The sequence below is a fragment of the Tenebrio molitor genome, chromosome 9 (assembly GCF_963966145.1).
Source record: "Tenebrio molitor chromosome 9, icTenMoli1.1, whole genome shotgun sequence".
In the NCBI taxonomy this organism is placed as follows: domain Eukaryota; kingdom Metazoa; phylum Arthropoda; class Insecta; order Coleoptera; family Tenebrionidae; genus Tenebrio; species Tenebrio molitor.
In genome coordinates this window covers 17,556,622-17,628,710 of record NC_091054.1, presented here as the reverse complement: position 1 = coordinate 17,628,710, position 72,089 = coordinate 17,556,622, and the positions used below count along the sequence as shown (strand labels likewise).

At 38.7% G+C, this 72,089-nt stretch overlaps 2 protein-coding genes and 1 long non-coding RNA gene across 3 annotated transcripts; all 3 read left to right on the top strand.

Annotated features, from left to right (window-relative positions):
• Positions 1 to 36,403: 36,403 nt before the first annotated feature.
• Positions 36,404 to 43,245, top strand: LOC138138993 (uncharacterized). The gene is made up of 2 exons (XR_011162178.1): positions 36,404 to 36,785; positions 42,219 to 43,245. It is a non-coding gene; the product is annotated as an uncharacterized lncRNA (long non-coding RNA).
• An 18,607-nt stretch (positions 43,246 to 61,852) lies between these two features.
• On the top strand, positions 61,853 to 64,662 carry LOC138138629 (golgin subfamily A member 6-like protein 25). Its single transcript, XM_069058617.1, has 4 exons — positions 61,853 to 62,464; positions 62,698 to 63,114; positions 63,266 to 64,590; positions 64,656 to 64,662. The coding sequence occupies exons 1-4, from the start codon at positions 61,853 to 61,855 to the stop codon at positions 64,660 to 64,662; spliced, it is 2,361 nt and encodes a 786-aa protein (XP_068914718.1).
• On the top strand, positions 64,651 to 65,815 carry LOC138138733 (golgin subfamily A member 6-like protein 7). Its single transcript, XM_069058736.1, has 2 exons — positions 64,651 to 65,511; positions 65,557 to 65,815. The coding sequence occupies exons 1-2, from the start codon at positions 64,697 to 64,699 to the stop codon at positions 65,798 to 65,800; spliced, it is 1,059 nt and encodes a 352-aa protein (XP_068914837.1). The 5' UTR covers positions 64,651 to 64,696; the 3' UTR covers positions 65,801 to 65,815.
• Positions 65,816 to 72,089: the final 6,274 nt, after the last annotated feature.

Sequence of the window (72,089 nt, the reverse complement as noted above, 5' to 3'; positions counted from 1 at the left end):
TACCGCCTTTACGGTCCCGTCCCGGGGGCTGTATCAATTCCGAGTCATGCCGTTCGGATTACATTCGGCGCCAGCCACCTTCCAGCGCCTAATGGACCGGGTCATCGGGCCAGAGTTGGACCCGTACTGCTTCGCCTATCTGGATGACATCGTCGTACTCGGTGAGACCTTCGAGCAGCACCTGCAGGTACTCCAAGAAGTGTTTCGTCGCCTACGAGCCGCCAACCTTCGGTTGAATCCCGACAAGTGCCAATTTGGACGTCGCAGCCTGACCTACCTGGGCCACGTCGTCACGGCAGCCGGCATCCGGACCGATCCAGATAAGGTAGCCGCCATCCGGCAGTTGGCCACCCCCAAGACGCTTCGTCAGCTGAGGCGCTTCCTGGGCATGGCCTCGTGGTACCGTCGCTTCATTCCTGACTTCTCCCGGATCGCCGCCCCGCTGAACCGACTCCTGAAGAAAGGTGGCCGATGGGACTGGACCCCGGAACAGGACGCTGCCTTCAACACCCTTAAGGATAGCCTCTCTGCCGCTCCGGTCCTCGCCTGTCCGGACTTCGGTAAGCCCTTTGTCTTACAGACCGACGCAGCCGACACAGGGCTGGGAGTAGCGCTGACTCAGTACGTGGATGGAGGCGACCATGTGATCGCTTACGCCAGCCGAAGCCTGACCAAACCCGAACAGGCCTACTCCACAACCGAAAAGGAATGTCTGGCCGTGGTATGGGGCATCGAGAAGATGAGGCCGTACCTGGAAGGCTACCGCTTCACCGTACTCACCGACCACCAGTCCCTCAAGTGGCTCCGGGCCATCAAGGATCCGACAGGAAGACTCGCCCGGTGGGCCATCTTCCTACAACAGCACGATTTCGACATCCGGTACCGAAAGGGAGTCCTGAACCGGGTGGCTGACACTCTCTCCCGACAGCCCGCCGCAACCGAGGATGAAACCACCCCCGAAGACCTGTTTGCACTGGAAGACGCCCCCGGATGCAACTGGTACAACAGGATGCGACAGGAGGTGGAAAAGGACCCGAATGCTCACCCGGACTACTGTATCCGGAATGAGCGACTCCACCGTCACTTCTGGGACATGTCCGATTCCACCGAGCCCGAGCTAAGCGACCCATGGAAGCTGTGTGTCCCTAAGCCGGTTCGAGCCGCCGTCCTGAGGGAATGTCACGACAACCCCACCGCTGGACATCTGGGAATCGCAAAGACCACCGCCCGTCTGGCGCTCCGGTACTATTGGCCCGGCATGTTTCGAGAGGCCGCCCAGTACGTCCGGAACTGCCCATCCTGCCAACGGTACAAGACGCCGCAGCAGCAACCGCCGGGGAAAATGTACCCGACACCGAACCGGCAGCCATGGGAGACCGTCAGCACCGACCTGGTGGGCCCTCTTCCCCGCTCCAGCCGAGGCAACTGCTACGTCGTCGTCATGCAGGACCGGTTCACCAAGTGGGTACAATGCCGAGCCGTCCGAAAAGCTACCGCCCGTGCGGTCACTCAAGCGCTCTACGAGGACGTCATCACCCGATTCGGATGCCCAGTGACGGTGATCTCGGACAATGGGACCCAATACACAGGCGGAACATTTCGCACTCTCCTCCGGGAACTTGGGATCGTACATCGGCTGACACCGCCATACACGCCCCAGGCGAACCCCGTGGAAAGGACGAACAAAACCCTGAAGACCATGGTGGCCCAGTTCTGCGAGGCCGACCAGAAGAAGTGGGACGCCCATCTTCCGGAGCTGATGTTCGCCCTCAACACCTCACGCCACGAGTCGACAAAGTACACGCCAGCACTGCTGAACTTTGGCCGCGAACTCGTGGTACCCAATGCAGTCCACCGTCCGACACCCGGAAATGCCGCCGCCGATCCGCCCGCCGACACCGCCGCCGATCCGCCCGCCGACACCGCCGGCGACCCACCCGCCGATCCGTCCGCCGACACCGCCGCCGATCCGCCCGCCGACACCGCCGCCGATGAGGTCAACGAAGCTGCCGACGCCGTTCACCACTCCGAGAGGCTTCGCTTGTTGAAGGACACCTTCGAACTCGTCCGGGTGAACTTAGCACGCGCATTTGCGAAACAAAGCAAGCATTATAACCTTCGTCACCGAGAATGGCGATGTCACCTAGGAGACCGCGTTCTCAAACGGGACCACCCGCTGTCATCCGGTGCCAAAGGTTTCGCGGCGAAGCTAGCTCCCAAATACTCCGGCCCGTACACCGTCACGAAAGTCCTCTCTCCAGTGGTGTACAACCTCCGATCCCCTTCCGGACAGAAGATCCTCAGAGTTCACATCAAAGACCTGAAACCCTACCGAACGACCGAACCCCCGACTGACTGTCTCACCATTTACAGGATGCCGAACCCACGAGCCCCGCCGGCGCCAGCGGACTTGCCCAGCGCCAAGCAGCAGCGGCGTCGCCGACAGGCCGGCCAGGCTGAACTGGCCCAAGCCGCCCGACGGGCCGCCCACCAGCTGCAGCAACGGCTCAGGAGGACGCCGCGGACCCTCCAAGACGGGAAGAGCAGGGCACGGAACCCCCCACAGACAGGCCCGACTGCCAGCGGGGAACACCTCCTGCTCCCGCAGGCCCGACCAGCCGCCTCCGTCTGCTGGATCGACGGAGTGGACAGGCGGGCCCTCCCTCGGCGGACAAGGGAAACATCGGGGCCCGGAATCCCAATGGACCTGACCGTCCGCCGCCGACAACCGGACCCTACGCTGCCGCTGCCGTCGCGACCGCTGCCCCGTGTTTCCGACAGGACTCCGCCGACTTCGACACCAACCGGCCCGCCGAAAGCACCGCCTACGGGCATCCCGCCCGGACAGGCCTTGCAGCCGGCGGACCACCCCCCGAAAGCGACCATCGCCCCGACGGCAACAACGGTAGAGGGCATCACGGCTCTACCGCACCAGGCGTGTTTCCCGCCCGCACCGGCCGCCGGTCCACAGGGAGACTGGTCGTGTCCAGGAGGAACGCGTCCCCGACGGCCCCGACACCGGAAGGTCAAGCGGACCCGCACCGGGAAACGCGTTCGTCAGTATGTCCGGTCCGAGGGGACACCTCAGGCCTGGGACCCGTAACCGGCCCCCGAACCCCCCCCGGACTGTACCAGGTTTGTCCGACCGTCAACCGACCGCCGAGCCGAGCCCCGCTCTGGTACGCCGTGACCGCCCCCCCAGACCCCCCGGACCTCACCAGGTGTGCGCCACCCAACCCCGGGAACACATCCGCCGGACCGCCACCCTCTCCCACAGCACCGACAGCACAACTAACGACGACACCCGTCTGCCCACAGGTACCTCCGCCGTCCAGCTCAGCCCACACCATGGACCATCCGCTGGACTTGGAGTGGACGGTGGTAGACGACGTGGACGTCGCCCTCGCCGGAATGGACAGTCCGGACCCCAGCCCGGCAGCCCAGCCGTCCGCCCCCCGACCAGCCCCGCCAACCGGAAGCTCCAACGAGGAGCCCCAGGAAACCACGACCAACAGCCACACCACAGTCGAGGACACCGCTCCAACCCGAACTCCAGCACCGGACATGCCCGAAGACGTTTGTGACGGGGTGGACTACGAGGAGTGGGGAGAAGACAACCCGTATGGACGCGGCCCCCAGGCAACACGACTTCCCCGGCCCGAGTCCTTGTGTTGGAGGTGCGGCGTCCCCGGCCACTCCCGTGGCGACTGCCGGGCCCCTGTGGTGCTCTTTTGCTCGCGATGTGGAACAATGGGGCTGATGTCCCGAGACTGCCCTTGCCCGAAACCCCCGGCCGCCCCCCTCCCGCGAGCCGCCGGCCCCCCATGCCGGGACACCCCGAACCCTCCGGAACGTTCAACGATCCCGGAGCGAGCACCGTGCCCGCTGTGCGGCCACCGCCGGCGACAACGCCGCCGTCACCGTCGTTAGCGCCGGCCAGTTGGCGACCCCAGACTTTCCGCCACCCGCGGCACATTGAGCGAAAAACAGTTTCAGTTCGAACAGCATTTGTGTTCCCCGTTGTTTAAGTTTCCGTTTTCTTACAGCATTTGTGTTCCCCGTTAAGTTTCCGTTTTTTTTTCTCATTTGAATATATATATTTAGTTTTCATCAAGGACCCGCCGTTTTTATGACCTTCCCCCCCCCAGGAGCCGAGGGTGGACCCGAGGAAGATGGAAGAAGTTTTAAGTTACAAAATTTGGTCCCTAACACCCCGTTCAAATCGTTGTTGGGAAGAGAAGTTTCAGTTTCGAGAGTTCCGTTTGGGACATCGGAGATTTTCAGTCCCACCGCCCCGGAAGAATCCAATTTTATGTTTCCAAAGAAGAAATCAATATTGAGTTCACCGTTTCCGACCGTACCGCCGCCGCCAGGAACCCGCCAGGTGAAAGCCCGCCGGAGAAGGAAGCCCGCCGTCCGACCCCGCCCCACCGGGAGGAAGAACCCTTAGAAGGAGCGACGCTGCGCGACCCTCCTTTTCCGAAGAAGGAGGGGTGTGTAACGAAGTTACTTAGAAACGCTCCCGGTGGCGGAAAAATTCCGCTCTTTCGCCGAGCCGGTGCAGAAAATTAGCGCGGAACCAACTGCATGAGCCGCGTCGACCGAATCCGCTCCGGAACCCGTGTTTCTTCCGGCCGACAGCACCCGGACTCCGCGCTGAGCCGAGCTCCCCCACCGCCCCAGCCGCGAGTCGCGGGCCGCGCGCAGTCCCACCGTGGCAATAAAAGGACCGCGCCGAGCCTGCAGAGCTCGATTCCGATCCCGGTCCTCTTCTAGCTCCAGCACCGACTCCGACTCCGCTTCCGACCCAACCAACAACCCGCTTTCTCCGCTTTCCCTGGCCCGTTCCCTCCCATTGCGAGGGAACCCCGGCTTTCCCGCTTTCTCCGCTTTCCTGGCCCGTTCCCTCCCATCGCGAGGGAACCCCGGCCTTCCCGCTTTCTCCTGGCCCGTTCCCTCCCATTGCGAGGGAACCCCGGCTTTCCCGCTTTCTCCGCTTTCCTGGCCCGTTCCCTCCCATTGCGAGGGAACCCCGGCTTTCCCGCTTTCTCCTGGCCCGTTCCCTCCCATTGCGAGGGAACCCCGGCTTTCCCGCTTTCTCCGCTTTCCTGGCCCGTTCCCTCCCATTGCGAGGGAACCCCGGCTTTCCCGCTTTCCCCGTCTTCCTGGCCCGTTCCCTCCCATTGTGAGGGAACCCCGGCCATCGCGTCCCCTTTCACCCTCCTTTCCCTCCGACCGGAGCAGGAAGAGCCCGCAGCGTCCAGGTCCGACCGGAAAGATAGAAGAGCCAGCAGAGTCCAGGTCCGACCGGAACAACAGTAAGTACGAGCCACGCTCTCCTCCGACACCCGCCCGGAGCACTCCTCCAGGTCACGGACACCGCCTCCGAAAGGTTCCGGCGCCACCAGGTACCTACGCCCCTTTTTTGTACATAGTCTGAATAAAGGCCCCTCTTGTTGCGACACCTGTTTGTTTTGATACCCCTTTTCCGCGCCCTGACAGCCGACCCCCGGACACCGTACGCTCCGCAAAAGCTACCCCGGCCGTGTGGCGTCCCACCACAGCCGCAAAAAGGGACTGGCGCTCGAGGCATACCGCGACCGACCCGAACGGCGTCAAATCCCGTGACGTCACTGCCGCCAGTGAACGTCACAATGTAAATAGTGGGGAGTTAATAAAAAGACAGTAATGACTGGGCACTGGTAGCGAGTGATTGCTCACGCTCCCGATTCCTGACCCGATCCCAAGACATACAAGAAGTACAAATATCATCCCTACAAGACACAGTGTCATCAACAGATTTTTGCTGTTGATGAAGAAAGTAAGAGTGAAACCTGTTATGAAATACAGGAGCTTGCTAATGATGGTCGCTTTCTGTCGAAAATTTGCTTCACAGACGAATCTACTTTTACGCTAAATAACTAACCAAATGTTCAAAACACGCGATATTCGGCTCAAGAAAATCTTCGAGTAAACATTCCTACTAGAACTCAGTATCCTCAAAAAATTCATATTCTGGGCTGGGATTTTTAATAACATTTGAAATAAAGGGAAATTTAAATTCAGGAAATTATCTAGATTTATTATTAACTAAATAGGAACTGCATTGTCATTTTTTCAAAGAAATAAAAACTGCTTAAACTGTTCATTACTTTAATATTATAATTTAATTCTTTATCGAAATAATGGCATAATATCTATAAACTGAATGCACAGTGTTAATTGCCTATGTTTGACTTTGAGAGTGGACACCTGGTATACACGGTCTATCAGAACTGGAGGACCAAAATAATACGGTGAAATCATCATCTTCTGGGAATAATAGGAAAAATATTTTAAAAAATTGATCCTCATTGGATTTTAAAATAAGAACGTTGTTAATTGACCAATTGCGTGTAGATATAAAATTACCTTAAAAGTTATATTAGTAACTATGGAAACAAATTTGATTGTTGCAATGACATAATAATTGAATATTATATCATAATAAATTATTTTTGACAATTACAAAAGTCATTAAAAACGCTTAATGTTAACTTCTTCAGAATATTTTGATATGCTTGTCTTATATGGACAGTGTGATGAGAGTGCCACAGTTGCTGCTCAGGAGTACGCAGTTCGTTTTCCCAATAGGGAACATCCTAGCAGAAACACTATAACCTGAAAAATACTATAACCTAAAAACGTCCGTCATAGAACAAACAATGCGGATACCCAACAATGCATATGCATCATTTGAAATGCATCCATAGTTACAAATAAAGCATGAAAACTAATTTATCGGTAACTTAACATCAACAACAGGATTGGTCAGTTTAAATTGCTTCTTTCCTAATCACTATTTAAGATAGATCTATCCCACCTCCACCCGGCGGCACGGCAATTTTGCCGGAGTACATACACTATTACGGATATTACTATCAAGTAATAGTGCAGTGCTTATCAACATAATTACCGGCGTCTTGCCTCCGCATTTTGACTTTGTTGTGTATTATGTTCTGTGTCAATGTTAAGGAACTTCCTCAATAGTTATTAGTTTATTATTGTCCGAAAACACTTTCTCTACCAGTACAAAATAATCCTCCTTGGGAGGCAAAGGGACAGATCAGATAGGAGATACAAATCAAGCTTACAATTGTGTTTAAGCTTAGATAACAATTATTTTATTTCATTTTATTGTTGACAATAAAAAACTTAATGTCCGGGACATCCTGTTGAGCCAATACATGTTGTAGCTTTGTAACAGTCGGTTGAGCCAATACACGTCGTTGCTCTATTACAGTTTCTAGACCCAGTACAAGTTAATGCGTTGATACAATTTCTAGAACCGACACACGTTCTTGCATTTGGACAGTTTGCACAACCAGTGCATGCTCCTGTACAACTAGTACAATCAGCACCCCCAGTGCAATGGCAATTATACTCGGTACACAAACACATAACTATAACTGCTATTACCAACCAGTTTTTTGTAAAAGCACACGTTTTGAAAGCCATAGTTTTTTGTATTATTGTTGTTTATCTCGCTGTTTACTTCGGTCGACTGCTGAATTCTGCTCTACGCTCTATTATATAACTTATTTCATTATCTTGTTTACACAATAATGAGTAATGACAATAACATGTTGTTGTATTAGAATAAAAATATTCCGATTTTACATTGTGAAATAACAAACTCCCTGCGTCATGTGAATAAAACTATGACTTATTTAATATGGATTTTATTCAAGGTCAAATGATTGTCAACGTTATTTGTTCAAATGGCTAGCTATTTTTTTTTCTGAATCCGACAATTAGGTACTGCGATTCTGTTTTAAAATTTAGCAATATTGTTATTGAACAATATTGATTTTGCTTAGATCCAACCAATCAACAGCTTCATATCATAGCAACTACAACCTTGTTATATATCAAAATTGGTAAATTTTAAAACAGAATCGCACCAATTGTGTCATATCATAAGGTGACATTTGTGTAGTGATCAACTGATCACCTATGAGAAAAAAGATAAAATATTCTCTTTATGGTATTGATTGCTGCAAATTTGACATGGAAAACAACCAAAATGTTAAAATTATTTTAATGTTAAAGTGAAAAATTACACAATGATAAAGGAAAAAACTATCTACAATTACCTATTGTTCTAATAATATTTAAAAAGAATAAAAGAAAACAAGAGTGCCCTGACAACTGTCTAAATGTCAATAAATTCGCTCTGTAATAAAAACGCGCCAAATGTTGTTGCAAGTGCTTCACTGCAATCCAATGATGCTAGAGAAGTTAGAAAGCGCAAAAGGTGGACGATGGAGTAGAGGATGTTGTGAGTACTTACAGGCTTGATTTATTTAAAGCGTTCCAAAGTAAGTACCCCTAGTTTCCTGTTACTATTCAAAATGTAGCTGACCAAAGAAGAGCCATTATGAAGAAAAAATATACCCCTTCGGCAATTTTATAAAAGATCAAAAATGATGTTAAGTCAGAATTGTTAATTAATTTTTGTAATATCTAGTTGTTAAAGGTGGCTTTCCGGACTGTTTGTCACCATGTAAACAACCTCATAACGGCCGGAGTCCGTTATAGGTGTCCGTTATGAGCGGGAGCGGCCGTTATAAATGACTAAATAACTATAGCAACGTAGATCTAAATTTTATTTTTCAACTTTTTTTTACAATTGGTACAATAATTAATGTTTAATGTTATGGGACACACCTTGAATTAATCGAAATCCGTATGCCACTAGCAGATGTAGACGAGATCGAAGATGATGCTTCAGAATTTAACACCAACACAAGCGCGATTTTGCGGGGAATAACGATGACTTCACTTGCTCTGCGGCCATCCGGACATCGGGAATATCTTGATCGCGATTTTTTATTCATTTCAGTCGTTTATTTTCAACGGAAAGTTAAGTGTTGAACAAATCTGACAAACAGCAGCAAATGGAGACAAGATTGAAGATGATGCTTCACTAACACAAGCGCGATTTTGCAGGCAATAACGATAACCTCACTTCCGGACATCGGGAATAACTTGATTGCGATTTTTTTATTGATTTCATTCACTTATTTTCAACGGAAAGTTAAGCGTTGAACAAATCTGACAAACAACATTGAAACAATTTTTTTTCACAAACACCGGTTGACATGACGACGTCCTCCGCACACTTATTAATCATTCGATTTTTTCGATGGCGTTGAAAAAAATGTGTTTCAAAAAGATAATTTTGAACGAATCGTAGAGATATTACAAAAAATATTGTACAATACACGTCCGTTAGGGCCTTTACAGCCTCGCCAGTATTATTCGACTCGCTCTGCGAGCTCGTCTCACAAAATCTCTGGCTCGGCAGTAAAGGCTATCCTAACGGACTTCTACTGTAAAATACTATAAAAAACTATGTGATATTGAAGTATGCGATAGTATAAATAATAGAAAATATAAAAACGATAATCAGCGAGATGAATTTTGTGGTAAAGATGGTCAGTTGAGTCATAAATAATATCGTACGCCGCGCTGGCGCCGCTTGAATATTTGAGCGCAGTAGTCCCTTTATCGTGGTGACTGACGGTCTTACCACCCTCATACTTACAGCTGACCATTATTCTCGTACTTATATTCATAGTTGTAATCATGTAAAAAAATTTCATGCGGTATAAAATAATTTAAAAAATCGCTTTTTTTGATAGGTTTGGCACTGTCCCTCCGCCTCCCCTCCGCTACTGGAGCAGCTGACGCTACGTCCAGCCCTGCATTATACCGGGACATTTTTTTAACTCTGAACATAGCCCATACTTATTCCCTATGTTCAGTTTTAAAAAACACAGGTCAATGCATGTATGTAATCACGTAACCAAGGAAACGAAAATAAGTACTTGACAGTTTAAAAAAATGGTCAAGTTGTTTGAAGAAGAAATACACATAATGCAGTTATTCTATGCCAATCAGAGCATTAGAAATGTGCGTGACATTTCCAGTGCAACACATGATAGACCAATTCCATCTATCGGAACAATTTTTAACATTATTTCAAAATCTCTGGTGTTCGGTAGAGTTGGTTGCATAGCAACTCACAATGCATTGATCTGTGTTTTTTAAAACTGAACATAGGGAATAAGTATGGACTATGTTCAGAGTTAAAAAAATGTCCCGGTATGAGTTCTGTTATGAACATAAAAATCAGCCGGTATTACATCATTAGTTGAAATACACCCCTGGCTCTCGGACTATAAACATTACCTACCGTAGTTACAATTATTAGACAAATTGTTCAAAATGTCGGCAGTGATTTCTAATACACGTCTGTGCCCTTGGATGTAGACTGTCCCGAACCCTTGCAAAATTTGCTGCATCGTCCTGGATTTGTGCTGCTGAATATGGGTGTTAAAAACTCGGTTAACAAAAGTATCTGTAAAAAACCAGGTTGATCGACGATCGACGCACTTTTGAATCATCCACTTACAAAACTTTTGCCGGGAAATGAAATCGTTTGGTTGCGATGCTTGCACCACTGAATAACACTTGCTTCACGAACTAACTGCGGGGTACTTGTTGACGGGTTTTCTTCCAGTCTCTACAATTTGGTGCTCGAGGTCTAACACCCGTGTCATACGCTTTTAGTCCCTCCCTGTCCACACTTCTCGGTCGAAAAGTGCCATTTTCCCGTAGACAACAACCAGAAATGTTTGCGGATGCAGAGCACGAATCGCCGGAAACTTTTTGCGATACAAAACTTGTGCCCTTAAGGCAACACCATCTGCACTTCCGTAACAAAGTACCATATCGGTCATTGGTATAATTTTCCCTGATAATAGCACACAGAGACTCAAAATTCGAAGCAAACAACAGCCAAAGGTCGCACTGAACGCAACTAATCTGCATGCGGTACTAGCACCCACGTAACAAAACTTTTTGCCCCTCTTTTGCATTGCGCCTCGATAACTTTTTAAATCTTACTATTCGTCCTAACGTGATTTCAGTGGCGTACTCAACTTTTGTGCTTGAACTGTACATGGCTTTTCTACCCTTATGCGGATCTATAGCGCAAAATTGAATGCACGTGATTTTCACAATTGGTTTTTCGAATTCACCCTGTGCAGTGTGGAAGTTGATTTATTACAGTTTTTTCCGCATGTAAAGATGGCTTTTTAAAATTTGAGCGTCATATTTTTTATATAGGTTAGGTAAGTTTGACAACATAAAATGTCGCTGATATTTTAGAACGCCATAATATTGTCTATTGTATCCTCTTCTCAGTGCTCTTCGCGATATTATAGTCCTGGGCTGCCCTCCGAGTCGACCACCCTTCTTCTAATTTAGAAAGAATGAGCACTTTCTCGTTTTGTGTAAGATTAGGCATTTTGTTTGTCAAAATTGACATTGATCATTGACGAAAAGATGTAAGTACATTTCACACTGTAGAAAATTAGGTGTACTCTATAATTTTGAAATTAACTGTACTTATGGAATAAATTCAGCAATTTCAAAACTAATTTTTGTCAAAAACGCTGAAACAGGTCAATTTTTATTTCTGATAGTGCTTATTCTAAGTTGCTTCAGTTGTTCATGACGTCATCCTTTTTTGACCTATGGTGTCACACACATTTTTTTTAAATGACAACCCCCACTTTTTTTTCTCTTTCTGATAGACCTTCCTACTGTATAAACGACGAATGAAAAAAGTGGTACCTAACCTAACAATTTTTTTGAGAAAATGACAAATTTTACTTCAAAAATTTATTTAAAACAGAAGATTTATTTTAATTGACCAAACAATTTAGAACTTTTACAGCAGAGAATTCGCGCTGAAATGGAACAAATTAGCCCAGATATTATTGAGCCCATTGTACAAAGTGTCGGTAAGTGCCAAATGGTTGGTGGGGGACAATTTCAACACAATTTCTCAAAAAAATTGTTATGTTAGGTACCAATTTTTTCATTCATCGTTTAGATAGTAGGAAGGTCTATCAGAAAGAGAAGAAAAAAGTGGGGGTTGTCATTTAAAATAATTGGTGATGACGTCATAGCTCAAAAATGGATGACGTCATAAACAAGTGAAGCCACTTAAAATAAGCACTATGAGAAATAAAAATTACCTGTTTCAGCATTTTCCAGGAATGTCATGTCAATGTCAATGTCAGTTTTGAAATTACTGAATTTATTCCATAAGTAGTTTCCACATTGTATAACTTATTTCATTATCTTGTTTACGCAATAATGACAATAACATGTTGCTGTATTAGAAGAAAAATATTCCGACTTTATCTTGTGGAATAACAAACTCTCTGCGTCATGTGAATAAAGCTATGACTCATTTAATATGGATTTTATTCAAGGTCAGATGATTGTCAACTTTATTTTTTCAAATGACTAGGTATTTTTTATTTTTTTTTTCTGAACCCAACAATGTGTCATAAGGTGACATTGGTGTTGTCAAAACCAAAAGGAAACTTATTGAAAGATTTATTGTTCAACCTAAAAGTATAATTCATGAAATTATTGGTGGTACCCAACGAGGTTGGCCCTCGAATTACGCCTTCTGTCCCGATCTCCCATTACGTGCATTTCCTGTGACCGTCAAGTGGTGCTGAGTGTGTGACCCGTCTAAATATGGAAATGCTGACAGTGTAGTGATCAGACTGATCAGTTGATCACCTATGAGAAAAAAGATCAAATATTCTCTTTATCGTATTGATTGCTGTATGTTTAACATGGAAAACAACCAAAACGTTAAAATTATTTTAATGTTAGAGTGAAAAATTACACAATGATAAAGGAAAAAACTATCTACAAGTACCTATTGTAAACGATAGTATTTAATAATAATAATAATAATTTACTAATAATTTGCAATAATGCCTAAATATTTTATTTTTGCGCGATTGTACTCTATTTGCTTGTTTACCACGTCTGTTTCCAAGACGGTAAGCTCTATTTACTCGTTGCTAACGATAAACTGGACGGTAAGTAATTTTTGGTATTCTAGAACGGTAAGTAAAGTTTGTTCAAAATTAATCGATTATTATAATAATTTTTATGTAGACAGAAATTGAAGACAAGATGTGGGGGCACTTTCTGGAAACTCATAAAGCTCTTGTAGTCGGCTTTCCTTGCCGCTGCAATGAAATTGCATTAGCAAACTTGCCGCGACATTGGCATTGTCAAAATTTTAATACCCCGCATTTTCCTTGTCTTCTTGATTATACATTGGGGTCGTTGGTTTCAAAAATTCTTCATTTATGTAGACAGAAGTTCAAGACAAGTTGTTAGTACTTTCTGTAAACTCACACGGCTCTTGTAGTCGGTCTTCCTTGCCGCTGCAATGAAATAATATTACCGGACTTGCGACATTTGTATTGTCAAAATTTTCATACCCCGTGTTTTCCTTGTCTTCTTGATTACACATTGAGGTCGTCGGTTACAAAAATTCTTTAGTTGTGACGCCATGAGGAATTTTTCTTGTAAATTGAATCTTGTTTGCGACAGAATCTTCACTGTAGCTGAACTTCGAGGAAACGAGTGAGGAGTGACTCCTAGTCCTAGCGTTCTTTGGATTTCTCAGAAATCAGGGCTGAACGCACCCCACATTCCAAGTTTCTTCTACAGTTTTCGGAATCACTTAGATCACTCATTTTACCGCTTCTTTTTCAACACGACTGGCCATATTTGCACGCAAAAACTGCAATGGCGGTAACTGTTTACAGATTGCCTTAGAAACGCGATACAAAAATCGACATTATGGCAACACGGTGTGAAGGGCGTCGTATTCTCGTTAGGAATGTTTTGTAATAAATATTCAATAGCGCAAATATTTCATAAGCATCACGAACGTTAATGGCAATGTACTGTAGTGAGACCGTCCATTGTGATCGTGATGATGTAGATTATCGCATTTTTAACTGTTAATCTATCTTTTAAACTCTGAATTTGATTTACAAGTTTATTTAGCTCGTCTAGTAACCCTTTATACTTATTATTTTCACTTACCTACGTTGTGTTTATTTTTCGTCGATAGTCACCTTTATAGTGATGAACTGATGATGTTTTATTTTAAGGCCTATTAGGCAATACTCAATAGTCGTAACACAAATTCGGAGACAAAGTAGTGTCAAAACGCATGGAGGAAGGGATTTAAACACAAGTCTCCCCACAATTATTTTATTACAAAATATTTCGAAGCCTGGTTTACAAAATGGATGAATTCTGCGGGTTTGATCAAATTTTGCACTGTGTTAAAATTATTGTTGAGGTTATGGTTGTAATCAAATTCGTAAGAGACTTTCTTTGGAATTGTGATAATGAATTTAAACAGATGATTGAGTCGTCAGTCTTCACCTGATTATCTAATTTAGATTTGCCAAAGTTTATTTTTCCTGAAACCCCCATTTTTATGCAACCCTATTTACGTATGGCAAATCTACCCTAACCTTCAGTTAACTTGTTCGAACTTATATTACCCAAGCAACATTTAATATCGCGTTTACTAAGTCACACTTTTACCACAGTCGGCAGGTAACATGCTCGCGGCATTTTATACGGAATCGCATTTAACTATTACGCCCTAGTGCCGAAATACCTCTTCCGGTAAAAGTCCGGTGCCTAAACACCAATCACAATTTCCGAACAAAACCCGGATATACAAGTCCTCGCAAATCAATCTGAACGACTGTAGGCCTCATTTCTCTCACCAATTTTCGTCCACGAGCTTCGACAAAGACTTGTTCAGAACTTTGCGGTACGCGACACCAGTTTATTACAGGTAACGGGGATGGTTATTTTGTCTCGTTTGCCATCGTGATAGCCCACACATACATGGTACATGCCGTTGGGGCGGAAATTCTAAGTCCACTGCCGGAAACTACGACCTGCCACAGTGTCTTAGACCTTGTAAAGTTGGAGAAGCCTATAATTTCAGGTGCAATTTGTGCAAAAAAAAAAATGTTTTGCTTTGATCGTCTAAACACGACGCGAGAGAACTAGCCCTACTCTACCCTACATTAAATATGCAACCAATTATTCTATCTCCTTAAAGTTTATAACGCGAAATTTCGATCTGATTTGAGAGCAACTGTTGAGAAAATCCAGGAACGATTTAGTTATAATTATAAATTGGTGATTGATTGTTAAGTTTCAAAATTACTGACTGGTGGTTACACTCAAATATGGAGTAAAGAATTTAATCTAATAATGTCGAATAAATGGATAAGATAAGTTAAATTTGTAATTTATGTAATCCGGCAACCAAAGTGTTGCGGCCCCTTTCCATCGGAAATAGAATCATTTGTTACCTCTAGCTTTAAACATTTATTTCGACTACCTTGAAACTTGGAAAATTATTTTAAATTTTGATTTTGATTATTTCAAATTGTTGAATAAATTGAAATTGAAAATTCCATGGTCGAAAATAAGTAAATTTTGACATAGAGTTAATTAATCAGAATACTATATAACCCTTTCTCGAGCTTACCTAGAAAGTTTAACACCCTGGTTGTCCGTCACCACCTGTTGTTTGAACTGGCACTAACTTATTTATTATCACTCGGCACTCTTAACGAAGCTAAAGTGATTTAAATTACAAAAAAATGGTTTAAATTTGGAAAATTCAAACAAAATCGCAAAGGCAGAGACAGGGATATCGACTAGCTAGAAAGACAGTCAAAAACCGAATTCCCTTAAAACAAATGTGCCAAACTTTAAATAGGGGACGCTAACTTGCTTACCCCCCTTCCCTTGTTACTCATTTTCCATATGCGTGGAATTATGCAAATTTGACTCTTACGACGCATTGCCATTCGATGAAATCTCGTTTAACTCGCTTAAAAAATATCATTATTTCCTAGTTATGGTGGTTTTTTGATTCGCAATATCATCACTATTGGACAATTGATATAATAATTTCAACATAGTAACGATAGCGAATCACCCCAATTACGCTGAAAGAGAAATTAAACTCCAAAATTGGTTGTTGTTCTGTCTGAAACTAATTGTTGAACTGAATGTGGTTAACGAATGTAACAACAAATTTTGTTTGTTTAAATTTTACGGAAAGCGTATGGAAGAAAGACGTAAGAAAACTGTAAATTTCGTAGGACTACCCCCTGTTAGATGTCGCCCCCAGTACTACAGCTGTAAGGTCACTAGATCAACACACTACGTGTTAAGGTAGCGCCATTACATTCCTGGCGTGAGTTTATTGTGGAACAAAGATAACAAATGCAAATGTCGTAAGTGCGACGAGGAAGACATCAGTTTCAGGGAATTTAGTTTGGCAAAATGACAACAGTCTTTAGTGACACTTCAAAATTTTCAAACGTGACTCTGTTTTGTTTATCCCCAGATTGAGTTTATTGTGCGACAAGGATAGATATATAAAATCAGTAAAATCACTAATGGCGCTACCTTAACACGTAGTGTGTTGATTTAGTGACCTTTTACAGCGGTACTATTTTTACATTTTCGCGATTTTCTACGTTTTCCTACAGAAATTTCTACATACTTCCCTTGTAAAACTTTGTTAGTAAATGGGCAGTAATCGAATGGTGCAAGATTTGCTAACAATGATTAAATAAAGAAAATTGGTGTGTACATCAGAATTACGATTACTCCAGCTTAAATTAGAGTTAAATTGGATATCAAAATGTTCAGAAAAATACGCGTCTTTCTAAAATAGTGGGTTTGTAACATGACTTTGGTTAAACAAGAATTTATTAATTTCGCTCAATTTTCCCACGACTGACCATACGTGCAAGTGTAATCTGATATCTTGCTTAAAAGTCTCGATCTGTAACGTGTCTCTCTCCACCTTAACTAATCGGACCAACCATTGGCTGGCGACGATGGGTTTAAAATCTAAATCGCAGACACCAAATTCTAGTGGACCAATTCATTTGTGATTATTTTAAACAATTCGGCCAATTTACAAGGATTTAAACTAATTAACAAATTTTACTATATGAATTTAGCAACCCCGAACAAAGCTTCCTATTTAATGTAAACATCTTAAGAGAAATTTAAATGAAACATCATTTACGACCAAACTCAGACCAATTGAATTATTATCAACGTTGTTAATTCTAGTTAAATTTTGTTTTTATCACTCAAGATACATGGTGACTCCTTTCTAAACGGATGTATTAATTTATTTATCGTTATATATCTATTTTCGTCGATTTTTGACAACAATTAAATTATTTATCTTTTCGTATGCAAATGCATGCCCTGCCTGGCCGACTGGTCGAGTGTGGTGGGTATCTCGCCACCCTGATAACTTAGAGAAATACCAGATGGCCTTTTGAAATAAACTAAAGAAGTTAATTTTGCGATTTGAAACGGTCTTAAATTCCAAGAAACCCTCCGTAGGAACGGCCCTGTTTTTCTAACATTATGATATTTACAAAACATGTGTGTATTTTAAATGGAAATATATGGAATTCATAAATTGAACAGAAACAATTTGGAGGTCGTTAAGACAAATCTGAATTTGTTGAATTGAAGGTGAATATTTTCCGCGATGGTAATAAAATAAAATTTATAAATACCGCGTTCATCACAGTATCGATCTCAGACAATTTTTGGAGTCGTCGCTGCGCTCTCCTCCAAACAATTGTCTTCGACCGGTACATTGTCATTAGTCATTACCGTTCTTTGTACTTAATATACTATTATTCGGGTTTTCGTTTTATTTAAATCGAGCCATAAATAAGGGAGATATGGTATTAAAAGTGACCATTTTTAAGACGGTTGGAGAAAAAATTCTTAATTTAGCGAACCTATTCGGACCGTTAGAATACTGTAATGTGCCATATTTCACAATTTTGTAGTGTCATGGCAGTTTTTACGGCACTAGCGCGGTAAAGGAATACATGCAATACATGTTTATAACTATTTATCAACATAAATTACACAGTTTGAAGCATTTTCAATATTGAAAAGTGCCCCGAATGCTTGCAGCGTTTCCACCTTCAATGGCAAGGGAAATCCTCTCGAAAATGAATTTCTTTGATTTTGAATCGCTTGATTCCGTATTAAATCGATTCCTGATGACGTTAATGACATCAAATTTTTTCTAAATGTTTAGAAGGACTCTCAGTGAAAAATTATGTAAATTAATGTAGCGGTTATGAAACTAAAATGAAATATTTACTCATTTCATTAAAAAATTTGAAATTTTTACACTCTTCTACAGCGTCACACAATCACGCCTGAATTTTTTGAGAATTTTAAATCGATTAGAAGTGTGTGTTGTTTTCGCTCGGGCGGTAAAACTTGAATCACCCTCTACACTATCTCGTAACGCTCTTTAGATTTGGCAATAATTAATGTATCTACAGCAGATTGAGCACCCAATTCTCCATCAGAAGGCAAATTTTCTTCTGAATCACTCATTTTAGCACTTACACTGCAACTTGCTGTCACTGGAACGTTTGCGAAAAAAGTAAACAACTTCGTAACTATAGTTGTTAGATTAGCCGCCCCATTATTTTTGCCTAAACACAATTTTAAAAATTTAATTAAACACAAAAATATTGGTATTACTTATGAAAGTAGATAAAACGTTGTACGATATTTGTATCTTAATGTGTCGTTACGATACTTGATGGATTTATCCAACTCGCCTTCGGCTCGTTGGATAATTTTTCCATGGCGTATCGTAAAATTTCACATTATGATACACATATCGTAAATAACTGTTATGACAGATGTTTTTGAGCCATCTGAAAATGGACCATCGGAGGCAAGGTAGGTAGAGCCCAGTTGCGCGACGGGTGCCAGAAGTTTGTTGCCCTGCCATAACTGACCACCTCAAGTTAATGTACTCCGTCCCTCATAAAATCACTATATTCTGGGCCTACTTTAGTGCCAGTTCGTGCGTCGTCCTTTATAGGGCTTTTTCCGCACTGGTACTAATGGAGTCACACTTATATCTGTATCTGAATAGGTACAGGCTGAGCGAAAAATTATTATACAGGGTGCTTAAAAAACAAACAACGCCATTGTGCACTATTCAGGGACATCCTCTGAGCATGGGAAAAATGTTAAAAAAATTATCTCGTGATTATTTCAAGATATGTTAATTATTAACCAGTTATTAATATTTCAACAACTTTTGTAGTGAAAGATGAATGATGTTCAACAATAATTTTTATTTAAAATCAATAAATAGTTCCTTTATATCAAGTTTTATTTTCCATGTTTCGCACAAAAATCATAAAACTGATCTGGGAACCAAGCTATTAATTACTAATTAGGTAAGTAATTTACATTTAGTCTCCTATGAATTTACTTTGACTTATTGTTTAATGTCAGTTGACAATGTTTTTTAATATTTTTCTAGTACTCTGGGGGTGTCCCTGAATCGTCTGGTATAGCTTGGTTTCGTCATTTTTTCAGCACCCTGTAAAATCTCTTCACGTCTAATGTGAAAAAGACACTTATTTTGTACTTAAATGCATTATTGATAGGTATATAATAAGTAGAAGTTTGTCATAAAGCCTTTTCGGCAAAGAGTTTTGGAAACATTATTTGATAGCGAAACAGTAAATACGAGAAATAAATACGTATATGTATAATGTCTGTAATTAAAAATGTGCTATCTTAAGTAAAATATTGTTTAGATATTCCGTACATGACCCTATCCCGCATTGTTAGCCGACCATCGCATCGCAGCAGGTAAAGACTTGGGACGACGCCCGAATCGGGAATATTTTGAGTAACGTACGAAATGGGACGCACAAGACGGTTCTGATTCTTTAAAAGTGGACTCGGTCCGGCTTAAAATTGTCATCTACGCAAATTTATTGGTATGCTGATCTTAAAACGGACAGTCTCTACCTTTTAGACTTGCAGTTATAATTTGCTTGTTTCTCAGATGTTATTATATATATTATATATATTGTTTTACGTTGCTGACTAATAATAGTATATTAATGTCCAGGAAACTTTTTGGAAACAATTTCCCTGTAGCATCTTGTAAATATTTATTTATATCTTGTAGTTGATAACATCCTGCTAGTATTTTGAACTCTTTAGATCCAAAATAAAATCTATTACGTCCATCCTGAATATTAGGTATTGAATTATAAACTTCAAAGTTCGTTAAACCCAAAATGCACTTTTTATTACTCGCATTAATTGGAGGATTAAAATCAGACGATAAAATAGATGAACGACCTGTTAATACGAAGAGCATTTTTTCTCACCACTTTAACTTCAAATTATTGTATTATTTATATTGCATGAGTATATAAAAATTTTAAACATAAATGTCCACAGTTATTTGTATCATAATTTTGAAATCTATCATAATTATATTTTATGCGGTTCTGTTTTTTATCACTCTGAAAATAATGTATTACCTCTCTCAGAGGAAGTAAGTTTTCCATACTGTAACTTTTCGACTTCCTTGACTTTTCCTCGATGATTTTTTTTTCTCCCTCATTTGGTGTATTGTTGGTTGCCGCATTCCCTCGGATGTTATTTTTGCGGAAAAATACGAAACAAAAATAATGAGAAAGCAATATTTATGGATCCTACGTTGTGTTTTATTTTTCATTTTGTTTAATTAGGTTCTAACGAGAGGCCGTACCTTCGGAAGGTTTTTCCAAATAGAATTAAAATGATTGACACACTTCACTTAAATTTTATTTAACAAATAATCGAGTGTGGTGGTGTTTGGTCCCAACAAATTATAGAAATAAATAAATGAATTTAATAACAGAAGTTGGTGGAAATTTGACCCAATGAAATTTGACTCTCGGCCCACGAATTGAGATCTGACTCATGAACAAATGACTAAGCTGGGCAAATATATGAGTTTATGGCGCGAACAGCATTATACGAGTTTGAGATGCGAACTATGTGATCCGATTTAGATTACAATTATTTCCCCTATTAAATTTAACCCGACGCGATGCCCTGGAATCTCATAGATCACCCCGGTCTACTCCGGTGGTCGAAAATAAAAGGGAAAAAAGGTTCTAACAGGGCCAAAGGGTACCTCTCTTCACGTGTCAGCTGGCCTAGTTTGGTCGCTGGCCCCCTTGGGGGTGACGCGGCTAATTTTGTGCTCTTACGCCGGACCACAGCTAATTGAGTGCGACGGACACTGGCGGCAGCTTCCCGAACTCGAGACTCCTAAACATACATAATGCATGGAGCTGTTTTATAATGATTGCATACTAGTTCCCCTTGACACGAGCACGTTTCCCCAATCGGTCAATGCAAGAAGATCACATACTTCGCGGTAAAGAAATTAATATAAGATTCTAATGAGTCACGTGGTCATCAAAACTCAAAGAAAATAATATAATCTTTACTGTAGAACGATAAAGAACTAAATGCTGTTTGACTAATTAAATCGCGACTACAAATAATGTACAAGAATTAGAGAAATAATTTACCTTGTGAGTGTAAAGAACGTGGTCACAAAATGGCTGCTGGAAGTACTGAACGTACCTCCGGCTACTTTGGATATCAAACCCCCGAGTGAATCAAAAAGCCTTGTTTTCCGTCCCGCAATCGGTTTTATCATTTCTGGCGCACCCCCTTTCGCAACCCCTACTTGACCAAAGTGACCAATCAGCTGGGTTCTACTTTACGCCGACCGCGACACCCTTTCGATATCTCTAGAACTTTTGAAATTACAGTTTCCGTTTTTCCACCATCATTTTAAATGTTTAAATTTAGACTTTTGTTAGGACCAGACCGAATGTACATAATTTGTTGGTGAATTAGAACTCTGAAAAGGAACACTAAATTACTGACTCTATACAATAATAAACCTCAACATCAAGAAACAAACACAATCTAAAAAATGGAACAAACAGAATTAACAGGAACACTGAATTACCGACTCTATACAATAACAAAAATCAGCACCAAGAATCAAACATAATTAAAATGAAACAAACATAATTAAAATGAGACAAACAGAATTAAAATGAGACAAACAGAATTAAAATGAAACAAACAGAATTACAATGAAACAAATTAACCTTATTTTGAAACCTAAATTGGGCTTGAAACGCTGTTACGTAATTGTCATGTCATGCAACTAAATTCCGTTGATCTGCTACTTCTAAAAATTGTTCTACATTGGTTTGATTCCCCAAAACCGTTCTAATTAATAATTACTTCGTAAATTTCATTCTCTCTCTCTCACTCACACGTCTGATTTCTACGACTACCTGGCTTTACCGTTACCCGGTCCTCTGTGTTTTCTACCGACTCCCTTTCTACTTTGCTTTGTTACTTTTCTAACTAAAAGTGCAAACGATTCTAGTTCTTTTCTACGATAAAGCGCTCTGTTTTTAATTTGCAATTCTCGCCCTTTAATTACAAATATGCCACAAATCTGAGAATGCTAAAAAAAGTAAATTAACCTAATGAACATTAATTTTGTTGTTCGCTCAATTTGAAACCTGCTAACATCAAATTCATTAATTCAATTATCCCCTGATTTTAACTGGACCACCCAAATTGTCGAACATGTAATTACAATAAATTTATTGCAACGCTTCCTTTCCCCTGAACACTTGTTCCCCTTGGGCTATGTTTTGCCCCGGACGCGTACCTACATTTTCAAAGAAAGGTTGGCAGACTTCACTTCAGGTGTGTGGTGCCACTCTTGTGAACAAAGCAACAATAAAATTTACAACTGACCAGCATTTCCGTCGCAAATGAACGGTCTTTAAAATATTTCGTTGAAATTATTTTAAAATTAAAATTCTTAATTTATCGAACCTATTCGGACCGTTACAATACTGTCAAAATATAAAATTTCACTTTTTAATTTTATACCGGGTGTATTATGAAAAACCTTTGGTTCTATAACTTCCTTATTTTTTATCCGATTTTAACAAATGATACGTCAAACAAAATCGTTTTAGAAACACTATAGCCCGACATGCCATGATTTTTTTTTAACATTATTTTTTTTGACAGACCGCAGCTGTTTTTTTAAGTTGCACTGTATATTTTTTTATCTTTATTCTGATAGATGTTTATCTTCTGAATACATAAACATTAAAATAAAAAATCAAAAGGGGGAGGGGCTTAGAGGTCAAGGTCAAAAAAAAGTGCTGGGGGGTGCGTGCCCTCTCCAACTCCCTCTATTGGTGATTACTGTAGGGCGCTGTTAGCAAAGTATGCTCAAAGAAGTATGTTTTATTAATAAATTGCTTTATTAAAGGAGGTACAAATTAACTTGACACATACAAAAATAAAAAATTAATAACAAATTGTTTTCTCGTCGCACACTATTACTATTGTCGACCATTGACTCGCTATTTTTAAAAGGCGCCCTGTCGATTTCCCTTTGCAGATACAATTTTTGGTTTCAAAACGCTCAAGAATTCTTTTTTTGTGAGTTCTGAATGTTTTGTAATCAAAGTCGAAGTCAGGGAATGCTTCTCAAAATTGCTCTATGCACAACTGCAGAGAGTAGGTTCATGAGCCGTCTTCGTTGCGTGTACTACTTCGAAAATGTGCCTTAAGTATGTAGGCATCATGTTCTTTTGTGAAAACATTGCAAATTGACTTCACAATTTTCAAAATTGCACGCCTATAAACTGTCAAAGAAATGTCAGCTCTACCCTACCCACACAGTTGCCACATAAATTTTCGTACTGTGACGGTCCGAATAGGTTCGATAAATTAAGAATTTTTAACAGTGTTTGTGTTGTAAATTGTTTATTTACTTAAAGGTAAACAAAGTTAACAAAGGTTTGTGGTGAGACTCTTGAGGGAGCTCGAATGATCAAATGAATAATGATTAATTGTCCATGCGTGCATCTCTTTTATAGCCTGGCTGGGGATGGTCCGGCAGGCTCTGACGGCGCGCAGCTGGTAATGATGGTAGGGGCCCAGCGATTAGATTCTCGCTGGCGACGGTAGCGCTTCGAAAGGGTTAGTACGGGGCGCTTTGGTACTACCTCCGTGATTTATGCTACATCCTCCCCCTCAGGTCTAATAGAATCGGCCCGATTATTGGACCTGGTTCTCTCGGGGTCTGCCGCGCTTCTTGATGGGGTGAATCGGTTTGGGCGCGGCGTCCTCAGATTCCAGATACGGGGTGAGTTGCGAGACGTGGTAGGTACCAAGGGGCACTGCTGGTTTGTCTCGGGCGGCTAGGACATAGCTCGTAGGGCCGTTCTGCTGGAGAACGATGTAGGGAGGGGCCGTCTCGTCGAGGGGCGAGCTTGCTACTGAATCCACGTGCTGCTTTGCTCAGTGCATGGGGGTCGGCGTACACGAGGTCACCGGGCTGGCACGGGGTTGTAGGCCGGCGTTTGGAGTCGGCGTACTGTTTACGGCGATCTTGCTCTTTTTCGTGGGTTTCTCGAGCTTCCGTCCAGTTTTCGTGGAGTCGTAGAAGTCGGGGGGTGGCTTCAGCAACGAAATTTTCAGACAGGACCACACCGCGGATGTCTTTGGTGACGTCGTCGATGGAGCGGATTTCGCTCCCGAATAATAGAAAGGCAGGGGTCTTCCCGGTGCTTTGGGAACGGGCTGTGTTCATTGCGAATCGAATACTTGATAGTTGTCGAGGCCAGTCGGAGTGGGGTTTGTCTCTGATTTGAATGGCCAATTGGGTCTTCAGATCCCGGTTTCGGCGTTCAACTGGATTTGCCTCGGGATGATAGACCGGAGTAAAGACTTGGGAGATCCCTAGACAGAAGCAGATTTTTTGGATAATGGCGCTTATAAACTAGGTGCCATTGTCCGAGATTAGTTTCCGGGGATTCCGTAGTGGAGGCAAACCTCGTTGATGAAGGTCCAGGCGCAGCGGTCGGCGGTACCGTCCACAAGGGAGAATAACTCGATCCAACGGGTGGCGTAGTCCTCGATTATCAGAATCCAGTGCTGGCGGGAGGTAATGGTCCGAACAAGTCGATGGCGATGATCTCCATCCGTTGTTGGAAAACGGGTGTTTGTAACAGGCCTGCGGGTTTAAGATTGTGGGGTTTGTATCACTGACATTCGTGACAAGTTTTGAGGTAGTCGGCGATATATCTTCTCATCCCAGGCCAGTAGTAGCGTTGTTGGATACGATGATACGTGCGTTCTATGCCGTAATGGCCGGCCGTTGGGGAGTCGTGATATTATTTCAGGACTCGCGTTCGCTCATGATCGGGAACGAGAAGTTGGGCGGCTTCTTCGTCGTTATCTTGGGAGTAGCGATACAACACTCCGAGAACGGAGGGCGCTGGATAATTCGGCATTCTCTTCTGGCATGGCAGGGTGGGATAGCATGGCGGCTAATGTGTTGGCACGTCCTGTGGTATACTCTATAGAAAGATTGTAGGGCTGTAACTGAAGAGCCCATCGTGCGAGGCGGCCCGTGGGTGATTTCAGGGTCATTAACCAACGTAATGGCTGGTGGTCGGTGATGACGACAACGCTGGTCTCTTCGATGTAGCCTCGGAATTTATTGATTGCCCAGACAATGGCCAATGCTTCTCTTTCTGTGGTGGAATAGTTCTTCTCCTCCTCGGTGAGAAGACGGCTAGCGTACTCAATGGGGCGCTCTTCGGACGCCTCCCCCTGAAGTAAGGAACGTAAAATAAATGGCTGGGTAGGATCTGCTGTCCGGAGGACAGGGGTACTAGTGAGTTGCTTCTTTAAAGTTTGGAAGGCTTCTTGCTGAGCGGGGCCCCAGTTCCAAGACTGGTCTTTCTTTAACAGTATACTTAGGGGTCGAGAGGTGATGGCGAAATGCTCGAGGAATCGTCGGAACCAGGAGCAAGTTTGGAGAAAGGACTGTAGCTCCTTTGGATTTCTTGGGGCCGGCATCTGGGTTACAGCTAGCACCTTGTCGGGGTTGACGGCGATTCCGTTGGGGTGATCCGATGTCCAAGGTATTTGACTTCTGTGCACCCGAATGAGCTTTTGGCGCGGTTCATTCGTAATTGGAACTTGCGAATCTGCGCTAGAACAGAGCGTAAGTCTTCGAGGTGCTTGCTCGGGTTCGGGGAGAACACGATGAGGTCATCTAAGTAGGCCAGTAGGATCACGTCGGGTAGTCCGGTCTTGAATCGGTCGATCAACCGCTGGAATGAGGCGTGCGCGTTGCGTAATCCAAACGGCATACGTAGAAATCAGTACAGGCCAAAAGGACAGACAAGGGCTGTCTTGTCTCGGTCCTCGGGTCGTATTTGAATCTGCTAGTAACCGGCCTGGAGATCGAGCTGATACAACCTATGGGGCCGATGGCATTGAGCAGGTCATCCATTAGGGGCAAGGGATACATGTCAGGCTTCGTGACTGCGTTGAGTCGTCGGTAGTCTACGCACACTCGGATAGATCCGTCCGGTTTGGGCACGAAGGCAACTGGTGAGGCCCATGCACTTTCGCACTCCTCGATAATACCGGCTTCTAACATGGCGTTGATTTCTACCTGGAGAATCTGTCTCTTACCCGGAGTGAGTCGATACGGCGGAGAAGCTATCGGGGTGCTGTCTCCGGTGTCGATCTGGTGCTCTGCGAAGGGGGTCGGAGGTCCAGTTTTCGCAAATAACTCGACGTGCTGGTCCAGCAGGGCGTTGAGTCGTTCTTTTTCGATCTCTGGGAGCGAGGCTCCTTCCATAGGGCGAAGGTGCAAAGTAGCTAGGTGGCTTCTTATCGGGGTGTCGTACCCGGAACTAGATTCCATCTCGTAATCCATCAGAATATCGGCTGCGTCTTGCATAATGTAGTCACTACTACCTTGAGCCTGGTATACATTCCAGACGCCTCGTCCGTCGTGCATAGCTGGTTGCGTGATTCTACTTGTCGGAAGCTGATAGTCTCTAGCGTCATTGTCGACAAGGGGTTCTATCAGACTCGGCATCTTCATATCCTGCAAGATAGCGTCGATCTTATCCATACCTGGACCGGGCGTCGTACTCGGAAGGAACGGGTACCAACTTCCTGGTGCGTAGTTGAATCCGTACTTTCGACTACTCAAGTCGAGTACAAGTTTGGAGTCTTCGATAAAATCCGCGCCTAACAAGGTACGCGTGGAGTCGCTCTCGGACAGGACGACGAAGGTGGTGCGAATCTCGTGATCCGCGAGCTTGACGATGGCTTGGAGCGTAGGTACGTAGAGAGTCTTGTATTTCCGTCGGCGAAGGTGATCGCCACGACTACCTTTTGCGTTGGGTGGCCGGTTGCTAACAGATGCTTGTAAAGATCGGCTCTGGCAACGCTATTGCAGGCGGCAGTATCTACGATGGCGGACTCTTGTAGGTCGGATATGGATACCAAGACTGTGGGACTTAGTCGTGATACCACGGAGTGTACGGTGAGGGCACAGATCTCGTTGGAAACGCCGCTGTTGGGACCAGAGCACGTTAGACAATTGTCCCGGTAGACACCAGGACGGTGGCATCCATAGCAGTGAATCTGTTTTTTCTCAGCAGCGGTTTTTGCGGGCCGTGGTGCCGAACGCGTGGTTGAAGCTGTTTGGCCTTTGGCAACGTCTCGTTGTTTCTTCCGACACTCGTGTTCTTCGTGACCGAAGTTTCGGCAGTACTCACACTTGATCGAACGGTTTCCTTGGCTTTTCTCACCTCGCTTTTCGGGGGCGGCTGCTTCCTGGAGGGTTTTCCGTGACTCTCGTTCGCTCTGTTCCACCACACGCGCCTTTCCCAGGAGTTCTGAGAAGTTGGCAACGGCGTCGCGGGGACTCGATCACGGATGGCCTTCCGGAGTAATCCGTACACGACATCCAGCTGCCATTCTTCGTCGAGTTTCCTGGACATTCTTGCAAGTCGATCGCGTTGCATCGTCACATATTGATCAGTTGAGATGGTGGCGGATTGCAAACGGAGCAAACGCGTTCCTTACCGGGTCCATAGCTTCTTTCCAGGTGCTGACGTTGCTTTTGATGCCGTTCCACCAGGGGTTTGCTTCGCCTGTCAGGAGTAGAGGTAGACCTTCGAGGGCGTCCTCGTCGCTGATACCTTCTACTTTCTTATAAATGGTCGCTGCCGTCACGAACTCCTCCACTGCAGCTGCGCTTCGTGTTCCGTTGAAACGAGCCGAGAATTGGGTGAAGTGTCGTGGTATCCTGGCTTGGGATTGGCCTCCAACTCTAATCATCAATTGCTGGAATTGCTCCTCGCTCATTTGGACGGCCATGGCGTCGTTTTGTCGGGGACTGCGACGTTGCAAAGTGACGGGCTTTTGATGAGGAATGGTGGCGATCGTTTTTTGGATTGGTAGAGTAAGACCGGTTGGACCGTTGTCAGTACCTTTCAGTGCTTAAACTCTGTCGTTCAATTTTGGACGATGGAGACTGTTAGAGTAAGACCGGGTGGACCGTCTTCAGTGCCGTTCAGTGCTTAAACTCTGTCGTTCAATGTTTGGACGTCGGAGACCCTTAGAGTAAGACCGGGTGGACCGTCTTCAGTGCCTTTCAGTGCTTAAACTCTGTGTTGAGTCGTGGACTTTGGAATTTTTAGAGTAAGACCGTGATCAGTCCTTGAACTATGTTGGATTTTTGGATTTTCAGAGTAAGACCGTACTCAGTGCTTGAACTCTGTTGGTGGGTAGTGGATTTTTGGCCCGAAGTTGGGTGTCACTTTTACTCATCAGGCCCCACGTTGGGCGCCACTTTAAACAGTGTTTGTGTTGTAAATTGTTTATTTACATAAAGGTAAACAAAGTTAACAAAGGTTTGTGGTGAGACTCTTGAGGGAGCTCGAATGATCAAATGAATAATGAATAGAGAGTTTTCGCGTTACGTTTTTCAGATAGCCGTGTACGCTAACGCCGGTGTTGCTGGGCAACAGCGTAACCGTTTCATTATTACAATAAATGATTACGGTAATTTCTCGCGAATAGCGTACCGGTTATTTTAACGGAACGTAACGCTAAAACTCTCTATTAATTGTCCATGCGTCCATGCGTCCATGCCTGGCTGGGGATGGTCCGGCACGCTCCGACGGCGCGCAGCTGGTAATGATGGTAGGGGCCCAGCGATTAGATTCTCGCTGGCGACGGTAGTGCTTCGAAAGGGTTAGTACTACATCCGTGATTTACGCTACAAATTTTAATTTTAAAATAATAGATAACAGTTTTCATGGGAAAGAAACATTGCAAAATTTACTCGTTCTACAATTTGGGGAGTCCAGTTAAAATCAGGGGATAATTGAATTAATGAATTTGATGTTAGCAGGTTTCAAATTGAGAGAACTACCAAATCAATGTTCATTAGGTTAATTTACTTTTTTTAGCATTCTCAAATTTGTGGCATATTTGTAATTAAAGGGCGAGAATCAGAAACAGAGCGCTTTATCGTAGATAATAACTAGAATGGTTTGCACTTTTAGTTAGAAAAGTAAAAATGCCAAGCAGAAAGGGAGTCGGTAGAAAGCAGAGACAACAGAGTGAGAGAGAGAGAGAATGAAAATTACGAAGTAATTATTAATTAAAACAGTTTTGGGGAATCAAACCAATGTAGAACAATTTTTAGAAGTTGCAGATCAACGGAATTTAGTTGCCTCACATGACACTTACGTAACAGCGTTTCAAGCCCAATTTAGGTTTCAAAATAATGTTAATTTGTTTCATTGTAATTCTGTTTGTTTCATTTTAATTCATTTATTTATTTCTATCATTTGTTGGGACCAAACACCACCACACTCGTTAATGTTAAATAAAATTTAAGTGAAGTGTGCTCAATCGTTTTAATTCTATTTTTGAAAAACCTTCCGAAGGTACGGCCTCTCGTTGGAACCTAAATAAACAAAATATAAAATAAAACACAACGTAGGATCCATAAGTATTTCTTTTCTCATTATTTTCGTTTCGTATTTTCCCGCAAAATTTCATCCGAGGGAATGCGGCAACCAACAATACACCAAATCAGAGAAAAAAATCATCGTGGAAAAGTCAAGGAAGTCGAAACGTTTCAGTACATAATTGCCATACTTGGCCACAATCATTTTGAATCACCCAATATTTCAAGTTTACTTGTTATTGAACACTTTATAAAAATTATATCCACTGACTTCCAAATACATAATTTCCTATCAATATTCACAAATAACTATTTCATATTTAACTTTTAAGCTTCCTTATGAATAGAGCCTCCTCGTAAAATCTGCTGACAGCTGACTCTAACTAAAAGCTATGTCACTTTGACAATAATTTGACATGCACAAAGTAATAATTTTTGCCGTGCCGGTCGCCATTCATCGGACAATTTTCACTTGTTCTATGAACAATTCGAAGAATGCTGAAAGGGCTGATTGAAACGGCCGTACATAGCGTAGCTATAGTCAATTTTAGTCGGCCATGGCGGCACATTTAACTACGCGACCAACGCCAACTGCGATGGGACAATCATTTCTATGTATTGCCGTTATAACTTTTTATCTGCTCCGCCCACATAAATTGACCAATGAGAATCAAAGCCAGATTCAATCTGTATAATTCATATTTGCCACGTAAAAAAGTTAAGGTTAGAATTTTGTTGTTAAGTCCACAATTATTGTTTAGGTTTTAAAAAATCAAATGTCATTAAGACAATTCAAATGTCAGAATTTTTTTCTGTGTAAATCAGATCGTCTTTACAACCTAGTTGATTGGTAACTAAGAAAATGTAATGGGCGGGGCAGATAAAATGTTGCGTTGTCCTTAGTATAATAACCCTGTAGCATTCACGTTGTTTTGACATAAGGAGAAGCCATCCAAAGTTGCAAATTTATTTTATTATTTTGACGGAACTGAAATTTTAATTTTATTACATCCAAATAACAAGTTTAAACATAAAAATTTAATGAAATAATTTTAACATACGTTCAAAGTGGCCACCCTCTTTTTCCAATATGCCAAACGATTGTAAATAAAATCTTTAAGACTTTTTAATGACATTAATGACAATTGTTTTATTAGAGGTTGCTTGGATACGTTTTAAAATTGAACATAGGGTTAATAGTGTTGATGTTCAGGGAAATAAAATCCTCACTGTAGAACATTCAGCTCATAATAAGTCGATTTTGTTTGCTTATTATTATTACAAAGGAGACATTTTTGAATTACTTAAGATGATATACAGCCTGTGCATTCTCAAACTGGAACATAGGCAATTAACATTGTATTTAACGGTTTTGCTGATTCCTGCTCGCCAATTGAACTTACAGCTAAGGTAATGGTGTCAATAGAAAGATAAAATTATTTCTCTTCAAATAAGATTAAATGTGCTATTTGTATTTTAAAATACTAATTTAAAACTTGGCGATTTTTAAAATAAATATGACGCCATGATTTTCAAATTGGGCAGCATTTGTCAAAAAATTTGGTAATTTGTTGGGTTAAGCAGGTTTCGATAAATTACTGTCAAAATTATTTACTCCAATGAAGAATGAATTTTTATGGTAAAAACCTTTTATACTGGTGATAGTTTGCGGAGAGTTAGAGATTTGTTTGCCGTTAAGTTTAATATCACACCTATACCTTCTGTTAGTACTATTCGCAAATTTGTACAAAAATTTGAAAGATGTGCAAATATTTCTGTAAAATCAGAAGGTAGGGGTGGTAAGGAATAATATTCTTAGACTGCTTAAACTGTTAATTACTTTAATATTATATTAATTTTTTAATATGATATATGTAAATAATGGCACACTGGTAATACCTAGAAACTAAATGCACAATGTCAATTGCCTATGTTCGACTTTGAGAGTGGACACCCGGTATAGGTACACAATTCAGTATGTACTTATATGGACCAACAACAACTGTAAGGGCATCGACAAATAAACCAATTATTACAGATGAATCAAATTCAAATGACTGAACAAGAAAAAGATATGAAACGTAAAAGAAAACTGTTAACGGCCAGAGAGAAGCACGGTATTGTTAATTATTGTTTGGAAAGAAGAAAATTAACTCCATTAACATAACCAAACTTTCCTTGTTGACGTTTTTATAACTAGATTTTGTGTACAGGCACCTAAAACTGTATGTCACCATAGGTACACTCCAAAAAAAGTCAAAAATTTGACACTGACAGTGCGGGAGTTTAATAAACGGATAGTAAAAAGGAATATTTAGATCTGAATTCAGCGAAGCCTCATGAGGGGTATTAAGATGCTAATTTATCAGACTTAAGTTCAATAAATCATCCAGATAATTTATTAATAACTTCAAATCACCATTTGTATATATTTCAAAAAAATGGGTTTCGATAATGAATATAAAATGATAAACGATATTTAGATGCAAAATTAATATCTGAATACTTGCCATCTATAAAACAAATCTCTCACATCTATCAAAGATCTTCTGGAGAAGTTGTAAATTATAGATTAAAATATATATTATTTCACTGACATTCCTAGTTTTCAAATAATGCAGTTCGGAAACATCCATGAGTTAGGACTACCTAGTTAAATTCCAACAATTTTTAATTCGGACAAATGACGCATGTTTATATTTTACGACAATTATTATAATTATAATATAATATTATAATATATTATAATTTAACAACACGACATGGAATTATTAATGAATTATTTCCTGGTGTTGCATCTGATGAAAATTGTGCTGTTAGATATAAAAATAGAATGTTGTCCTTTTTTCAAAAGAAGGATAATAAGGCGATTTCATACGATTATCATGAATTTTCTAATAATGTTAATAAAAGCTGGTTCATTTGATTTTAGCACCATTGTGAATATTCACTGTTCGAATCTAAGCGTACTGTAACAATAATAATAATAATGTGAGGAAATTCCTTAACATTGACACAGAACATAAAACACAAAAAAGTCAAAATGTGGAGGCGAGACGCCGGTAAATATGTTGATAAGCACTGCACTATTACTTGATAGTGTTATCCGTAATAGTGTATGTACTCCGGCAAAATTGCCGTGCCGCCGGGTGGAGATGGGATACGAGAAAAAATAACAATAAAGTTTATTAGTCAGCAACGTAAAACAATACATCCGAAAAACAAAGTTATAATTACTAGTCTAAAAAGGAGATTCCTCGGCAAGGATCTTTTACAGAATTACCGAAAATTAAGTAACTCTTCAAATGGCACTGAAATTGAAAACATTATTAAACACACTGACTTCATATTTTATATAGTTTGTAAAAATGATTAAAATTCATATTAAATAAGTTCTAGCTTTATTCACATGACGCAGTAATGCAAATAAACTATCAGATTTTAAATTAAAAACAAGGACTTTGTTATTCTACAAATTTTAATCGGATTTTTCTCTCTTAATATAGCAACATGTTATTGTAAATATTATATAAACAAGATAATGAAATACGCACTGAGGTCATTATGACCCTGGAAAAAAGTGATATACTCGAAGTAGGGCGTTGAGCCGATATCAGCAGTTGATCGAAGTAGACAGCAAAATAAATAACAATAACACAAAAAAAATAATATGGGGATTCCTGGTTTGGCAGCAATAACGAGCAGACGTGGAAAAAGTTCAGCGATAGCAAACGTACTCGAGTGAGTGCGACGTGATAAACAGAAGACAGTGAGCAAGAAAGATAGGGCATGCCGAAATCGCCGAAAGCAAAGAGAGAAAGCAGCCCCATTTTCTTCTCCTTCTTCTTTCTCTTCTCTCAATTCTTCTTTCACAGCTCAGATGACCGTAAGGCAAAAATGGGTTTTACATTCCTTTCACTTTTGTAACTTGCCGGAAAGTTATCTCCTTGCTTTCTCTAATTATTTCTTTCCTCTGTGTCCTACCTTTTTCGACCCTACGAAGAACGACGATTATCGCCTGACGCAATATACGCGCGGACTTAACGACACTTTACCGAAGAATACCACCTGTGAATTTCCCGGTCGACGGAAAGCGAAAAGTAAACAAACCGGCGCCTGTCAATCGAGAGCGCACGTGTAGTACCGCCGGAAATATGGTCATCTTGATGCGCTGTCCGTACAAATACCGGAACGCCTTATTGTGAGGAAAAATAAGAGTCAGTCATTTCGCGCCACGCAGGTTTTCGATGAACGGGGTCGCGAAGAAAAACATCGTACCGGAAACGGGTTGGCAGAAAAGTTCTGGCAGAGGTCGGACGGCCACCACCACGACGTGTGCGGACCGGCCGTGCCGTCCATCGTGGTTGATTTGCCCCTCGCGCACGGAGAGGTAATTACCGCACATTTGTTCGTTAAGGGTGTTTTGTTTGGGTTTAGTTTGTTTTTGGTCAGTGATGCATCGCACGGCGCCATTTTTGGAGTTGCGAACCGTACCGTTTTGGAAGCTGATCCTCTGTCGGTTTCTCCGTGCTTCCCTTTGCGTTTGGATCTTGGAGGCAACCGATAATCCCAGAGCTAGGACACGTGAGAACACCACCAAGGATCGCTGTTATGTTACGTTTTGGTTTGGTTTCGCACCGTACCGTCGGATTTTCGTTGGATTTAAATTTCGTACCGTACCGTACCGAATTGGACTGACATTCCGTCTGAGATCCATTGCTACCGTTAAGCGCTCGAGCCTTGGAGGCGATCCCTCGTTACGACAACACCAAATAACGGAAACACCGTCGAGGAGCAACCCCTTTTCAAGGCTAAAGGCCACCAGATAAGTCGCCGTTTTTATGTCGTTTTCTTTCTTATCGTACAACGCGGCAACGATGTAAATGTAGGATACGCTAAATCCCGTCCTCAGTTTTAAATCTCGCTAAGTTTCATCATTTTGTAGAAAATTCTCCAATTTAAGTTTCATCAATTTCGTTCGTGAATAATTTTCGAATCTAAAGTTCATTTGTCTCATTTTGTACGTTTTCAATTTTAATGTAACACCGATTCACGACATCGAATGTTTATCAAGTTAAGTTTCGTTAAAGAACAAATTTTAAGTAGATTTACAGTAATTACAGGTTATCTGTAAAAGGAAAGCTTTTTTTATGAACCTGATTAGTTAATTTACACAATTTGCCATAAACTAGATCAACCGTTCAATTAATTTAATTCATCCATAGTTCATTCATTCATTTTTTTATGAACCAGTTCATCATATTTAATTCACCCTTTTCTATGGACAAATCAATTTAAATTTTACATTCGATCAAGGATCATAAATTTATTTTCATATTTAAACTAATTATTGTATCAAACATTTCATTCATTAAAGCAGAACATTTTAATTTTCAACTGAAAATTAGCTTTTCATTCTTCTCCGGTGTCGAGATTCAGAGCTCTTGCTCCGGCAACTGAGCAAGACCACAACAGCTCCCAAAACTAATTGCCTGGCGCCCTTTTAACGAACCCATACCAGTGCCCCGAACAAAATCTGAGAGCCCGGTCAAGTCACTGTCCCATATTGAGTCATAAAATTTCTAGAAGGTGAATAAAAAGTAAAGGGACAAAGACACGGATAAGTAAGAGAGAAGAGAGAGAATAAGAGAATCGAAGTACAATAGGGAGGGAAGAGAGTGTGTGTGAGAGAGAATAATGATGGCGAGATTCAGAGGTGGGAACGAGGAGAGAGAGAACAGGAATGGGACGGAAGAAGAAGAGAGAAGTTGCCGGAGGTGACAGTGAGACATGTGGCGAAATGAGAAAGAGGAAGAGAAGGGAACGGGGAGAAATATGGAGCGAAGAAGGCAGGGCGATCGATGAAAGAGAAATGGAAGAGGAGAGAAACAATAGAGAACGAGAGGACTGGGGGAGAGTAATAAAAATCTTGTTTTTTAGAATGGATATATTTTATATTTGTATGAATTTGTAAACAGGAATCAGAAAGCCCGTAGGGCAAGTAAAGCTCACTTACTATTACAAGAAACTATGGCATTCAAAACGTGTGCTTTTACAAAAAACTGGTTAATAATAGCAATAATCGTTATGTGTTTGTGTACCGAGTATAATTGCCAGTGCACTGAGAGTGCTGATTATACTACATAGTTGTACACTTGATTTCAAAAAAATAGCGTACAAGTGCTGAGAGTGATTTTTGTAATATTTTCCTAATGTAAATGGCCGGCTATAAACTGTTTCTAGGCAACACGCTACCTTCCTTCTAGTTTAGTGATGATTCGGGCTTTTGTCACTTTAATGTAACCATGAAAACAAAACTAACATTACATGGGGAAATATTGGGTGTGCGCTATTTTTTTTTAAATCAAGTGTACAGCAGCATGGAGAATGTTCAAATGCAGTAACGTGTACCGGTTCTAAAACTTATGTCAAGGCAGTAACAGGTAGTGGGTCTACAAACTGTAATGCAGCTACGACGTGTACAAACTCAAAAGACTGTTTTTCTCCAACCGTCTTAAAAATGGTCACTTTTAATACCGTTTTTGGTCACTAAAGTTAATGTTTTCGTAACTGTAGAAAAAAGTTATTTGTTACTTAGGCAATACTTTTGCCTCCTAGTATTAAAAGTACTTTTAATACTAGACTTAAAAATTATTTCAACATTATAAAATGAACCAACTAAAATGATTTGTTTTTTAATATTAATATGAAAAGTACAGTTCGAACAACTTTGTAAAAAATTAATCAAACCCGATTTGTCCTTTACTTGGTTGGAGAAAAAATAGTATGTGTCATTCGTATTAAAAGTGAGTTTTTTTTACTTGCAATTATTGCAGTCAATTATGCAAACAAATTGCTCGTCAAAAAAAAATCACTTTTAATACTAATAACACAATATACTATTTCATTCCAAGTTTCCTAAAGGAACCAGAATTAATAACGATTTAAATTTTTATTTGTTTCGCAGTTGGCACCTCCAGAATGGATGATCGAGACCCTGAATGGAGATACTGCCCGGAGTTCAGGAGAGTATCGAAAATAAGATGTTTATTCACAAAATGAAGAGGTAAACGTAAAGTAACCCTGTCTAGATCTGAAAGGATCCAACAACAAAAATAAACGATAACGCCTGAGGGGTCCTTCTCCGAGTCGGCTATCGACAAAAAGAAAATTCGAAGTTAAAGGAAAATTAAAAACAAAAAAAAAATTAAAGGAAGGAGGAAGCATGACGGATCCTTGCGACGGGAGCTAGTACCGCTACGCCGCCCACACTAGCGGGGATGTCCTCGGGTTCCTTCCTCGCTTGGCATAAAAGAAAAAAATCTAATTGCGATAGGACTCGGAGAAGAACCTCGCACAAAAAGTCGTTGGTGAGCGTCGATGATCACTTCCAGGCAAGGTCGATGACAATGACAATGACAAGAAGTGTAATGTATAAAAATTATGAGATTTTACGATAAAGAAAAACTAAGATGTATCAAAGCTCCCAATTACGTAGTTAACAATAAATGAGCAGTGATAAACGAAATTATACAGTGTGGAACAAAATGATTATCAATTATCATTTAGTTAGCTTTGGAATTTTTTCACATGTAAATTTTCCTGCACCGCTCTACTCTTTTTGAAGTGCCTTTGAAGTTCTGTCAATAAATGTCATCAATCAAATTCACAATTATTACAATTTATTGAATTGAACTCACACACTCACGATTAAAATGTATACCATACAAGAAAACACTTTCATTATTGAGGCGTATTCCTGACCTCATCCCTTCGCAATAGATCACATTTGGAATTTTTATGTATATTTTAAGGTTGGGATACTCCCTGTAGAACGGCACATCGTATATTTACAAGGGTAATGCAAAGGTCACTAGATGAAGATCATTTTGTTCCACACTGCAGAAGCCGCGCAATTAATAATACGATAATGAATAATTTTTTTGAACGCCGCTTAATCAATAATAATAAGAACAATAAGGAATGGTATAACATATCTGAAACCAAAAGATTCCGATACTAAAAATCCATCAAAATATAGGCCAATCACATGTCTGCTACAATTTATAAAATTATGACATCTTGCATTAAAGTAATAATTTACGACCATTGTCAAAAATTAAATATTCTTAATGAAGAACAAAAAGGTTGTGTTAAGGAGTGTTTTGGTTGTAAAGAACAACTCATAATAGATACGGTAATAATGGAACAAGCTAGAAAAAATAATAGAAATATTTATACCGCATTCATAGACTACAAAAAAGCCTATGATTCAGTACCACATTCATGGTTAATGTAATGACATTTTGGAGAACTACTTTAAATTTATCAATAAACAATACTAAATTAAAATCCGAATCTATTCAAATTAAACGGGGAATTTATCAAGGAGATTCTTTAAGTCCTTTATGGTTTTGTCTAGCCATTAATCCTTTGACAAATCTATTAAATAGCACTGGATATGGTTTCAATATTAGACTTAATAATGCCACACTATCCAAATTAAATCACCTTCTTTATATGGATGACATAAAACTTGATGCATCTAAAAAGAATCACATTTTATCTTTACTAACAATAACTGAAAATTTCTCAAATGATATTGGCATGAGTTTTGGTATTGATAAGTGTAAAACGCAATCAATATGTCGCGGTCATTACGAAAATTTAGAATATATAACTAAAGAAGGAGAAATCACTAAAAATTTAAATAAAGGAAAATTTTATAAATATTTAGGTACTTATTAATCAATCAAATCATATTCAACATTCAATTATAAAAGAAAATTTAGAAAAACAATTTTATTTAAGAATTAAATCTTTTTTAAAATCAAAATTAAACGGTAATAATGTAATTAAAGCAGTTAATACATATGCTGTTCCATTGTTGACCTATTCTTTTGGTGTTATAAAATATCCTAATCTTCCCTCCAAATTTGCGCCATCTCTTGGCTTGTGGACGGTGCGATAAACCGTTACCATGGATTCTGTTGCACAAAATTGATAGGCCTCTTTTCATTCTATTTGTCTTTATTTTATCTATGAGGTACTAGCGGCTAGGGTAGAAACTAAGGGATGGGGTGGCAATCCTGGGGAGAGCGGAAATATAACGGGGGTGAAGCGGTCTCTCGCGCGCGGGGTTGAAGGGGGTAGTTTACTTTTGTTTGGTTTTTCGAAACGAACACACCGTGCGAAGAGCGAATCATATTTCGAAATTTGTATTTGTATTTGTATTTTGTGTCCCCGTGAGGAATCCGACGTTTTTAATCCACCCGGGTAATTTGTCCCATGTTCGCTGTCTTTTTTTTTTTTGACCACGACCACGTGGTAAGGTTATGTTGTAAATATTATTTTGTTGCATGCTGTTTCTTTCGAGAAGCACCCATTTGTTAATTTTAAGCGTTAAGCGTTAAGTTTCCCCCGGGAGGTTCATTTTTCAGGCAATTACTTTACAAAATTAGTAGCCGTCGTCCGAGTCACGTGCGTTCATTTTGTTTTTCTTTCGCTAACATTTTCTAACGGCACTCGATCCGCCATTTTTAGTATAGCACTGCCAGCGATTATTGTACTCGTTATTTATGTTGTTTACTGATATTTGTGCCATTCGAAGCGGTTTTATTTTATCGTTGCTTAACTTTGCGTTTTGTTCTTTTTTATTTTATCATTGTTTAATGTTTCGCTTTGTTCTCTTTTATTGGATCATTGTTTAATGTTGCGTTTTGTTTTGGTGAATTTATCATTGTCTAATGTTACGCTTTGTTCTATTGAATTAAACTCGGGTTTTCCTATTTGTTCTTGCTGAGCACCGTTAGATTTCGGATGAGTTAAAGTTAAAATGTTGTAAGTGCGATCCTATGGGGACTAGGTGACATTCAGGAGGTCGGGGGTTGTTTAGTCAAATTGCTGTGGGGGCGACGGTTATGTAGAGCCGTTAGCGGAGGCGCACCTAAGTCTTAGCTTACGCGGCTCCGGGATGTTGACGTGAAGCCCCCGTCGAGGTTATAGAGAGTTCGGGGTTTGTCGGGAAACGGTTGGTTGGGAACGGCGAATCTAAATCTTTGCTTATGCGGTTTAGTGATACTAATCGTACGACCCCGAGACGCTCTGTTACTCTTGCTTGGTCGGTGAAATAGTCTGACGTTCATTAATACCCTGAATATCTATAAACGTCGCTTGATCTCAAGATGATTCAGATTATTCTTCTGAGTCCCCTCGCGGCCGAGAGTTTGTTGTCTCCAGCTCTAAGCTCCCGTTGGCGTACCTTGACCGCGTAGTTCCAAATTAAACATTGTTTTTGTACTTAATCGAATTGTAAAATATGAGTAATACCTGGGATACGGTTTTTGAAGAGAGTTTTTCATTCGTCCCTGTCTGTAATAACTGCATTATAATTTGTTTACTTGTTTTGCAAGCTTTAACCTGTCATTTTGTCCGTCATGTACCCGTTTTCTATTATTTTAAATATTGCTGCATTCATCTTGTCGTTTATCTTTTAATGTACTCAACTAGTTAATTTCTTGTACTCCGTTAAACTTAATTTCTGTCCTTTTGTATTCGTTTCATTTTTTTTTAAATCGAAGTTATAACAGGCATTTTAATAATAGTATATTTTGTTATGAGGAGAAAAATGAATGTGCTGCGGCTGGTAGATTGGCTGCCGAACGCAGACAAACCAGCCAAAGCACATAAAAACCATTTTTGCCCCGAATACCATATACTATTTTTCTTCAAACCTTCATAACAAATTATTTAAGACATGTTAAGAAACCAGGTAGGAATTTCAAATGATTTAGCTAGTTTACTTTACAGCCGCACATCAGCGGAGATAATAAGCCCACGGACGCCCTCAGCGGAGATAATAACTTCACGGACGCACCTCAGCGGAGATAATAACTTCACGGACGCTGGTCTGCTCCTTAGATGCCATGACAATGAAGTGACACTTTAGCATTAACAATGCAGCAGTGCAATGTCATATTTTACGAACGTTTGAAGAAAAAAGTTATTTTGCGTCCCTCAAATGTGTGCTCATCGTTTGCATTCCGAACCTTTTTCCGCCAAAAGAAAAATACAACGTAGGGCTTCGATGACGATCACGACCACATTTGTTACCGTTTTGCGCAGGTTCGAATATTTGGCGGAAAAAGTAATGTATTCAGATCATTACAAAGTGTTTTTTCTACTTTGGGTTCGTACTGATGCTATTACGATACTGTTTTGCGTATCGTAATAGGAAAAGGCGTGATATAATAATAATACTAAAAACAGTGAAATTTAATTTTTTAATATTGACGGATACTGTGGTGTCGCGGCAGACCGCAGACGTGACCTTGGGTGGAATCCTTCAACTTTAACGGTTTTAAATTTTAAATTCTTTTTTTTCATTGAAAAAGTGGCAAAGTAGAAAAAAATCGCCACAATGGACGTCAGTGGAAGGTGTCGAATGTACCTTAGAGAGAATGGAGGTAATTTCCAACATTTGCTATAGTAAAGTTATAGTTACTTGATTTTTGAAAATTCTGTTTTTTTTTTTTATTAAAGCACATTTTTGATTTTTTATTTTAATGTTTGTGTAAACACCCATCAGAATAAAGATAAAAAATATACAGTGCTTTATACTTAAAAAAATATATAAATGATTCCTCGGCAAGGGCGTTTTACAGAATTATCTAGAATTAAGTCATATACTTTGGAAAACTGATTAAAATCCATATTAAATGAATCATAGTTTTATTCCCATGACGCACGGAATTGTTAGGTAATACACAAAATGAACAACATGTTATTGTAATTATTGTGTAAAAAGATAATGAAATAAGTTTTATAAAAGAGCGTAGAGCAGAATTCAGCAGTCGACCGAAGTAAACAGCAAGATAAATAACAATAATACAAAAAACAATGGCATTCAAAACGTGTGCTTTTACAAAAAACTGGTTAATAATAGCAGTTATCGTTATGTGTTTGTGTACCGAGTATAATTGCCAGTGCAGTATGAGTGCTAATAGTTGTACTAATTGTGAAAACTGTCCAAATGCAGTAACGTGTACCAATTCTAAAAATTGTATCAATGCAGTGACATGTTCTGGGTCTACAAACTGTAATAGAGCCACGACGTGTTCAAACTCAAAAGATTGTTTTGTAGCCACAACATGTAGTGGCTCAACCAACTGTTACAAAGCTATAACCTGTGTCAATTCAACAGGATGTCCCGGACATTAGGTTTTTTTATTGACAACAATATAATAAAACAAAATTATTGTTATCTAAGCTAAAAAATAATAATGTAAACGTAATCTGTATTCTATGCGATCTGTCCCTTGACCTCCTAAGGATAATTTTGTTCTGGGAGAGAAAAGGCTATCGGACAATAATAAACATTATTAACTGATTTCGCCTGCGTTTCCGATGATTTCATCATATTTTATGATACTAGTAAATGGTGTATTTTCGATGAAAGACAGGATAAAACGTGAATTTATCCTATTTGCATTTATGATAGGTACTGCTTGCACCCGACGTAACCGGCGGTTACAATGAAGCTGGGGGACCAGGACGCCAGTCGCTCTGGGCAGCTAGGTCACTGGTGAAGAGTCTTTTTGTTATGTTGACAAAGCATTCTGCTCCACGGAATCGCAATTGCTCTGAAAAGAGCACTGAAAGCAATAAATGACACGACGCAAACGGTATAGAGTCTAGACGAATGAGGTAGATCATTATTATTTTCTAAAATAAAGAATGTACCGGCTGAGGGAGTGAAATGATAATAATTTGTTGATCATTTATGGCTAAAAAAAATTAGTAAGCAATAAAAGAACGAAACGAAAAATTTGTGTAGACACATTTTTTAAATTTTTATTACCCACTTTGAACGAATAATTAATAGTTATTTAAGATATAAGTGTAAAAAGTTATCCTTTATTGCACGAACGGGTTTAAAATACGAGTGAAATACGAGCGAGTATTTTACAGGATGTGAGTGCAATAAAGGAACTTTTTACACGTATGTCTTACAACATTTTATCTACGATTGTGAGATCATCACACCGGTTTTAACATAAATTTGTATAAAATAATCATTACTGATTAAATTTTTTATGAATAACCGTCGTCTGAGGACCACGTCGTTTAGCAACCTACTTCTAGGTAATAGTATATTATGTTATGAGCAGCAAAAATGGAGTTTAATGTGTTGCGGCTGGTAGATTGGCTGCCGAACGCACTGAGGCAGACAAACCAGCCAAAGCACATAACACCATTTTTGCTCCGAATAACATATGATTCAGCTAGTTTACTTTACAGCCGCTCATCAGCGGAGATAGTAACTTCACGGACGCCCTCATCGGAGATAATAACTTCACGGACGATCCTCAGCGGAGATAATAACTTCACGGACGCTGGTCAGCTCGTAAGATGCCATGACAATGATGTGACACTTTAGCATTGTCAATGCAGCAGTGCAATGACATACACTGACCGGCACAAAAAACGACTCATTATGATTTCTTTATTAAATGATCTTGAAATTATGTGCTTATTTTTCTTTATTATAGTTAAATTGGGATATTTTCAATGATCGGAAGTGCTAAGGTCACCATGGCAACTGAATTGTTTTGTTTAAATAAATTATTAGAAAATTTGCGCTACTTCTATGTTGTGTTTTTGTCGGTTGATTTACGTGTTAAAAGATTTAATTTGACAATACGAGATACTAATTCAAAATGCTGTTCAAATTTTGGCAATTTTTCATAACATACAATTTTTTCTAAAAAATAATTTTATTTTTGTTTCATCAAAATTTTATTTGCTGTGTTTAATGTTTTGTTTGTCGGATATTCTTTAGCAAAGAATAACTTAAATAACACTTATCAATGCAACATGATATCAAAAAAAAATTCTAAGACAATGAATTACTTATAGTGGAGTAAAATCACATATCTAGCTCGCTTATTTCTGAGGGTAGGTGATTCCAAGGTATAACTAAATGAGACCTATACTATCTTGTAGAGGACATTTTGGGGCATAAGGAATGGCCATCTACAACTTTTTTTAATAGGACCGAACTTTGAAAACGGCCTTTATACGTAGTTGAGGTGTAGTCCGAAAAACTACGTTTCTCGTAACATTTAACGTTGTGTTAATTCAACCATTGAAGCTATAATTATGATTTTCTGTATATTTGTAGTAAAAAGTACAGCGCTTCCAATAGTGAATCGAAAATTTCGCAAATATCGATAGTTTTGAAAAAAATAATTAATAAATTTAGATTAATCAAAAATGCGCATCGTAAACTTCACTCTGCTGGGACCTATGTGAAATGTTGAAAATTTCGATACACATGCAGCGAATCAAATGTAACTAAGATATTGTAAAAGTTTTTAAAAAAAGAATTAAGTCAGTAGCCCCTATACTTTTTGAGCAAATAATTTTTTTATTCGACGAGCAAACGCGCTGGGCGGCTCCTGACAGGCAGATATAACCCGGCACGCGTATTTAGTCGTCTATCGATGTAGGGATTGTAGCAGTCCAAAAACAATAATTGTAAAATTTTGAGTAGGTAAATTTTTTGTATTTTTGCTAAAATTTACCTATTTTAAATGCTCTCTTCGTCATCTTCATTCTGATATACCTAAACAAGAAACATTGTTGTGACATTTTTTGCAAGAACAATCTGCAGCATTTTAAGTCTTCCTTCATGCACATACATTTATTATTTTGGCATCATTGGTCTGTGCAGAAAATGTTCATCAGTTTTCTAATGTCATTAGGTATGGGATTCATTGTAGCTAAAACAGGTTGTAAAATGCCCTTGTTTAGATTGGGAGATTTTAAATTGTATTAATTTAACCCAACACTACAAAACGCACTAGAATACATTAATTAGAGCATAAGTTCATGACAAAAATATTATAAATTGCTTGAAGGATATATTTCAAATTTTACGTGCGTTGGCTACTTCTTGCTTTACGTAGAATTTAATGAATTTTATGTCAACCAATCTCTCGCTGGACAAACTATACATGACTACACAACGATATACGTAATTGATCAATGCATCTAAAATTTGAGTGAAGTATGTACATAATAAATAATTATTATTTTTTAACCTTAGCACATGTTGGCCAAAAGCATCATCTGTTGGTGGCAATATTTTAGCAGACTTATTGGGGGTTGTAGTCAGTTTATACCTCAGTTGGTTTAATATGTTAATGGTCTCAGTTTTATTTTTTAAAAAAGCCAGTGCGAATTTAGTAGAAATTTTAACGCCTCGGTCATAGTCATCGAGTTTAACTTCCCTAACTCTTTAAATGTTTTCAGAAGGACATTGTATGCTGTTTTTTTTTACCGATTTTAAAACGTTAAAAAATGCATCGCTGGTAAGTAACACTTGCAAATTTAATTTTCAAGTAGGCACATATGTGCACTAAAAAACCGATAGGTAAATCTTTTGACATACTTAAAATGAGCATATTTGGCAAAAGAACAGGAAGTGAAAAAAGAGAGAAATGAACTGCAATTCAAACTAGTATAAAATAGTATATTATACACCAAGGTGAAGAAGTTCATGATTATAGCCAGAGCGCCAAGATTAGAGCCCGAGGCGTGCCGAGGGTTCTAAGGCGCGAAGGCTATAAGGGACTTCTTCACCGTGGTTTATATACTATTTTTTCCACTACTAGATACATTAAAACCCTTTCGGATAATAATTATAACTAAAATTATTTTGTCCGATGCGATGATCCGAGTTCTCATTTTTTAATGGTTGCTATGAAAATCGTCTACGTTAAACAATGAAATCAACGAAAATCTTTCGTTGCTAGGTGACGGCTGTTCATTATTCACCTAGGTTAATAATGAAAATAATAACACTATCCCACCTCCACCCGGCGGCACGGCAATTTTGCCGGAGTACATACACTATTACGGATATTACTATCAAGTAATAATGCAGTGCTTATCAACATAATTACCGGCGTCTTGCCTCCGCATTTTGACTTTGTTGTGTATTATGTTCTGTGTCAATGTTAAGGAACTTCCTCACGATGTGACATGAGTATAATAATATACCCTTTTGAATTTCAACTACCAATGTGTTATCTAAATCCAGAATTTTTAAATTTTTAAAAAGAGATTGCGGTACTATTCCCGTTGCTGAAATTACAAGTGGTAAAATCGAAATTTTTTCTAAACACCAAAGATTTCTCATAGCAACGGACAGCTCTAAATATTTATTAATTTTTGTGTTATATGTCTGTGTTTATTATGTGAATTTGGAACAGCTATATCTAAAAGATATGCTTGCTTTTGTTGTTTATTTAAAATTATAATGTCTGGTCTGTTATGCTTAATATGAATGTCAGTTAAAATTGTTCTATCAAAATATAACTTGTAACTGTCATTTTCCAAACAACTTTCTGGTGTATAACTATAATGTGGTTGTGTATTCTTTAATAAATTGAATTTAACAGCTAAATTCATGTGTATAATTTTAGCGAATATATCGTGTCGTTTTTTATATTCGCTTTGAGCCAAAACGGTGCAAGAAGAAATAATGTGTTCAATTGTTTCCCCTTCAGTTCCGCAAATCCTACATTTATCAATTATCGATTGTAAACCGCATATGTGTTTTTTATAATTTCTTGTATTTATAACACGATCTTGTATTGCAAATATAAAACCCTCCGTCTCAGGGTGAATATTTGATTTCTTAAGCCATGCATGAGATGCCTGAATATTAACTTCTGGTTGTTCCAGTTCTTTAAAGTATCTCCCATGTAAAGACTTCTGTTTTATATTTGCTATTGTGTCAGGTATATTTGGCTTAACAATGTCTGAAATTATATTATCACTTAAATTTAAAGGTGTGTAGCCTTTATCGGCTGAAACCAAAGCATTGAAAAAGGTGTTACCACGAGCTCTATTGAGGAAATAATTTTTTAGTGAAGCAATTTGATTTTTTAGCAGTATTTCTAGATTTGAAAAACCCCTACCACCGTTTTCGCGTGGTAAATTAAATCTTTCAATAGCAGATTTAGGATGGTGTTTACTAAATTTGGTAAAAAGAACTCTAGTTTTAATGTTTATGTTCTGTAAATTAGTTTTGGACCATTTTATAACACCGAAAGAATAGGTCAGTAATGGAACATTAACCTTGGGAGAGAAATTCTACTTCTGGGGTCGGTTCGAGAGTCAATAATGAAGCCTTCTGAGACTAGTAGTGGAAAAATAATATTTTTTGATATTGATTGACTTTGAAGACATTTTTCTAACATTTTTTATAGGAACAGGAGAATCGACGAGAAATAATATTTTGCTTTTTTTTTGTAATGGTATTGCTTATCTATCCTTCTTAAATTAAAAAAAAAATAACAATAAATGTATGTGCATCAAGGAAGGCTTAAGATCCTGGAGTGATTGTTCTTACAAAAAATGTCAGAACAATGTTTCTTGTTTATATGAGGATGAATATGACGAAGAAGAAAGCATTTAAAGTAGGTAAATTTTAGCAAAAATACAAAAAATTTACCTACTCAAAATTTTACAATTATTGTTTTTAGACTGCTACAATCCCTACATCGATAGACGGCTAAATAGGCGTGCCGGGTTATATCTGCCTGTCAGGAGCCGCCCGGCGCGTTTGCTCGTCGAATAAAAAAATTATTTTCTCAAAAAGTATACGGGCTACTGACTTAATTCTTTTTTTAAAAACTTTTACAATATCTTAGTTACATTTGACTCGCTGCATGTGTATCGAAATTTTCAACATTTCACATAGGTCCCAGCAGAGTGACGTTTACGATGCGCATTTTTGATTAATCTAAATTTATTAATTATTTTTTTCCAAACTATCGATATTTGCGAAATTTCCGATCCACTATTGCAAGCGCTGTACTTTTTGCTACAAATATACAGAAAATCATAATTATAGCTTCAGTGGTTGAATTAACACAGCGTTAAATGTTACGAGAAACGCAGTTTTTCGGACTACACCTCAACTACGTATAAAGGCCGTTTTCAAAGTTCGGTCCTATTAAAAAAAGTTGTAGATGGCCATTTCTTATGCCCCAAAATGTCCTCTACAAGATAGTATAGGTCTCATTTAGTTATACCTTGGAATCACTAAAAGTCATAATTTCAGTCCGATTTTACTCCACTATTAATTATATTAATAAAATTCAAAGTGAGTCGTTTTTTGTGCCGGTGAGTGTATTTTACGGACGTTTGAAGAAAAACAATTTTCAGTCGGCGTTACCATTTTTGAAAAATAAAGGTAAAATGTGTGATAATAGTGGTGATAACGAAGCAAACGAATTGCTGAGCACTCCTCCAGAGATAGCAAACATTGCAGAAAAAGGCAGTTGTAGGTTTGGTTCCTCAGAATTCACGTCAGAAATATGAATTAGTGTTTAACATGTTCAAGCAGCGGTGTGCGTCTAAAAGTGTTACGGAAAACGTATTCTTAGTGTTCTCCATGCTCTTCTGGAAGGCAACCGATACAAGAATTCGAAAAAAATGAAATTGATATTTTCAAATGAAAATTTGCAAGACACAGCCAGTCCCGCCAAGATTCAAGATGCCATCATTGTACCTCCTACACCGAACGGTCTGCTACCGTTGGAACAATTGCAATATAGTATCGATGTGGATTATTCATATAATAATAATAATACATACATAACAATGTTTTTAGGGTAATATAATTTGGAAACATTTTCAACAAATTGTATTACATATTTTATTCTGACAGTTCGGTAAAATAAAAATTTTATTGTACAGTTCAGTCAGTTCACTAAACAGCAACTTTGACAACGATTTTCGATGAAAAAAGTCCCTACTTTTTACACGATCGTAGATAAAATGCATTGCGTGGAAGATGAAAAAAATAACAAAATTCACATCTCAGCTACATACCAAGAAAGACGATTACCACATTGCTGTAAACCGCATAAGCTGTAGTCGACCAGTAAAACTTGCGTAATCAAATAACGACATACGATTTCGGATTCATGGATAACTTGATTACAAATTAATTTGATCGCTCTTTACAACACCGGAGATAATATCTTGAATATGTCACTCGACACCACCGCCGAGTGCCAAAAAGAGCCCAATTTACACACGAACGAGTTGAATACAACGTTTTTTTGTTCGACGAGCCCGTACTCGTAAAAAAAGTATTAAGGACTTTATTATTTGTTGAATAATAGTTATTCATTTAACGAGTTCAAGTGTAAATTGGGCTTTTTTGGCACTCGTGGGTCTTTAAAACGCTCGTTTCACTCGCGTTTTAAGCTGGGCCACTCATGCCAAAAAAAGCCCAATTTACACATGAACTCGTTAAATAAATAACTATTATGGTTACATAAATAACTATTATGCAACAAATAATAAAGTCCTTAATACTTTTTTTACGAGTAGGAAAATTTGCCGCTCAAGCGAAGCGAGTGGGCAGATCCACCGAGTAAAAAAAAAGATACTTTACTAACGAGTTGCATGAAACATTTTTTTTTCATGCCGCCGGCCGTTATCGACGGTTTTGCATGATTCACAATCCGCCGGGAACGTTAAATTCCCGGCCTAGTACTTACAAAAGAATGGGCAGGCAGCATTGATTCTTAAATGTCAACAAAGTTTGAGATAGAAGTTACTTTGGTTGAATTAATTAATATAGAATATGCCCTAACGGAGTCCGTTTCGGCTCAGGGACGTGAGGGTCGCTGGTTCGATTCCGACTGTAAAACAATTTTTTTTTCAGAAACAATATCACAAGACTTCCTGTTTTTTCGGAAAATTTTGATTTTATGACGAAAAGTTTGTTGCTTGGCAATAACCATGAGACCCATTAGGGTCGAGTTGTTTTACCTAAGGCAACAAACTTTGAGACTAATAAAATCAAAATTTGCCGAAAAAAAATGAGAAGTCGAGTTATATTTGTCTAGACAAATTCCCGATTGAACAATTCAAACAAACATTCGGAACAACATCACAAAACGGATTAAAGGTTAGTTTATATTCATTGCGGAAATTTTCCTGCAACAATTTACCTGTTGTATTCCAAATTGTTTTCACACTGTAGTCCATATCACTGCTGAAGTTGTTTCTAAAACGATTTTTTAAATCCATTTCGGAAACCGTCAAAATAATTTTCATTTTGTTCATTAATTTGTGTGACCAACAAAAACAAAAGTCTTCTCAACGTTGTCTTTCACCAGAAGGGAGATTTTTGTCGGCGGAAGACGCATTTTCTTACCATGACTAAATTTTTTTGCGATATTCGGCACATTGTTGGTCAATATCAACTGTTTTCATAACATAAGGGAATTTGTCTTTTTAAAAATGATTTAAATTTTTCGGCATGAAAAATTTTGTGGAGTACACGTCCAGAAAATGTTTTGCGAGAGTTCGTGTTGCTTCGCCGCGGCTAGGCGCCTTGGCTACGCAATACCACTCATACTCGCAAAATATCATTTTTTGGACTAGTAATCCAAATAACTACTGGTGTCCGTAAGATTATATAACAATTTTTTTCGACACTGTGAACTCGTGGGCCTTTAAAACGCTCGTTTCACTCACGTTTTAAACTGGCCCATTTCATGCCGAAAAAAGCCCAGTTTACATACGAACTCATATGCGGTATACAATCGATAATTGATAAATGTAGGATTTGCGGAACTGAACGGGAAACAATTGAACACATCATTTCTTCTTGCACCGTTTTGGCTTAAAGTGAATATAAGAAACGTCATGAATTTAGCTAAATTCAATTTATTAAAGAATACACAACCACATTATAGTTATACACCAGAAAATTGTTTGGAAAATGATAATTACAAATTATATTTTGATAGAACAGTTTTAACTGACATTCATATTAAGCATAACAGACCAGACATTATTATCTTAAATAAACAACAAAAGCAAGCATATCTTTTAGATATAGCTACTCCAAATTCACATAATATAACACAGACATATAACCCAAAAATTAATAAATATTTAGAGCTCTCCGTTGCTATGAGAAATCTTTGGTGTTTAGAAAAAATTTCGATTTTACCTGTTGTAATTTCAGCAACGGGAATAGTACCGCAATCTCTTTTTAAAAATTTAAAAATTCTGGATTTAGGTAACACATTGGTAGTTGAAATCCAAAAAGGTATATTATTATACTCATGTCACATCGTAAGGAAGTTCCTTAACATTGACACAGAACATAATAAAACACAACAAAGTCAAAATGTGGAGGCGCGACGCCGGTAATTATGCTGATTAGCACTGCACTATTATTTGATAGTAATGTGGATAATAGTGTATGTACTCCGGCAAAATTGAAAAATTTTATAATTGCGTTAAAAAATGACACGCTAGGGCACTTTTTTAAAGCAAATGAGTGCAAAAATGAACCGCTATGGAACTTTTTTTTAACGCTTCTGGACCGATTTAAAAATCACATATATTATGAACGCAAAGAATGAAAAAACTTTTTTTGACGGACGTTAAAAAAGTTAATTTTGAGATTTCCTTTTATTCGCCTCAGAAAAAAATTTAAACTGCTATAGCTTCCTTATTAAGCGACATATCGCAATGGATCTTGCACCATTGGATTCCTCTCTTCAATGTAATTCTTAATTCCATTAAGGGAGATATGAACATAACTGGCCCGAGGTTTATAAGTCAACCGAGGGGAAAAACATGAATATCTCCCGTGGTGCATACAATATCTTATTTTTTAGTGTCTATACTTAAAAGTTAAAACTTTCTTAAAAATATTTTGCAAGGAAAATTGCGTGAATTTATGGTTACTATAGTTTCGTTCTCATGAGTTTGTTGTAAACAATGGGGAGGACGAAAAAATTAGAAATATCTTAAGTTGTTTTTCATAATGTGTATCTATGACGAAAAGAAACAATACCGTATTACTAAAAAATAAAATTTTTACCTTGCTTCTTTCATTTTCGAGAAATTCCCAAAAAACTAAGAAAACATCAATTTTGTACATACCTTTCTATTTAATCTGACTCTAGGGCGGTGACTCTTTCGGCAATGGAATCCTTTCTTTTTTTAGCAAACCCCTTTTGTTTCAGTCTGATTCGCATTTTTATTATTGAATAGTTTCAAATAGTAGTTTTTGCATAAAAAATTAAAAAAACGAGGTTATAAAAATTAGTTGGCTTTGTAATTTTCTCACATGTAAATTTTCCTGGACCGGTCTGCTCTTTTTCAAGTAACTATGTAGTTACTGACAATTATTACGATTTATTGAATTGAAATTAACAAACGATTAAAATGTAAAGCTATTGCCTTAAAATAACGATTTTTTCGTAGAGCGGCATTTCGTATTTTTACAAGGGTAATGCAAAGGTAACTAGATGAAAATCAGTTTGTTCTACACAGTAGCTGCTTTTACAACTGCAAATGCCAGACAGAATGTTAGACATATTAGGAAAAACTGTGGTTTATTATGACACAGATAGCATTCTATACATATATAGATAATGGTAAAAATAGTGTCAAAACAAACAGGATGTTTATTGGGAGATTGGATCGATGAAGGACATAGATAGCATTGTATGCTCGTATAAAGACGATGGTAAAAGTACTGTCAAAACAGGATGTTTATTGGGAGATTGGACCGATGAATTAGATAAGAATGTATGGACTATTGATTGGGTATCAACAGGTCCAAAGACTAAGGACCGGTTTCACCAACGCCAGTTAAAATTAACTGTAGGTTAAAATGCTTCGTTACCTTAGTTACCTATTGTTGTAACAATGTTTTCGTATATTTTAATCTGTAGTTAAATTTAACTCACGTTGGTGAAACCGGCCCTTATACAAGTAAAGTTGATTGTAAAATAAAAAAAAGTTGTTTGTATATCAAGGGTGCGCAATCGTACTTTGACGACCCGAGAGAAAAATTGTCGCCGAGGTGGTTTGCAGCCGAGGCAAGACAATCTCGAGATCGTCAAAGGATTTCGTAGCCAAGGTGTACACAACATTTTGTGTGCAACCGAAAATTTGTAATTATAAAATGAACAAGTAAAATTTCCTTCACTGTCAATAAATATAAAGTCGGCTTACATGTTGATATCTTGTTATAGAAACGACTTAAATAAAATAATTCGTTTTGAAAAAATTTGTAGAAATGTGGGAAGAAAATTACGATGTTTCAGTTTCGTGTACTCATCCATATTGAGGTTTGTCTCTCAATGAAACAGTCTTTCGTGGATTTTATGAATCACTCTTTAATTTTTGTCGAGAAAACAGATTACATTTCTAGTAAGACCAACAAGCTCAAAAACTACGGAGGGTTATCAAGAGACGCAGCTCTCGGCTATCTTGATTTTTCTTTTGTTGTGCCATCTATGGGTTTGTAAGTCAACTCAAAAGTTCAACTTCAATTTAACATATTATTTTAAGACTTTCCCTTGTTAATGATAGTTGAAAAAAATAAACATACTATTCACTGTCTATAGTCCTTTCTATTTCACATAAGTCCAATTTTCGCACATAAAATCTTCAGGCGTATCTTTGTCAGCGACTTTGTCATAATGTCTGCTACGGGTGTCGGAATTGTCTTCGAAAATTGTACGATCGAAAACATTTTATCGAGAAAATATTTGTCGAAGTAGAATAATATCAACAATTTAATTCATGTATAAGAAATCTCATAAGGCGCTGTGATTTTGTCACTTTGACAGCGGATAAGAGTTTGCCCTAACTTTTATCCGGCAAAAACACAAGTAACTTATACCTTTAGTTGCTATGCATCTAATACCTTTAATACCAAATAAAAAAATTAAATTTGTATTGCTCATTCATTAAATTGTCTCACCGAATTACACTCGAGGTTTCATTTAGTCAGGAAAAATATTTATTTGCAACTCAAGCTACATAATTGCTTCACAGTTAGACTCGAAAAATGGGCACGAAAAAATCAACTCCGGCCTACGGCCGTCGTGGTTTTATAGTGCCAGTTCTTCTTATGGGATTAATACAACACTAATGTCGTATATTATAAGACACTAGTGTCTTGTAAAGTCAGAATAACTTTATTTAGATCTACTTAAGATTTACATTAATATTCACATTAACAGACAAAACATTGGCGTTGTTTCCTTTTAAAAAAGAAAATATTATCGGTATTTTTTTTTGTTTCATTGGCGAAGACAGATTAACTGCAGTAGTAGATGAACTGTAGTCTCCCCATAAGTTTCGGTGGACTTTCAAAGTTGCCTTTAACATAGAGACATTTGTCTACGACGATGAAGGTACATACTTTTTACTGACATTGAAGAATTACGCCGATAGGAGCTCTTCGGTTATCACTGATGTTAGTGCTTATTCACAATGGACTTAAGACATAAGAAATACATAAGAGATGCCTAAGAATAATTTGTAAATTTGGGCAATTGGAAAATAATTTATGTGTCCATATAACTCGAATATGGTTCTTCATGCCTTTTTGTACACAACAATAATGTTCACTGAGGTCACTTCTCACAAGTTACGTAAAAGTTAATGGTATATCCACTGCATGTATCATGAATTTCTTATGCCTTATGTCAAGCTTATGTCCATTGTGAATAAGCACTTACACTCCTTTTTTTCTTTCCAATTAATAAAGTTTGCAAATTTTCGTAGGCTTCTTTCAATTTTCTCGGTAATGACTCTGAAGTCGCTTTTTCAGTTTCTGCAAGTATTTCCGCTGGGATATTCTGATTCTTACCAATATTTTCTATTTTTCAAAAATGAATGATTGCAAATTGCAAATGGGGTCGACAAAACAATCGGAAAGAAATAGCAATCGTTCCATGACTTCCTGGAATATATTAATTCATGATAAAATGACAAACGTCATTTGAAAATGTCAAATAAAAATTTTCCAAAAAAATTAAGGAAAAACGTGATTCTTTGTATGTACCTGGTTGCGGATAAAATTTTGTATTGCATTCGTTGTCTTATTAGCTTAAAACACTGAAGAAAAACGTAAACAGCTCCAGCTAACGCTCTCGTGTTTACCTTTTTCTTTCGTGTTTTATATGCTTAATCAGACACTTATACAATAAATAACTATTATTTTATCTATGGATAAGACTTTGTTTACCTTTAATTCGTTAATATTTTGTTCGTTCTGTAAAGCCTTGATGAAGACCCAAACCTTCGGCTTTTCTGCGTTGAGCTGTGGTTTGAAGCTGTTATGCCAGCCTTCTGTTACGTTATTTGTAATTGGTAAGTCTTTTTTTTAAGATTATAGAGATTCCACAACAAAATTGGAAAAATTGATTAACACCTCTTGCCGATTTTAGAATCACCTACCCAGGTGTGTTCAAAATATTCTAAAGCATTGTGTGTCTCCTCCGGTATATTTTTGCTGTAGCATAATGTCAAAATGTTTTGGCAACGAAACCTTGCGGAACGAACGTTAATGCCGACAATTGTTTTAAGGCTGAAGCAAAATCTGGATCACAGTGATATTTCCTCTTCAAACCAAGAGAAGCTACTTTTCGGTAAAGACTTTTAGCGACATGAAAGTAGCAACCCTTGTGAGTTGCTTGTGGAAAAACCTTCTTTATTGCATTGACAATGGCTTTCTCGAAATCTGTCATAAAAAATGTATTGAAACTTACGACAACAATTTCGCAAACTCGAACGTGAACTGTAAATAACTGACAGAAGAAAGTGGGCACGGTGCTGAATGTACCATCCATGTACCAAATTTTGGATTTTGAAAGACAGTGCAGCATCTTGAAGATGGTGATATAGAGACTGGAAAATATGCACTAAAAAATGCCGAATATATGCATGCAATATGCACTAAAAAGTTGCCAAAATATGTTAGTGGTATTGCTTCAATTTCATGCCTGATTCTGGCTTCTAGGTTGCAGAGTTTGTGGTTTCTCTTTGTAAATTTTATTTTTTGAATGACCCCAGAAGAAAAAGTCTATGGGACTCAAATCAGGCGACCTGGCAGGCCATTCAATAGATCCCCGACATTCTATCCAACGACCTGGAAAGATGTTATTCAGAAACAGGCGAACATCAACTCCATAATGTTGTGGAGCACCGTCTTGGTGAAACCAAACATTGCGGTTTGTCGATCTTCTTCCGGAAATAAATGTGCAATGTCAAGTACAATGTAATCATGCAATAGGTTTAGGAATCTATCTGCTGTCAAATTTCCATGTATAAAATATGGACATATCGTGTGGTGCTCAATGATACCAGCCCAGACATTAAGTTTTTGTGGATGCTGTGTAGGTATGGTGTTCAATCCAGTGGCGGCCCTGGGCTAGAGCGAGATGAGCAGCCGCTCTAGACGCCAGGTGGCAAGGGGGGCCAAAATCCGATTTTTGAAAATTTTTGTATTTTATTACCAGAAACTAAATTATAATTGATTCGAGGTTGCAAAAGACAATCTCACTCCACCCTGATTAAGTGCTAGGGCCGCTGCTGGTTCTATCATCAATGAGGACTTTCACTGGACCAGTAGCGAGAGTTGCGTCTGTTTACAAACCCATTTAGACAAAACGTGGTTTCACCTGAAAATAAAATGTGCTTTAGGCAATTTGGATTATCATTACCAGGCATGAAATTGAAGAAATACCACCTAACTGACTCCAAAATTCGTTGCGTAATTTTTGTGATAGATTAGGTTATTGTCAAGCTACAGGGTGTCTTCAGTTTGAACATTTAATTTGAGTTAAGTTTTATTTGAGTACATAAAGTAAAGTAAAGGGAAAAAAATCAAATCATTTAAAAATAAAAAGGAGGAATAAAAATCAGCAAAAAAGTTACTTGGTTGTCACTTAAAAAAGAAAAAAAAAATTACGTTTTCATGGAAATGCGTTGACACACAAAAACCACGAGTAGGCTAAGAAATGGAGAATAATTAGTAAAAAAACTTTTGTTAAAGACATTTTGTTATAAAGTTCATATTTACGGAAATAAACCACCCATTCCATACTTCTGACTAACCCTGTATAATAATAATAACTAATTACTTCAATTTCGCCTTCAGCAGTCAGCTAGCAAAACCACTCCAGAGACAAAGTCCTAGCCCGATTTCTTAAATGAATACGTCTTCGACTAGTGCTCCGCATATATTGTTTTTCATCCATTTTATCTAATTAACCAATTGGTATTGTATCAAAGCTTTCTAGGATAACTCTCTTGTCATAAACGAAACCATTTTTTTTTTAATTTCTATTTTATTATTAAACTCTTTAGTTTTAGTAACTCTGGTAATTCGATGACATTGTTTACCGATTTTATTGATTTTTCTAAATTTTCTAAAATATCATGTTGGTAGAATATCTGAATTAACTTTTTGGACGTTTTAGATTAGGGTGTCCAGAAAGTTCTGAGCGTTTTTTAGAAAAATAGATAAAAATAAATAAATATCTATTACTTAAAAAATTAAACAACAATTAAAATAAATATTCGCCGTTGTTGTCAATGACTTCCAATCATCTTTGTCCCAAAAGCTCAATTCCACGGCGATAGAAGATGGACTCTTTCGTCCCGAACGATTCTTATCTTTAAGACCTTCTTCCCCATTCAGAAAATTCGCAAACCATCGCCGCTGAATGTCCACATTTAAACTCATATAACATTAAATTACGATTTCGTTCTTTTTCCATGGACACAATCAATTACCAGAATGTAACCAATTGAAAATTATTGAACTGAGAAACGTCGAATTGTTTATGAACAAGTGTAAGTACTTCATATTGTAATGATCTGAACATTACTGTTTATCCGCCATTTTGAAAACAAAATAAACAACCCCTGAAATGTAAACAAACCCCAAAAGTAAACAAATAAAAAAATAAACAAATAAAAAAAAAACAAATAAAAACTAAACAAAAATGTGGCCAAGTGGTGATCGTGGAAAAGTGTTAGGACCTACGTTGTGTTTTTTTTTTTGACAAGACTTCAAAGGCGGATCAGATTCTTGGTACAAACGGTAAGGATTCCAATTCGGGGAGTGTCGATAGAAATGAAACAACTAGGTGTGGAGGACGCCTAATTTTTATTTCATTTAATTATTTGATCTGCAATAACTTTGAATTTTTGAAGCGAGCAACGCAAGATGGCAACAAAACAAAATAAAATATATACACAAATAAACAGCATTAAACGATGCAACACAAAATACATAATTTACCAAAATCGAAATAGCAAACGATGAATTTTTAAAGAAATAAAGACAAACAAGAAATTAGACACAATGCTAAATCTCACGTTGCGCTCGCATGCGCCAAACGAACCGACAAAGTGGATTTTTGAATTAAGGTGAATGAACGAATTTTTCCCGACAAAATACAAAAATAAACAAATTATAAAACGCGGTTATTGCAAAACGGGACCGATAAAACCCCCGTAAACGGTATCCCAAAGGCGGAATCTTTTCAAACTTCCTAACAAATTTTTCTTAACCTTTAATTACAATAAAATATTTCATTTCGGTACAGTTGAGATACGGGGACGCGCGGTTTCGTCACGAGCCGTTTAAGTGGGGAGACAACAACTACAGAGTACATGTGTGGCCATTCCTACAACCTTTAACGCTGCGACACCCCCGCGCCCTATTTCTACATCCGCATCCCGCGCCCTATTTCTACATCCGCATGCCGGTCGGAAGGGAGATGACGGGACACACAACTTCCATGTGTGGACGTGAATCTCACGCGTAGGTTCGGAGGGGACGAGGCACACAACTTCCATGTGTGGACGTGAATCTCACGCGTAGGTTCGGAGGGGACGGGACAAAAAGAAAAGAAATTACGCTGAGCGAACGAAACTACAACGTGCAGTGATCTATATAGTCCCAATCACCAATCAATGCCTATCGAAGTGCGGAACATTTATTACAACCCGTGACGAAACGAACGCTGATGTCACTCTAAACTGCTTTTCCAATTACATGACACAAACTTTTCTTCCGATACGAACAAATTACGATTTTAACAAATTTGTGAATTTAGCATGTCAGAATTTAATATTTACAATGTTTTTCTACATGCAAAACATACCTATCACCACAAAACACAGTCCTGGCTCGAACAAAGATTAGTGGAACACGTGAGACAAAAAGGGAAAAAGTGGCGCCAAATGGGACAGCGTCAATATATCACTGATTTGCACCAAATCTCACGGGAAAACACTTCGTCTGTTAATTTGCGAATGAAAAACGTTTAATTCAACAGCGAATGGCAGTGGGAATTAGGGAAAAAAAACGATTTTTTTTTCTTTAACAGAACACTCTGCACGCACAAAACACGTCTTGCCTCCACCGAGGGTGGAAAGAAAAGAGCACGCTTTCTCCTCCCACCATCCCTTAAGTCACTTCTTGACCATGGCCTACTGGATTCCATTTTTGGTAAACAAACCAAGGTCTACTTGGTAGCCGTGAAGTGGAATTTTGAATCTGGGCACTACAATATTTTAAAAAACTTGCAAAAATTACCAATTGATTTTACATTTATTTGATATCGTGAAACAGAATACCATAAAAACGCTCAGAACTTTCTGGACACCCTAATACTTTTGTGTATTTTTTTAAATTTTACCTGTATTAGTTTTATAACAATAATTCTTTGGACCTGTGGATATCCAGTCAATAATACATACATTCTTATCTAATTTATCGGTCCAATCTCCCAATAAACATCCTGTTTTGACAGTACATTGACCATTGTCTTTATACGAGTATATAATGCAATCTGTGTCATTCATCGATCCAATCTACTAATAAACATTGTGTTTGTTTTGACTATACAGACTGATTCACATAACTTTCCGACCCTGACGAAGTTTAAATGCAGCCAGTAATACGTTTTTCATTCATAACTTGACTTTTGTATGGTCTGGACATCCCTCACAAAAATCTCAATTATAAAAATTTAAAAATGGCAGTAATTGATTGTTTTTTAAGAAACTAACACTCACTATATTTTATATCAATATCATATCGACACGAGGCGTTAGCCGAGTGATGCATAACAGGCTGAGTACCTGAAAAGTGACAGATATTGAACGTTTTTCGTGTTCGTTCGGTTACACAAAGTCTTGAAAAACATTAATTAATTGTAAATTTTGAAGCTCTCTTTGACAGATGTCAAGTTAGGTATATAGACGGGAAAGTTTATATCGGGTGTGTCAAAAGGTCGGACACCAAAGAAGGTATACAATTTAGAGTAATCATGGAACATGAAGAATTTTTTTTTTTTGCTTTTGGCCTTTCCTTAACGCGCAAGAGCTTTTGGAAGTTACAACTAAACTACCTGTAAAACTAAATGATCCTGTTATTGATGTGGAAACCTAATTGTATGCGTCAACTCTCAAAGGTGCCCTCAACAGATATCCAAAAATTCCTTTCACGAACACGTTCGAAATCCCTTTCTTCGTCAGTGTTAAATATGATGAAATTTGGTGTGGGAGAGTAGTTTTCAAACGCGGCAACATTGCTAACATTTCACAGCAGCGAGAAAAAAAATCACTTTGATAAAATAAATGTCAATTTAATTGCGACAGTTTTCAAATTATTTTCAAAATGAGTTTTACCGCAGATAAATATTGTAATATGATGATTGTAATATGTATGTATTTAGCTGTTGGTGCGGTATAAAATGACGCGGCATTTAGCTGCACAGACATACACCATGCGTTTTCGTAACGGAAGACATCTCAGTATTGTAAGGGTCCGAATAGGTTCGATAAATTGCTATTAAAACGACATAAAGAAAACAATTCGTTTTAAAAAAAATTGTAGAAATATCGGAAGGAAATTACGATGTTTCAGTTCCGTGTACTCATTAAGAGTTAAAAAATATTGTAAATAAACGGCAGTATGAAAAATGTTACAGTGACTTTGAGACTGGTGTAACAAGAAAAATGTGAAAACCGTGTCGGATAATGTTGTATTGGCTTACCTATTTACTGGAATTTATTTATTGTGGAAGGTAAATGTTAAGTTCTGTTATGATAAATTGTATCATCTGCTCCTTTTTAGGTTATTTTAATCGTGGGAATATCAGAGGCCGTGCGAAGAGACAAATTAACCAAAATGTCTGTTGATGACATTCCGGATTCAGGATATGTTACTAGTTACGAGATATGTCTCTTTTTGATCGGTGAAAAATTAACCTAGTTTACACGTGTCTGTTGTAGATAGATCGATAATGGGGATCTTTCTTACCGATTCCTACTCCTTGAGGTGGCCCCATTTGAAACTGGCGGGAATTTCAAACCGGATGTAAATTCTGTATACAAAATCTGGCATAAATCAAACTTTAACTGTAAGCAATCCAGATTTTCTAAGATTACACCGCAAATATGCAGATAGATATGTTGTAATTGTGATAATAATTTATAAATATTAAAATGACTTTTACTTTTCCGGCCTTCGTAAAGGCAACGGCTGCGAAATTCAATTTTGCGGCCTGCTCTACGTACGCGAAGTGCTCATGTCAGATTATTTATTGAAAAAAATACGATTAAGTAGCGATAACCTTAATTATTATCTGTGGCATTGCATTTACAGTAGAAAAAAGTTGTATCCTATTACACCACAAAAGTTACTAAAATCACTAGATTTAGTAGTGTATATTGGAAAAGGCCCAGATGGGATGACTTTAGTATCGTGGATTAAAGGTCAACCTTTGGTTTGGGACGTTACTGTTGTAGATACACTTGCAGACAGGATTCCTGTATTACCGACGGAGCGAGCTACACGTGGTAAAAAGCGAGCTAAGAGAGTGAAGTAGAAAAGGAGATAAAGGTATAGAAAAATAAGAGAGATCAACGACAAAGGAGAGGAGAGTTTAGCGAAGCAAGGTAGGAAGAGGCTGAGCGGTGTGGGGAGGCAGAAAACACCCCAAAGAAGAGAAGTGTTAAACAAACGGAAAACAGCGACATCAAGGAGGTAAAGAGCAAGCCTATGAGCGAGGGAAGCAGAAACCGTTCTTTTAGCCAAGGAAGGGGGAGGCGTCCCAGGAAGACAAAAAAAAAAGGAAAAGAACGGGAAAAGGAAAGACAGGAAGACAAGAAGAAGAGGAGGAGGAAGAAAAGGTATTTGGGACAAGTAAAAAAACCGCAAGGTCACCGGAAGTGGAGAAGAAATCAGGCAGGAAAATGGAAAAGATATTGAAAAAGCTGGAGGAAGTGAAAAGGGAAATTACAGAGGAAATAAAGGAGCTGAGAAAAGTGAATCAAGAAGTCAAGAGAGAAATAGAACAACTATGGGAAGAATTTAAGAATAAAGAAAAGAAATGGGAGGAGGAGAAAAACAGCATGTCTGAGAGAGTAGCACAGCTGGAAACGAAAATGGAGAATGAAGAAAGAAGAAGAAGAAAAAATAACATAGTGATAACGGGATGGAGAAGTGAGGGAAGTAGCAAGCAGCAGAGCAAAGAGGAAGTAGAAAAGTTTATAAAAGAAAACATAGGGGAAGCGAAAGTTAAAGATTGCTACAACATAAACAAGGACCAAATACTAGTGGAAATAGAAGAGTGGAGTGGGAAAGAAAAGGTAATGAAGCAGAAAGGAAAATTGAGAGGAAATAAAGCAACAGAGAAAATATTTATTGACAACGACCTCACAAGGAAGGAAAGGGAAATACAGAAAAAAATACGAGCCATCGCCAGAGAAGAGAAAAGACAAGAGAAAGATCTAAAAGTTGGGTACATGAAAATAACCATAGAGGGGGTGCAGATGAGATGGAATGAAGAAAAGGGGAGACTGGAGGTTTTTCAGTAGAGGTAGGAAGAGGGGATGGAGGAAAGGGAGACAACGGAAATGGACAAAGGATAAAGAAAAAGGTAGATGGACAAAAAAAAGGGAAAACGGAAGGAAAGCACAAAGGGGAACAAGAGAAACAAGGTACGAAAGAGAGGAAAGGAGCATAAGTATTATATTGGAACGTAGCGGGATTAAGAAAAAGAGGGGATAAATGTTGGGACTATGTACGACAATTCGAGGTAGTGGGACTGGTGGAGACTTGGGTGGAGGAACAGAGCTGGGAAAAAGTAGAAAGGACGCTACCGAAAGAATACAAATGGGAAGGACAATGGGCAAAAAGAGAAAGAAAAAGAGGAAGAGCTGCAGGGGGAATAATAACATGGGTGAAGTTGGGAATTGAAGAGAAACGAAAAGAAAAGGGGGTAGAAGAAGGATACATGGAAAGAAACGTTCATATAGATAACGAATGGTGGAAAATAGTAACAGTATATAGCAAGGAGATGGGGAAAACAACAAGACGGGTCGAGAACACAATGAAGATGGACAGGGAAGAATGCATGCTGTTAGGGGGTGATTTTAACGGAAGAATTGGAGAGAGAGGAGCCAGAAACTGGGAAGAAGAGAAAGGGGATGGGAAAAGAAAAACGAAAGAAAAAGTGGAAAATGCAAAGGGGAAGGGCTGATAGAGTGGATAGAAGAAAATGGATGGGAAGTGCTGAACGGGAATAAACGAGGGGATGAGGAAGGGGAAGTGACATACGTAGGCAGCGGGGGGAAACAGTCATAGACTACGCAATAGTAAATGAGGCAGCATGGGAGAGAGTGAAAGAGTTCAAAGTGGGAGAAAGAGTGGACTCCGACCATCTCCCTCTAGAAATTACCATAGAGGGAACGAACCAAGAAGAAAGGGAAAGGGGAGGAACGAGAGAGGAGGAGAAGAAGGTGATAGTAAAAGTGTGGAGTGAACAGGGAGTGAGAGAGTACAGGAGGAGACTGGAGGAAGCAACATTCAAGGAGCAGGAAATAGAGAAGATGGTGACAGAGCTAAAGGAAGTGATCGAGAAAGCGACGAAGAAAAAGGAGGTGATAGTAAGGGGAGCGAAAGGGGCAGGAAAGAAAAATGGATGGTGGGACAGAGAATGTCAGCAAGCAAAGAGGGAAGTGGTAAAGGCGCTGAGAGGATGGAGGAGGAACGAAATTGACAGAAGCAGATTCCTAGAAGCGAAAAGAAGATACAGAGAGAGATGTAGAGAGAAGAAGAAGCAGAGGAGGGAAAGGGAGGAGAAAGAGATAAAAGAAATAAGAACAGAGAGGGAGGTGTGGAAATACATAAACAGAGAGAGGAAGAAAAAGGAACCAGTGAGCGAGAAAATAACAATACAAGAATGGGAAGAGTACTTCATGGAACTGCTGGAAGGGAGGAAAGAAGAAGGAAAGCTGGGAACACAAAGGAAAGAGAAGCAGACGGTGATGGAGGAAACAGAAATCACAGCGGAAGAGGTGGAAAGACACATAAGACACTTGAAAAAGAGAAAGGCACCGGGATGGGACGGGGTGCAAAATGAAGCGTGGATGTATGGGACTGAAAGAATGGTAGAGAGAATGGTTGAACTGATGAATGGGGTATGGAGAGGAGAGGGATTCCCGGCGGACTGGAGAGAAGGCGTAATCTGCCCAATTTTTAAAAAAGGCGAGAAAAATAGAGCGGAAAACTACCGAGGAATAACTCTCCTGAACACGGGGTATAAGTTGTATGCGTCTGTTTTGAGCGAAAGGATGAAGAGGGAAATCGAGGAAAAGGGAGTGTTGCCGGATAGTCAGGCAGGGTTCAGAAAGGGAAGGGGTACTGTGGACAATGTGTACATCCTGGACCATTTAGCAAGGAACGAATTGAGGAAGAAAGGGGGGAGGATGTACGCATTGTTCATAGACTTCAAGGCGGCGTTCGACAAGGTTGACAGAGTGAAAATGTTTGAATGTATGAGAGAAAGAGGAATAAGTGAATGGCTGGTGCGGAAGGTCGAGGAGATATATGCGAGAACGGGAAACAAGGTGAAGGTGGGAGAGAAAGAGGGCGAATGGTTTGAGACGACAAAGGGAGTGAGACAGGGCTGCCCGCTCAGTCTCCTACTGTTCACGATATACGTAGCGGACGTGGACGAAATGTTGAGGAAAGCGCAGACGGGGGGGGTCGTAGTGGGTAGGGAAAAAGTTTGGAGCCTGGCGTTTGCGGACGACATGGTGATTGTGGCAAAGAGTGAGAGAGAGATGAAAGAAATGATGAGGAACCTGGAAAAGTATGTGAGGAAGAAAAAGCTGGAAGTGAATGTAGAGAAGACGAAAATGATGGTGTTCAGCAAGAGAAAGAGGAAGAATGAGGAGAACGAGTGGAAGTGGGAAGAAAGCAAGATAGAAAGAGTGAGCGAGTTTAAGTACTTGGGCTACACCTTCAACGAGAGAGCCACAGTCAGGGCGCAAGTGAGAGAGGTAGTGAGGAAGGCGAACAAGGTAGTTGGATGTGTGTGGGGAATAGGAGAGAGAATGTGGGGAGGCGAGTTCGGGAGGAGAATGATGATGTTCGAGAGCATGGTGGAGAGCGTGCTGATGTACGGAGCAGAGATATGGGGATGGAAGGAACAGGAGGAGGTGGAGAGAGTGCAAGAGAAATATTTGAGATGGGTGCTAGGAGTGGACAGAGAAACACCAGGGTACATAGTGAGGGAAGAGTGCAAGAGGAGCAAGCTGAGAGTAAAAGCGGGAAAGAGAGCGGCAAAGTTCGAGGACAGAATGGGCGGAAGGGAAGAATGCAGGATACTGACTGAGTGCTATAGAGAAAAGAAAAAGAACGCGGATGAGAAGGAGAGAGAGAAGTACTGTAGGAGGAACGGGTATGCCAGCGAGGAAGTGGAAAGAGTGAGAGCGGAAGGAAGATGGATGTGTGCGGAGCTGAGCGAGAGGGACAGAGATACGGACAAGCAAGAGAGAAGGGAGAGAATCAGAGAATCGAGGTACAACAGGGAGTATGAGAGGTGCGTGACAGAGGATGTTCCGGTGTATCTGGGAAGGGAGAGCACGAAAGAAAGGAAAATGATGGCGAGATTTAGATGTGGGAACGAAGAGAGAGAGAACAAGTACTGGATGGAGGAGGAGGAAAGAATGTGCAGGATGTGCCGTGAGGAGAGAGAGACGATCGAGCACATGTGGAGAGGATGCGGTGAAATGAGAGAGAGGGAGGAAAAGGAACGGGGAGAAATACTGAACGAAGACGGAAGAGAGATAGGATGGATGAAAGAGGTATGGAAGAGGAGGGAAAGGATAGAGAAGGAGAGGGGTGGGGAATAAAAGAAAATGTATGTTAATTAAAAAAAAAGAATTATTTTTGGAATTGTAAGTTTATTTAGAACTGTGTAAGGTATAGGAATCCTTTAAAGCCCGTAGGGCAAAATAAAGTAAAGTAGTACGTGTCTGTTGTAGATAGATCGATAATGGGGATCTTTCTTACCGATTCCTACTCCTTGAGGTGGCCCCATTTGAAATTGGCGGGAATTTCAAACCGGATGTCAATTCTGTACACAAAATCTGGCATAAATCAAACTTTAACTGTAAGCAATCCAGATTTTCTAAGATTACACCGCAAATATGCAGATAGATATGTTGTAATTGTGATAATAAATTATAAATATTAAAATGACTTTTACTTTTCCGGCCTTCGTAAAGGCAACGGCTGCGAAATTCAATTTTGCGGCCTGCTCTACGTACGCGAAGTGCTCATGTCAGATTATTTATTGAAAAAAATACGATTAAGTAGCGATATCATGGAGAGGCCACAGGCAGTGTTATAAAGAGAAAATAACTCACTTTAGAGATAAAACAAAGTATTTACCGGTGTTTTAAAAACATTTGGGAAATAAATGGTCCACATTTGGGGAGGATGTCAGTTTACCGAATGGTTGGGGAATTTTTTGCCCTAAGTTGATAATTTAAATTGATTTATTTAAAATGTTAGCTTTAATCTCTTACAGATATCTGAAGGAAAAGTACGGAGTAATTTCTGCATCGAGGGCACAGGCACAGAATGGAAACGACGCACGATGGAACAGTGAAGAAATATTTGCGCCGTTGTGCGCTTTTTTTAATTACAAAACCTCCGGCCTTCAGGTTTGACTTGAGAGGGTGTGCTCCTGAGCACTCTTCATTTTGAATGTATGATGCTTTCACTCTGTGTCCTGCTCTGAAATCTTTTCATTAAAATCTGTTTATGTTTTTAAGGTACACTTACTTGCTGGTTTCAATGCCGGTATTTAATATTAACCTGTAGATACCATATTTTAAGTAAAATATTCAAAACTAGTTTACTTTGCTTGATTGCGGGACTCGATTAGAGATTTGTCAAAAATGACAAAATCGCACGTTATAACCTTTTCAAAATACACATAACCTTAATTATTATCTGTGGCATTGCATTTACAGTAGAAAAAAGTTGTATCCTATTATACCACAAAAGTTACTAAAATCACTAGATTTAGTAGTGTATATTGGAAAACGGCCAGATGGGATGACTTTAGTATTTCGATTGTGCACTGTATCTAGTGGAATATTGGCATGAGTGAACTCTTGACCAACTGAAACTGTAAAAGTCACTGCCAGTGTCAAATCACTGATTGCCGCATTTTTTTCCTTCGAATCAAAATAAGTCTTTAGTAAAAGTTAAGAGTGTTAAGACCACAGACGACCATAGCAGACGACGATGAGTATACAGCAGTTGGGTTAGTAAAATTCTGTAAGTTTCAAGTAAATTTATTTTCAGGTTAACTGTTCTCTTCCAAATTCTCTCTTCTAATTATCAGTTTCTCCTAAACACATTTTTTTAGGATAAAAAGGATTTTTAAGATTGCAATAGGGTACACCTGGAACAGACTACTTTCATTATTATTTCATTTTATTAAAATGGTGTACGAGATGAAAACAGAATTCAATCATGTAAGGATCAATATTTCGCAAAGTTTCCTAATTTAGAAATGGAAGAACAATCTTTAATGACCCATATTCGATGGATTGTGAATAGACAAAACTAGAGATGTTTTAAAAGAAAAGTCATCGAGAAGGCTTCAAGTTGGTGAAGATTTAAGATATAGAATGGAACAAAATCCTAGAACATCATTGCTGAGACTGTCAGCACAGTCAGGTGTACCACTGAGCACATGTCAGATAATTGTGAAGAAAAGATTAAATTTGCACCCTTATAAAGTGTCATTGTTTCAAGAACTGAAACCAGCAGATTATCCACGTCATGTTGCATATTGCAGTTAGTTTTTAAACAACATGAATGATAACAGAACTTTGGATTTGTCATTCTTTTCAGACAAGGCATGGTCCTGCTGTAAGTTCATAACCTGATTGTAGTCAGGGAGAAGTTAGAACAAATAACTATACCTCTTCTTCCATATTTGTTGCTGATTTCGTTAATGACTATTCCAGATTGGATCAACGCATGCACGGAACCTGTCTGACGTCGCCCATCTTTTGTATCCCGCCCCTTCACATTATAACATTGGACATCATTTAATACACATCAACAACAATAAAACCTTGCTAGACAGTCAAATAGCTTTAATTTGTTGCCATATAACACATAAATAAAATGTCTTTATTTACAAAGATTTTATTCTTTCATTTTCCATCAACACTTTTGGAATCCTCTGGTACCTAACATTGTTTCATCATCGAAATTTATTAAAACAAAAATGATTCAGTACCCATTGAATAATTTAACAGCAACAATTCAGTTCTACACACCTGTGGTTGAACACCAGTGGATAAGTTTACAAAACTGAAATAGAGAAAATTAAATTTTATTGTCCGTATGAGATGGATTGAACCATATGAACTTTAAAGTTCACTTTGACAATAACTTGATGGATTTTAGTCACTGTTACTCACGGTATTAAAACGTTGGAACAATCTCTTTAAACGAATCTTCACTGTTGTGGTTAATAATTCAAAGAATCTTTTTTGAAGGTTAACATAACCTCCTAATGTCAAGAATAATAATCTACTTCGTATCATTTTCGTATGGAAGTATGAAACGGCAAAAGAAAAAATTTCATTTGTTTTCATGGGCTCGTTGACTACAAACATTTATAATAACCCTATACAAGTGACTTATTTGCTGTTAAGGCACGAGTGTAATACATAGTTTTATCCAATACCTCCTTCTGTAACAGTTCTTAAAACATCATCAAAACCCAAAAATTTGTAGATGTTAACCTAAGCCTCAACAAATGATTTCATCTGAGATTACTTTTTCATGTAATTCTAATTTTGTGTATTACATTTTTTCATGTTCAATTAACTGTTTAATTATAAAAACAGTTTAATTATGGGTTCATTAGTCCACTAGTGTTTTATAGACCTCATAATATACACAAAATCGGCATTATTATGTGTTCATAATAAACAGATTGCTTAAAAATATCAATTTAAGACCTGAGATTGCTTCGCCTGAATTTGGGAAAATAGAAACTTGGATGCTTTAGGTATACGTTTAATTATGACTAATAACAATTATTATAAAAACTATAGATTTTGTACCTAATAGTGTATTATATCATAAAGAGTAGAAGTGAGTTTTTTTGTGCCAAACCTAGAGATTGAAAACCGAAATGCAGTTGAGGCCGATAACTGTGCGAAGCACAAAAAGACCTTCTACTCTGAACGATATATACTATTTTATCTCACAAAATAAATCGGATATAAACTCATTAATTTTTTTATTTCATCCTGTGTTAAATTTCAACACTTTACGTCATCAGTTTGAATCCGGGAAAACGCAAAAAACGGCCGGATGCCGCGCCGGTTAAGTGTTGCTATTGGAAACACAATGAAGTAACAATCGCAATAAGGTTTAAGAAATGTTTTATTCAAAACTAGATCTAAATACAAATTAACAATTTAACTATTTCGGCCACAAAGAAGATGATGCACTTACTTTCTCAGACGTTAGTTCACAAATAAAATAATACAACCATTTATTAATAACCTCTTCCATAATTTTCTTCACATTATTTTCTGATTTCCATTTACAAAAATGGGTGAATTGTTTTTGATATCTTTCACCACTCACCAGACTTGCTACTCTTGCTAGGTAATAATTTGCTTTAGCCGTTGCTAATCATGTTCCAAAAATGTGACTAGATTTGGAGCATTTATTGAATTATTTTGAAATTAATTTCAATGTTTCTTTTAAACGAAATTTGAGGCAGGATGAAATAAAATACATAACGACATTCGTCCGTGAACTCTTTTTACAGTACTCGTTTCGAGTTTCAAGACTCGGCTCCTTCGTCGTCTCGTCCTTAGACGTCTCACTCGTACTGTAAACTATGAGTTTCCGGACTTATAACGTTAATTACTATTCCTGTAGTTGCATTAATATTACAATTTTAAAATTTTAAGGTAACAGTAATTCCCTCTTCCGTTGTAATATTATTGGTACTTACTTGAAATTTTCATAACAGTAGTAGGTAAAGTCTACAACACTACCTAAATTATCCGATGTACTTTCAACAAATTTCCAGGTAAAACTTTCTCAAAATTAGAATGATCGCGATTTGTAATTATATATTAGTATCCTGAACTTTAACTAAGATATCTTCGATATCTCTCATTGTCAAATTGGTGAATTCATTGCATCACAAGCGCCGGTCAGACCTACAATAATAATTTATAATTGTTCCTCTTGGGAACACCAGAAATTGTACCTTTGTAGCCAGATACTTTTCATCGTTAGCATTATGTAGTAATCATACAATTTTCGGGACTTTGGAGGGATTAGATCCTATACATAGTTTGCCGCGATCTGCGTCAATTATTCCGTTAGTAGTGTCGTAGACTTTACTAATATTATGAAAATTTCAAGTAAGTACCAATAATACATATTACAATGGAACTAGGAATTGCCTTAAAATTTTCAAACTGTAATATTAAGGCTAGGGCCACACTACAGACTAAATAATTGGCCGATAATTTAGTCCGATTGGGTAGCTTCCGCGCACACCAGGCAAACTGGTGTGGTTGGTCGTCCATCCATAAATTTAATAAGCCACAACTGTTTATTGCTATGTCTGCCCAAAAACATTACACTATGTTTTGTCATTATACAGGGCACATCTTTTGCGACAAAATTGTCGTTCACTTTTTGTCTTACCATCTGATTATAATCAACTATTACTAACTTGTCCAGTGTTTTGGGACCGCTTATAATTTAAGTATCTACATCCAGGGTGATTAATATAGTATCATACAAAGGGGTAGATTCTAACCCCTAGAGGCCTAGACACTCTTGCAAAAATGTCTAGGTTCTATGAAACTAAAGCGAACTTTATAATACCAATAATTTCTCAATAGCAACAATTCTTCTATTACGACATTCATGTAATTGGACGTAAAGTGGAATAATTTAGCGAAGAATGGCATTTACTAATAGTGAAAAAACCGATATGGTAATTTTTGCCAATTTTTTATGTATGGCTCAAAATTTTATTGTCAAGAGCCTTTTGAGACCGCAATCTGTCACTGGTTAAAATATTTATGAAACTATATAAATCACCCTGTATATTGTATAATACATATATATTATATAATGGATTAATCCATTGGCCAATAAACGATTTATAATAAGAAGGAAGTAACTGCTTCATTAAAATTTCAGAGAAATAACGACATGTCGCTTCAATAAAACAAACAAATTAATAACAGAATATAAATATTCAAACTAGAGTTCTCTTTACAAAATTTTGTAAACATCACACCAAATCTGCTATTGAAAGATTTAATTTACCACGCGAAAATGGTGGTAGGGGTTTTTCAAATCTAGAAATTCTACAACACAATCAAATTGCTTCACTAAAAAATTATTTTCTCAATAGAGCTCGTGATAACACTTTTTTTAATGCTTTGGTTTCAGCGGATAAAGGTTACACACCTTTAAATTTAAGCGATAATGTAATTTCAGATATTGTTGAGCCAAATATACCTGACACTACAGCAAATATAAAACAAAAGTCTCTACATGGGAGATATTTTAAAGAACTAGAACAACCAGAAATTAATATTCAAGCTTCTCATGCATGGCTTAAAAAATCAAATATTCATCCTGAGACTAAGGGTTTTATATTTGCAATACAAGATCGTGTTATAAATACAAGAAATTATAAAAAACACATATGCGGTTTACAATCGATTATTGATAAATGTAGGATTTGCGGAACTGAAGGGGAAACCATTGAACACATCATTTCTTCTTGCACCGTTTTGGCTCAAAGCGAATATAAAAAACGTCATGATATATTCGCAAAAATTATACACATGAATTTAGCAGTTAAATTCAACTTATTAAAGGATACACAACCACATTATATTGATAAACCAGAAAGTTGTTTGGAAAATGACAATTACAAATTATATTTTGATCGAACAATTTTAACTGGCATTCATATTAAGCATAACAGACCAGACATTATTATTTTAAATAAACAACAAAAGCAAGCATATCTTTTAGATATAGCTGTTCCAAATTCACACAATATAACACAGACATATAATACAAAAATTAATAAATATTTAGAGTTCT

What these genes read in the sequence shown, in the direction of transcription:
- LOC138138629 (XM_069058617.1), top strand. Translation starts at nt 61,853, where the DNA reads ATGGAAAAGATATTGAAAAAGCTGGAGGAAGTGAAAAGGGAAATTACA. An exon ending in AAGAAAAGGGGAGACTGGAG is followed by an intron (nt 62,465 to 62,697) that starts GTTTTTCAGTAG and finishes CGACAATTCGAG; the next exon opens with GTAGTGGGACTGGTGGAGAC. An exon ending in AAAGAAAAACGAAAGAAAAA is followed by an intron (nt 63,115 to 63,265) that starts GTGGAAAATGCA and finishes ATAGTAAATGAG; the next exon opens with GCAGCATGGGAGAGAGTGAA.
- LOC138138733 (XM_069058736.1), top strand. Translation starts at nt 64,697, where the DNA reads ATGGTGATTGTGGCAAAGAGTGAGAGAGAGATGAAAGAAATGATGAGG. An exon ending in GTGACAGAGGATGTTCCGGT is followed by an intron (nt 65,512 to 65,556) that starts GTATCTGGGAAG and finishes AATGATGGCGAG; the next exon opens with ATTTAGATGTGGGAACGAAG.